This window comes from Silene latifolia, chromosome Y (assembly GCF_048544455.1).
Source record: "Silene latifolia isolate original U9 population chromosome Y, ASM4854445v1, whole genome shotgun sequence".
Lineage (NCBI taxonomy): Eukaryota > Viridiplantae > Streptophyta > Magnoliopsida > Caryophyllales > Caryophyllaceae > Silene > Silene latifolia.
In genome coordinates, this window is record NC_133538.1 from 71,759,227 (window position 1) to 71,831,315 (window position 72,089).

The window sequence follows — 72,089 nt, forward strand, 5'->3', positions numbered from 1 at the left end:
AATAAAGGCTGAGAGTGAAGGTGGTGGCCAGTCTAGCCACAAGAAAGGCAACCACAATCAGGCTAGAGCGTTTTCTTCTGGGTCAGGGTTCAATACTGGGGCTTCCTTTGGGCGTGGCCGTATGAGTGGTAGTGGTATTTGGGGGATGGCCTCCTATGGCTGTGGCGGTGTAGGCCACAAGAGGCATGAGTGCACGAGTGTACCTGGAGCTTTTCAGAGATCAGCTCAGGGGAGCTATTCTCAGGGGCCGGCACAGAGTTATGCGAGCAATAGACCGTCTGGGTCATGGTCTAACCGGGGAGGTCAGAGCTACCAGGGTGGAGGTAACCGCAATGCCGTTAATTCCTATCAGAAACCAGCTACGAACAACAACAACAATCAGGGGTCGGGTGCCAAGCCGACCACATCAGCCAGTACTGTCCAGGGAGGTGGACAGAAGACCAGTGGAAAGCTGTTCATGATGGACAAGAAAGCAGCTGAGGACGATGCACATGTTATCACTGTTACTTTTCCTTTTAACAGTATTCCTACCTTTGTTTTGTTTGATTCGGGGGCGTCTTAGTCGTTTGTATCTTCGAGTCATGTTAAACGGTTGGGTTTGAGGGTATATGAGTCTGTAAGTGAGAAAGTTTTTATACCTTCGGGTGAGTCTGTATCATGTGGGAGGTTGTATAGGGATGTATCTATCATATTTGGGCAAGTTGATCTACCTGTAGACTTGCTAGAGTTTCCTTTCGATGGTTTTGAGATGATAGTCGGGATGGATTGGTTGGGAAAGTATAAAGCTAAGATAGACTGTCATCAAAAGAAAGTGTCTTTGAGAGGTCCTAAGGGTGTTAGTGTGTCTTATCGTGGGTTTGTGGTCAAACCCAAAGTTAAGTTGATTGCAGCTGTGACCTTGAAGTCCTATCTGAGGAAGGGATGCCCTTTGATCTTGTGCCATGTGAGGGATGACCGGATAGAGAGTCCGACGGTTGATCAGATACCAGTGGTGGGTGAGTTTGAAGATGTCTTTCCAGAGAAGATTTCGGGGTTGCCACCGAAGAGGGAGATAGATTTCACGGTTGAGTTGAAACCGAGGACGGGGCCAATCTCTAAGGTACCGTACCGGATGGGTCCTAAAGAGATGGAGGAGCTCAGGAAACAGTTAGATGATCTGATAGAGAAGGGATACATTAGACCTAGTGTATCACCGTGGGGAGCACCAGTTCTTTTTGTGAAGAAGAAAGATGGGAGTTTGAGGTTGTGCATAGACTACATGGAGCTGAACCGAGTGACGGTGAAGAACAAGTATCCTTTGCCAAGGATAGATGACCTGTTTGATCAGTTGAGTGGTGCATCAGTCTTTTCCAAGATTGAATTGAGGTCGGGGTACCATCAAGTGAAGATTAGAGAGGTGGACATACGAAAGACAGCTTTCACGTCAAGGTATGGCCACTATGAGTATGTGGTGATGCCGTTTGGGTTATCTAATGCACCGGCTGTGTTTATGGATTTGATGAACATAATCTTCAGACAGTTTTTGAACAAGTTTGTGCTGGTGTTTATCGATGACATCTTAGTCTATTCCAAGACTAAGGAGGAGTATGAGGAGCATCTGAGGATTGTGTTGCAGACCTTGAGGGAGCATGAGTTATATGCTAAGCTGTCCAAGTGTGAGTTCTGGTTAGAGAAAGTTGCTTTTCTGGGGCATGTGATCTCTAAGGATGGGGTAGCTGTGGATCCGGCAAAGATTGAGGCAGTGACAAAGTGGGAAGCACCAAAGAATGTTGCTGAGATCAGGAGTTTCTTGGGTTTAGCTGGATACTACAAACAGTTCGTGAAAGATTTCTCCAAGAATGCTAGACCTATGACAGCTTTGATGAAGAAAGAGAACAGGTTTCATTGGGATGAGAGTTGTAAGACGGCGTTCCAAACATTAAAGGAGCGTTTGACCACAGCTCCTATCTTAGCATTACCTGAAGGGATCGAGAACTTTGAGGATTATACAGATGCCTCAAAGAATGGGTTGGGATGTGTGTTGATGCAGAACGGTAAAGTGATTGTCTATGCTTCTAGGCAATTGAAGCCTTATGAGGAGAACTATCCTACACATGATCTAGAGTTGGGTGCTGTGGTGTTTGCTCTCAAGATATGGAGACATTACCTTTATGGGGCGACCTTTAAGGTATTTTCTGATTACAAGAGTCTCAAGTACATTTTCACTCAAAAGGAGTTGAACATGAGACAGAGGAGGTGGATGGAGCTGATTGGCGATTATGACATGGATATTATCTACCATGAAGGGAAAGTCAATGTTGTTGCAGATGCTTTGAGTAGGAAGAGTGTACATTCTTTGTGTACAGCTTTATCTTTGATGAGGTTGAGAGATGAGGTGAGGAAATTTAGGATACATATGATGCAGAGAGGGGATGCCATGGGAGATTTGACAGTGCAGCCTGATCTTTATGACGATATTCGAGGTAAACAGGCGTTGGATCCTAAGATAGTTGAGTGGAGAGCTAGAGCAGAGAAAGGGATAGTGACTCTATTCTCTATTCACACAGATGGTAGTTTCTGGTTTGATGATAGGTGGTGTGTCCCTAATGATGAGGAGTTGAAAAAGATAATCATGACAGAGGCACATTGTACACCGTATTCAGTACATCCAGGTGGTGACAAGATGTACAAGGATTTAAAGAACACGTTCTGGTGGCCTGGGATGAAGAAAGAAACAGCTGAGTTTGTGGCCCGTTGTTTGACATGCCAGAGAGTTAAAGGGGAACAGCGACGACCACAAGGTAAGATTCAGTCTTTAGAGGTACCCGAGTGGAAGTGGGAATCCATTTCTATGGATTTTATCGTGGGTTTGCCAAAGAGTCAACAAGGTAACAATATGATATGGGTAATAGTAGATCGACTGACCAAGTCAGCTCACTTTGTGCCAATGAAAGATACATGGACTAAGGCACAATTAGATATGGCTTATCAGAATAATGTGCTAAAGCTACATGGAGTCCCTAAGGACATAGTATCTGACAGAGATGCGAGATTTATCTCAAGGTTTTGGAAAGAGTTGCAGGAATCTTTGGGAACAACTTTGAAGATGAGTACGGCATTTCATCCTGCGACAGACGGTCAGACTGAGAGAACGATCAAGACCTTTGAGGATATGTTGCGAGCTTTTATGATGGACTTTGGTGATAGCTGGGAACAGAGGTTAGATTTGATAGAGTTTTCTTACAACAACAACTATCACACTAGTATTGGTATGACACCGTTCGAGGCTTTATATGGGAGGAGATATTGTAGGAGTCCGATTTGTTGGGACGACAGTGCTGAGGCAGTGGTTCTAGGATCAGAGATGGTACATGAGATGGTTGAGCAGATTAAGATGATCAGGGAGAGGATAAGAGTGGCTCAGGATAGGCAAAAGAATTATGCAGATCAACATCGCCGAGATATAGAGTTTCAGGTTGGGGATAAGGTCCTTCTAAAAGTGTCTCCTATGCGTGGGGTTATGAGATTTGGGAAGAAAGGCAAGATGAGTCAGAAGTTCATAGGGCCTTATGAGATCTTAGAACGGGTTGGAGAGGTTGCATATCGTTTGGCTTTGCCACGCGTTAGTTAGAGGGGTGCATAATGTGTTTCATGTATCTCAGCTGCGGAAGTATGTGAGTGATCCGTCACATGTGTTAGAGGCAGAGAGCTTAGAGTTAGATGAGTCTTTGTCATACCTTGAGGTGCCTAAGCAGATTCTTGACCGGAAGGTTAGGAAGACTAGGAGTGGTGAGACGGTTTTACTTAAGATCCTTTGGTCTAATCACGAGACTGAGGAAGTTACATGGGAGGCAGAGGAGGCTATGAGAGAGCGTTACCCTTTCCTTTTTGATCAGGTATGTATGGTTACGGGGACGTAACCTTGTGTCTTTTAGAGGGGTAGGAGATGATCGCGAAGAGTTTTTTAGAGCTTTTTATACCTTTTTATGTTGTGTCGGTATGTTTGTTGTGGTTGAGTCGAGTTGAGTTTGGGTTAGTAACATGTTTCATGTTGAGTTTTGTTTTGGTTGTTGAGTCGGGAGTGTAGTAGTGTGTGTCTTTGTTTTGTTGTGGTTTGAACTTCGGAGACGAAGTTCTTTTTAAGGAGGGAAGACTGTAATACTACGGTTTTATGAGTCTCTGAGTACTCTATCGAGTGGGCCTTACTCTGTCGAGTAAGGGTGTTTTACGATTTAAAACAGTTTCTGACCTGTTGGGTACTCGATCGAGTAACCTCGATACTCGATCGAGTAGGCGGCACTCGATCGAGTATGTCAGCTACTCGATCGAGTAGCCGGTTTTCGGGGGGATGATTTGTCGGGTTTTGTTAATAATGCGATTTAATATATAATCACTTCCGTCACTTTCTTAATACACTTTTACAAACCTAATTACTTTCAAAAGAGAAAACAATCTACGTTCTTCGCATCAATCGCATTATTGGCAAATCCCGGAGCTTGGAAGGTCGGAATTCGTCTTTCTTTATACCTTTGTAATCCTTGCGTCGAGGGTAAGATCTACGTACTGTTTTTATGGTATTTCGTTAAAGTTAGTTAAACCCTAATTTGGGGATTTGGGGGTTTTATTGTGTTTCTTGATTGGTAGTAATTGTATAATTGTATGTTAGGAGGAGGATTCATAGAAGAGGCCTTTTGATAACAGCTGTTGAGATCGTCTGAGTGTGTTGCTTTCCAGGTAGGGTTTTCCTACTCAGTATTAGTCCCATAATGTGTTGGTGGTGATTTGTGTTTGTTAATTGTTATCATACAAGTATTGTGACGGTTGTTGGTGTTGATTGTTGTTTAGTAGTTGTGATTGTTGTATTTGTCTGTGTTCTTCGGGGCGCGTCCCTGGCTGAGTGGAGTCACTTGCGGGAGTGGCTTCACGCCGATTATTCACCTTCTGTGGAACCCGCCACAGAAGGGATGTGCACATTAAGGAATTTGGGTTTATCGCTCAACAGAGATGAGCGGGGATTAGGTGGGAACGGCTGCGGTCCCCCACTGGCGGCGTGGAGTGACCTGTTGCGATGGGCACTGCAGGGGCTACACACTTTAGTGTGTAGTCAGTATTGTGGAGTTGGGAATGGAGTTTGGAGTATATCTGTGACGATTGAGCTGTGTTGTTTGTTGTGTTGTTGGATTATATAAATTGTGTGATTAATACTGACCCCGTTTATTGTTTTAAAAACTGTGGTGATCCATTCGAGGATGGTGAGCAGTTGTTGAGCAGGTATGAGTCGAGTTACATGGGATAGCTGAGATGTGCCACTTTCAGATGATAGAGTCTTCTGCTGTAGCCTGAGTAGTTTATTAAACATTTCATTTAGTAGAGCAGACAGTTGGTTCTGAGAACATGTAACCGTATTTTGGTATTTGGTTTTAGATTGTAATCTTTTACTTAACTTTATACTATTTAAATACTGTTTCGTTATTGTCTTATGATTATCATTGTCTCGGGCAATCGAGATGATAGCATCTTTATACCTGAGTGCTCGTGGTAAGGCACTTGGAGTATGGGGGTGTTACAGTTTCACTCCAGTGCACGGATTGCATTATGATGAAATTTTTGCACCCGTAGTTATGCTGCGTTCCATTCGGATAATCTTAGCGATTGTCGCTTTTCTTGACTATGAAATTTGGCAAATGGATGTGAAAACCGCCTTCTTAAACGATTATTTGGAGGAGGAGTTGTACATGGTACAACCCGAAGGTTTCATAGATCCTGAAAATGCTAAGAAAGTGTTCAAGTTTAAACGTTCCATTTATGGACTTAAGCAAGCTTCTCGGAGTTGGAATCATCGTTTCGACCAGGTGATAAAAGAGTATGGTTTCACTCGATTGGTCGAGGAACCATGCTTATATGTCAAGTCGAGTGGGAGCAAGATTGTTTTCTTGATATTGTATGTCGATGACATACTCTTGATTGGGAATGACATTCCTCTCTTATCTTCGGTAAAAGGATGGTTGAAAAACCATTTCCAGATGAAAGATCTGGGTGAGGCACAACGCGTATTGGGAATCCATATCTATCGAGATAGATCACGACGGATGTTATCATTGAGTCAGGAGTCTTATTTAGATAAGATTCTTGAAAGGTTCAGCATGACCAACTCCAAGAAGGGGAACCTTCCAATGACGTCTGGGATGCATTTGAGCAAGTCTCAGTCACCCCAGACACCTGAAGGGGTCGAGCGCATGAGTCGTGTTCCTTATGCATCAGCCATAGGATCAATCATGTATGCCATGATATGCACACGTCCAGACGTGGCATATGCATTGAGTATGACGAGTCGGTACCAAGGCAATCCAGGTGAAACACACTGGATAGCTGTTAAAAACATCCTTAAGTACCTACGAAGGACTAAGAATTGGGTATTGACTTATGGAGGAGATACTAAGCTATGTGTAATCGGTTACGCAGATGCTAGCTTCCAAATGGATCGAGATGATTCGAAATCTCAGTCTGGATTCGTTTTTACTCTTAATGGTGCTGCGGTCAGCTGGAAAACTTCCAAACAGGAAGTTGTAGCAAATTCTACTACTGAATCCGAGTACTATGCCGCTTGTAGCGACAAAGGAAGCTATATGGATGCGTCAATTCTTACAAGGACTAACCATAGTTCCTAGTTCGAATGACCCGATCACCATCTATTGTGACAATAGAGGTGCCATCTTCCAGGCCAAGAGCCTAAGTCTAGCAACAAGTCTAGACATGTACATCTAAAGGCTCACCTGATCCGTGATTACGTGGAGCAAGAGGAGATAGTGATTGACAAGATTGCTTTGGATGACAACATCGCGGATCCTCTCACTAAACCATTGAAATATGATAAGCATGAAGGGCACGTTATTTCCATGGGAATTAAACGTGTTCCTGAGTTGTAATAGTTGCTTATGAATTCGATACATTTTCTTTTCATATGCTATTTATAACTTCATCGTATTATTTCATATTTTGTTTTTCATGTGGATTGTACGACAACATTGAATGCCACAAAGTGAACTGAATTACATTATATTTGTTTTGGTCCGTAATCGCCTACATGAGCTGATAACTCTCGCTATTATATTGTGAAGTTGATTGATGGTGGGTTCAACGAGCCATAAGTCAAACGGTTGGCTGATCGATCACAGATGCGAGTTATAACGATACCTCGTAGGACATTGTGACAACGTAATGGAGTCCTAAATGTTTAAAAACATTCGGTGCCAAGTCGTGGATTGGACTTTCATTGTGTTCCTAGAGTCGATTCTTTTGACTATCGACTGTCTCTTGAGATTAAGGCAGTTTTTCGGTGACTTTGGTTTCTTTCTCATGGTCGATCGTAACAGGAGGCTAAGCAGATTTTCACTGGGTCATTTCATACTGTGCTTATATCTGCAGGATTCGAGTTGAAGAAAATATTCAACCTTTATCAGGTTTAGTTATTTCTCAGGGCCACTCGAGGAGTTGTAACTGAAATACATGGCCATGCTCGAATGATGATTCGTTTATCAGTTAAGTTACTCTCTAGTCGGGAAAACCACTCTTGATATTGAGCACTTGTAAAATACGACCTTTGTGAATACGGATTTTGCAAATTGTTTTACATTGAGTGGGAGAAATTTTAGGATATGAGAATCGGTTATCGCACACACACTTGTGAGGACAAGTGGGAGATTGTTGGAGCTAGTGTCCTCCACAGTTAGTGTGATAACGTATATAAATCTCTTATAGGTTCACAGGGTATACTTAGTATTTTATCAGTTGATTAACGTTTATTAATAACGGTTGGCTTGCTAGAAGTTTGACGTTATTATCATACAGATGGCGGTGATCAACTGGTCCCTAAAAGTCACACCTAAAGGATGTGTTTGAGAGATGTGATTATATGAAAATATAATCACATTGATGCCTTATATGACTAAAAGGTTAGTCCATGTATTTGACTAAAAAGTTAGCCAATGTGATGATGAGACAATTATTTAATACAATTAAATAATATTAGCTGAGACGAATTAATTGTTAATTTGTAAATTGAATATAAACTGTTATATTTAATTAAAGTATATAATGTTAGTTTAAACGAATTAAGATGTTAATTCGTAATTAAACATAAACGGTTATATTTAATAAGCAAATTATAAATATGCGATATTTATAGTTAATGTATATATTATACGATATTGTCATAATAAATGTTGACTGACCGGTATTAATAAATCGACTGCAAACTGTTATGTGTGGACTTATTAATACATGACGACTTAAATGACAATTGATAATAATACACATTTTATACAATAAGATAACAACCTAAAATAAGAAGATTTTCTTCTTATTTTGGTTGAGGGCTACACGGTTTGAGGAAGAAAAAAAATAGAAAAATATCTTCCCTATTTCTCTCCTTATTTCGGTTATATTAGGAGATAGGGAGGATCATTTTGATTATTGATTTTCTTAACAACTCACATCACAAAAAAAACCCTAAAATCATTAGAAATTAGGGATCTCATTCTAGCAAAAGGAGAGACATTTCTTGAAGCATTTTGGGTGTAACGATTAGGAAAATATCGATCTCGATATTTGTTCTTAGGCCAAATTGCTAGGACCAAAGGTTGATTCTAATCTCTACTCTTTTTGTTTATGCAATTTCGTTTATGACTCGTAATTTCATAATTATAATTTCGTTATAATCCAAATTTCTTGAAGAAGTATACCGATATTTTCCACAAAATTATGATAATATTACAAGTCAAAGTTTTGTTATGAAACTCAATTATCTCAAAGACTTAATTTCAAAAGATGACTTCATTAAAATTATCTTTATTTGGTGGAATGTATGGTTTTTAGAAATGACATTATCTTTAACAATGTTCATTTCAATATCAGTAAAATTATTATTTTATGTAATAATATCATTAAGATGTGGAATGAGACTAGACATAAGGATCTCAACAACCCTGAAAAAGACAAGTCAACTAGAATCGATTCGAGTAAGGAAGAAATCTGGTGGGAGAAACCTAGAAACGATTTTCTAAAGCTAAATTTTGATGGTTTGAGAATAGAAGACAATAAAGCTTCTTTAGGATATTGTATAAGAGATAATAATGGGAAAGTCGTTGTGTTAGGAGCAAAAAATGTTGATCTAATAGTATTCTTGTTGCGGAAGCTCTCGCTTTAAAAGAAGGTGTCTTAGCCGCTAAAGACTTATGAATCTCCAAGTTAATTGTGGAGGCTGATAATTTATGTGTTATTAACTCACTCCGTAATATTTGGCAAATTCCTTGGAAAATCTCTAGTATTATCAAGGATGTGAAATTAGACCTTCATTTGTTCGATGAAGTGATAATTAAACATTGTTTTCGTGAAGCCAACAAAGTTGCCGACTTCATGGCTTCTATTGGACATGAATGTCCAACTCTTTCGAGGTGGTTTGAAAGCCGGTGACTTCAACTTACCTTACTCATTCGAAAGGATGAGATAGGTTGATCCTACCTAGGATCAATCTAGTTTTCGTATCTTATCAAAAAAAAAAAAAAAAAAAAAACTCCCTCGTTTGCAAAACACGATGACGACCATTTCAATGGTTTCTTCTTCTCCAATATCCACTTTTCTCAAGCTCCCACATCGCAACCCCAACTGGTAAATTAATTTCTCCACCTTAACTGCATTCTTCATTTCATTATATTTGAAATGTTATAAATTTCTTCAATTATGACTTTATTCAGTAATTTTAACTATACCCTTTCTAACAATGTTTTACTGTTGTAAAATTAAGGTGGTTATCAGTAAATATGAAAAGGGTATCAGCAAGTGTTAAAGGAGAGTTGACTAGCACTGAAGGAGTCAAGTTGACTGAAGGAATTGGCAATCTTCCTAAACTTGTAATCACTTCTCCTTATGGTAGGTCTGTATTCTGTCCTATCATTTTGCTGTAAATGTTGCGGGGTAATCACTCCGTCCCAATCATTTGTTTACCTTTTATTTTCTTTATAAAGGTATTTTAATCAAAGATAAATAAATGACTGGTACTTATTAATTTTATTTAGACTGATATTCTTTTCTTAGTACAATTTAGGAGTAGATTGATTGCATTTGGTTTGAATCACACTTTCCTTAAATCCGGATTACCCCAAACAGGGTGGAAGTATTTTGTGGTAGATATTAGCTTCTGATTTCTGATGTAATTCGCAATGCCAAATTTCAAATCCTGGGTTACGCTCCTACAGGCTATAGCTTTAGTTTCGACATTAATTGCATAAAGATTTGAGCTTGAAGTAGAAGTCATTGGAACTGATTCATATATGAGCTGGATTAGCCAGTTTGATTGCATTGACTAATTCGGGGATGTTGATATGCCCGGCTAGAGCGATTAGAATGAAGTTGAAATTTTGTAGTAGTAAAGTTAAGTAGCCTTTTTGTAACCTCTCAGCCTCTGCTGCCCTTATGGTCCTATACGACTCGAATCCAGATTAAACAGGATGATTCAAACAAAAAACAGGTAGCCTTTTTGCGAGTCTTGCTGCAAATTTGGCCTATATTTTGAAGTTAAGGGAGTATTGAAAGAAAGCTTTTCTCTTGTTGTTGTTCGAAGGGTTATATTATGTTAGGTTGATGAATGACTTGACATTGCAGTGAGGCTGAGATATACTTGTTTGGGGCATGTCTGACATCCTGGAAAACTGCCACTGGCAAGGACCTCCTCTTCGTTAGGCTTGATGCGGTATTTAATGGCAAAAAAACAATTAGGTTTTCCTTTCTCTCCGCTTAAAACTCAAACAAGGGAGTTACATGTATTTTCATGTCCACTTATACAGTCTCTTTTGATGATAGTGGGGGAATACCACATTGCTTTCCTCAGTTTGGACCCGGGAAAATACAGCAGGTATAATCATGAACTGTATACGGCAGCTAAGATTTAATGTTCATTTTGCACTGTTTCGTAGATGTTGGGAGTAACTCTCAAATTCTATAGATGAAGTCATGTCAATAGTAGCATATAAGAAGTTGAGGTGTTAATGGGATATAAGATATTAGAATTGTAATCCAATCTGATATAGTTGTGGGTAATTTGGGCTCTCAGTAACATTAGTCAATTGTCTTATTGGCGTTGTTAACCATCCTCGCTTGTCTGGAACTAGCTCTATGAAATGTAGAATTGGTAATTGAAAAGCAATAAACTTATAGAGTTAGGAGGTAGTTTGAAGTTGGCTGATGAAAGTAGAGTTCAACACTTCAACATGTATCTTTTTGCACTATCAGCAATTGGTAGGTGTATTTACCAATGCTACGAATGTTGTGTATTGACTGTATTCATACTGATTTTGATACTGTGGGTCTTTGATTCCGCAGCATGGTTTTGCAAGTAATGTAAATTGGTCGATTGTTGAATCTGAAAGTGTGGAAGGGAAACCTGTCGTGATGTTTGAATTGAAGGATTCCCCATACAGTGGGGCAATGTGGGATTTTAGCTTTCAAGCTTTGTACAAGGTTAGTTTGCAAAAATACAACAGAATGAGATCATACCAACATTTTCTTGTTAAGCATCTATGTGCTACCCCCCCCCCCCCCACCCCCCCCAAAAAAAAAAGACCAAACGAAACAGTTGATAGAAAGAACTTGATTTTTTTAGTCGTCTATTTCACACTTGTATTCAAGTGATTCTTATCGCAGTTCTAATTTCCATGTAAAACTTGTATCTTCGGCTAGGTAGCACGGACACTCCTCTTAATCAGTCGTCCCGTGTCCGACACCGTGTCGGGCACACACCTAACGTGTCGGACGCGTATGAAGCAGTGTCTAACTTTCTTCATTTATTTAGGCACGTGTCCGACGCATGTCCATGGTATTTGGGCACGTGTCCGAAGCGTGTCCTTGGTATTTGGACATCATTTGGGGTGAATGATGTTTTTTAGACGAGAAATGAGCTGTCAAAAGAGATCGATTAGAAGATTGTTTTGGGTGGGAAATGAAAATGAGTTCTAGTCAAGCCAAGTTTTACCATCATTTATTTATATTTAATATCAAATACTTTTACAAAAAAAAAAATCGAACGTTTATAACTATAAAATATATATTTTATTAAATTTAAATAACGTGTCCTGTGTCCTAAATTTCATGTGATGCCGTGTCACGTGTCCATGTCGTGTCCGTATTCGTGTCCGTTTTGGTGCTACCTAGTTCTTCAGTGATGTGGCTATAAATATACTCTTTCCTATTCTTCAAATCTATTTTGTGCGTAGAATACAAAAGAGTGAAGTTAGAAAGCCGCTAAGGAAGATGGGGTCAAAGAAAGCAGAGGGACCGGATGGTATACCCATAGAAGTTTGGAGGTGTTTGGGGGAGAGAGGAATCGAATGAGTGACCATGCTCTTCACCAAGATTTGGAGGAGCAACAAGATGCCATCAGCTTGGAGGAGAAGCACTCTTGTCCCTTTTTATAAGAATAAAGGTGATGTTCAAGAGTGCTCCAATTATCGGGGAATTAAACTTATGAGTCATACGATGAAGTTATGGGAGCGGATAGGGTACCGAGAGAAGTACTTTGGTGGGCTTTGGCGAGAAAGGGTGTGTCTCGAAAATATATTGACCTCATAAAGGACATGAGTGAGGGGGCTAGTTCAAGTGTTTGCACTAATATTGGAGAACGGAAGAATTTCCCATTACCATTGGGGTGCATCAAGGTTCCACACTTAGTCCTTTTCTCTTTCCTATAGTTATGGATGAGTTGACAATGGGATATTCAGGACGACATCCCTTGGTGTAACAGCCCAAGGTAACCTGCTAGCGTGATATTGTCCGCTCTGGGAGACACAACCCCCTCACGGCTTTAAAACGCGTCATACTAGGAAGAGGTAGCCACATGATTATAAACCATGCTTCGTTCCCCTCTTCTACCGATGTGGGAAGGTGACCTTCCCACATCGGTAGAAGAGGGGAACGAAGCATGGTTTATAATCATGTGGCTACCTCTTCCTAACGTGACGCGTTTTAAAGCCGTGAGGGGGTTGTGTCTCCCAGAGCGGACAATATCACGCTAGCAGGTTACCTTGGGCTGTTACAATTTCAATTTTGCAGTGTCGGCTTTTACCGTTTCCAGGTATCTCACCATCCCGTCGTCTCGAGCCTCATACTCTCCTCTAATTTGATTGGTCACTAGGAGTGAATCTGTCTTCAACACAATATGCTCCGCCCCGGCAGCTCTAGCTAACTCGACTCCAGTTATCACCGCCTCATATTCGGATTCATTGTTTGAGGCCGAGAAGGTAAACTTCAAGGCGTACTCAAACTCGTCCCCGTTAGGGCTGGTGATAAGGATGCCGGCTCCTAAACTGTTTGCCGTGGAGGACCCGTCGGTGTATACTTCCCCCACACCGGAATGTGATTCTTCTTGGTATGTACACTCGGCCAGGAAGTCTGCAAGTGCTTGCCCCTTTATCGAAGGCCTCGGCTTGTACTGAATGCCGAAGCCGGATAGCTCTACTGCCCATTTGATAAGTCGGCCGGATTTTTCGAATTTTTCTAAGGCTTTCTCCAATGGCTGGTCAGTTAAGACCGTCACGGGATGCGCGTCGAAGTAGAGTTTTAACTTCCTTGCGGCAACGACGACGGCGAAGGCCGCTTTTTCAATCAGCGGGTAATTTCTTTCGGCGGGCAGCAGTGTATGGCTGATAAAGTAGATTGGGTGTTGTTGCTTATTTTCTTCTCTGACAATTACGGCACTGACCGTGGCCGAGGTAACTGCTAAGTATAGATATAGCGTCTCCCCCAGCGTCAGCCTGGACAGGGTCGGGAGAGTTAGTAGGTGGGCTTTCAGTTGTTTGAAAGCCGCACTGCTCCCTCCCCAAAGAAAAGTCTTTATTCCCCTTCAACACTTTGAAGAATGGGGTGCTCTTGTCGGCCGACCGAGAGATGAAGCGGGCGAGAGCCGCCATTCTCCCGGTCAGCATCATAACCTCTTTTCGATTCCTCGGCTCCGACAGGTCTAATATTGCTTTGATCTTCTCTGGATTGGCATCAATTCCCCTGGCGCTAACAAGTACGCCGAGGAACTTGCCGGCCCGGACACCGAAGTTGCATTTCATTGGGTTAAGCTTCATCTTATATTTCCTTAGTGAACAGAATGTTTCGCTCAAGTCGGCCAAGTGCTCGCTGTTAGACTTGCTTTTTACAATAGCATCGTCGACGTAAGCCTCGATATTTCGCCCTTTTTTATCTTGAAACACTTTGTCCACCAGCCTAGTGTAAGTTGCGCCAGCGTTTTTCAAACCGAACGACATCATTTTATACATGTATGTGCCGTGTATAGTGATGAATGTGCACTTAGGCATGTCTTCCTCGGCCATGAATACCTGATGGTATCCTGAGAAGGCGTCTAGCAGGCTCAGCATAGTGTAGCCTGCCGTTGCGTCAATTAAACTATCTATTCGAGGCAAGGGATATCAATCTTTAGGGCATGCTTTATTAAGATTTGTAAAATCAACACACATCCTCCACCCCCTGATGACTTCTTCACCATTACAACATTTGCTAGCCACTCCGGGTAAGTACAAGGCATGATAAAGCCCGCCTCTAATAGTTTGTCTACCTCGGCCTTGATGGCCTCATCCTTCTCGGCCGAGGAGTTTCTCATCTTCTGCTTGACAGGGCGAGCGGTGGAGAGTACGTTCAGCTTGTGAACGATCACCTCCCGGCTCATGCCTGGCATCTCGGCGGCTGAGTACGCGAAGACGTCTTTGTTCTTCCTCAGCAGGTCTAGGAGATCGACTCTGAATTTTGGCTCCAGGCCGACACCGACAGTTACGGTGCGCCCTGGGTCAATTTCCACTTCCTCGGTCTCGGCTCCTTCGACCATGCCGACGTTAGTGTTCATCGGATCACCCTCCTGCTGCAAGGATGGGCTCTTCCCTTTCTCTTATTTCTTTGCCACTTTGAGGGATTGCATGTTGCACCCCCTGGCAGATACTTGGACATTGACTATTTCGTCTCTTTCGTCCTTTGAGACGAGCTTTTGCGCTTCCCCCCGGTCCGAGACATACATCAATGTCAGGGCCCGGATGGACATCACTGCATCGGCCTCGCTCAAAGTGACTCGGCCTATGAGAACATTGTAGGCAGACGAACCATCAATGACCACGAACTCGGATAAAACATTCTTGGCCGCATCGGCTTGGCCAAACATCACCGCATGACGATCGATTGACCCCGGGGGTACCAGGCCGGCCCGGAGAAGCTGTATAGCGGGTTGGTGCAGGGGCTCAGGTCTTCAATCTTCAGACCGAGATTGAGAAAGCACTCCCTGAACATGATGTTTGTGTAGGCGCCTGTGTCAATCAGGCACCTTTTGACCAAGTGGTTGGCTATGTCTAAGTGGACTACGAGCGGGTCGCTGTGCGGAGCGATGACTCCCTCGTAGTCCTTCTTCCCAATGGTTATATCGGGGACGGTGGAAGCGGGGATCGCTGTTTTGGGCACAAAGTTGATGGCTTGGTATAGCTTATTCAGGTGCCGTTTGTGCCCATTAGCTGACCCACCGTTCTCGTTTCCTCCGGTTACAACCTGGATCACTCCCATCCTCTGGAATACTGATTTTCTGTTCGCCCTGTCGGAGTTTGTTTCCGGGCCCCCAGCTACATACTTGCTGAGGGCCCCTTTTCGGATTAGCTCCTCGATGCCGTTCCTCAAATGCCGACAGTTGTCGGTCTTATGGCCGGTTTGGCCGTGGTAGTCACAAAATTGGTTAGTGTCGCCGTCCCCCCTCGCCTTGGGGGGCCTGGCCCACTTCTGCCCTTCATTCTTACTTAGGGCGAAGACCTCGGCCGGTGATTTGACCAGGGGGGTGAGACCGCTGTACCGCTTCTGGGTGTATGGTCCCGAACTCCCCCCGGTGCCCGCCGAGTTCTGTTTCTTTTTAAATCTTTCACGCCGTGACCTATTCATGTCACGGCGTCCTTCCTCTACGTTGTCCCGGCGGCTCCTCCTCTCTGGGTGCCCAGCTTCGCTGTGGCCTACCCAGGTCTTGTGATAGTCCTCCACCTTTACGGCTCGATCGGCCATCTTTCTGGCGGTGTTGAGGTTGAGGTCCTCGCACTTGATGAGCTCATTTTTGAACTCGCCTTTTGGCAGGCCTTTCATCAGTACGAAGGCCGCCAGTTCGGTGTTCAGCTCACGAATCTGCTGAAACTTAGCATCGAACCTCTTCACATAGCTTCGGAGGGACTCGTCCTCCCCCTGTCGGATAGTTAGGAGATTCGAGGTTTCCACGGCCCTTCTCTTGTTGCAGGCGTACTGGGCTATGAAGTTATCTCTCAGGTCGGCATAGCAGTATACCGAGCCATTATGTAGCCCCTTGTACCAACTCTGAGCCATGCCGTGGAGGCTCGTTGGGAAGACTCGGCACCACACCTCGTCGGGTTGCTCCCACACCGACATGTACGACTCGAAAGCCTCAGCATGGTCGGTTGGGTCGCTATCCCCTTTGTATGATAGGGGCGGCAGCTTTAACTTGGTCGGCACCAGGACTTCGAGGACATAGGCACTGAGGGGCTGTCTGACCACGTGTCGAATGACACGCGGCGATCGGCTCCTCGCAACCTTAGTCCAGCTTCTCTCCCCGTGGCGGGAAGGGCTTCTTGTTGTCCGACTTTGGAGAGTCGGACTTCTTTCTTCATTTCTTCGGGGGTGGCCTCGTTGTTGCCGCGGCGACGCTGTCCTCCCGCGAGTGGGGGATGGACTTTGGTCTGCCACTGGCACCACGGGCTCCGCTGGCGTCCTTGCGTGCCCAGCTCCTTGTATTACTCCGGTCAAGTTGTTCGGAGTTACTTTGTGGGCCCTGGTCACCTGTGGAGGCGCCGCGCCATCGCCGTGACAGAGTAACCGGCGCGTACCACCCATCAAGTCCAGGAATAGCTTCAATTTGGCCGCATCGACCACATGTCCCATGACAGTGACTTGGCCGGTCGGCATCGGTGTTTCTGGCTCTCTTGGCATCCCGTACTTCACCGGCTCAATGACTCGTCCGGTGGGGGACTGCCCGATCTCAGAGTTAGGGAACGTGTCATCCTGGTAGTATGCGGTTTCGTCACTCACAATTACTTCTTGTTGTTTTGACATCTTCTTAGCTTTTTGAATGGTTTTTGGTTGTTTCTCTTTTTTTTTTTTGCTTTTTTCTTTTTGTAAGGTAGGTGTCCAGCTTTTAGTATGGTTCCCCACAGACGGCGCTAATTGTTCCGGGTGTGATTCCGGAGAAGGATTTGTGACCACGTAGCTTGTAGAATGATGTCTTTGCTTGTCTCTTCCTTTCGCCCTTTCCTGTTTAAGATGAACAAACTGAGGGCTCGGCTTGGCACCGAGCGTACTCACTCCGACGCTCAAGTCAGTAAACTTAAAGAGATTAAGTTGTGTGTTACTTGGCAAAGTATATTGTAGAGAGATAAGGGAGCTTATACCAGATTAATAGTGAGTTTTTAGGATGAATTGTGGATCGTTTTCACAATGAGGATTGAGGAGTATTTATAGACTTTCACCTTTTGTCACGTAGTGGCCAAGTGGCCAAGTGGCTAGTAGGTGGAAAGACTGTTCTACTCTCGGCCGAGGGACCCATGGCAGGCCGGCTGGCCTGGTTGACTCCATGCCGAGGGGACTTGGATGTGAGTACGCGAATATGCCTCCCGGCTGGCTAGTTGCCTAGCCGAGACCCAAGTGACAGGCCGGTAGGCTGCGTCGGTTAGGCTGTCTAAGACGTTGACTTGTTGTTTTTTGGCTTTGACCTTGCTCAATATGTTGACTCGGTCAACGGGTGCAGAATATGCCCCATCACTATTTAATCTTAAACAACGCGCATTGGTAACCTTTGCACCTCCTTGTTTTTCACTAGGACTCTTAATCTCGTTAAGATCCCCTGATAATAAGAAAGGCAAATCAAGATTAAGGACAAAGTTTTGGATCTCATTCAAAAAATCTGACTTTTCAGCCGGTTGAGCTGGAGCATAAACAAAAATGAGGTAAAAATTAACATTCTTTGTTAAGTCACACACTTCACAAGCAATGAATCTATTCGACTTAAATGTGACATTTAATGAAAAAGACATGAAGATAGACTCTTTTCAAAATAACCAAATACCACCTGATAAGCCAGTACTAGGAATAAAATCACAATTATTAAATCCAAAACTCGCCATAAGAAAAGGATCGGGCTTAGAAGACGTTTTAGTGTCACATATAGCTAAGATTTTAATTCCATTTGACACGCTAAAAAAATTAAGTTCTTCCGCAAAATTCTTTCTTTTGGTACCCCTAACATTCCAAAAGGCAACATTCATAGAAAAATTACGAAGACAAAATGATGCATATGTGACTTTTTAATGTCACCGGATACAAAACTCACAATAGTTACAAGCAAGCATAACCAAAAGCCATCCTGTGCAATGTTACATGTACTGTTGATTGAAGTAGCAAAAATACAAGTTTGGAAACCAAAAATGGTTGTAGCTGAGACAACACAGTCCCAATTAAACTTGAAAAACCGAAGGGACAATACCCTGCTCAATTTACGAGGGCAATAACTAAACCAACAATCAGGCCACATATTATGGTCACAGGACTCATCATGAAAATGAAAACTGGTAAAGATTGCTAGAAAAGGACAACAATAATAAAGATAATCAAAGCGAAAAATATCACTTGGAAATCTGTTACCATACTACAAGAAAGAACAACAACAAATGAAGCTCCTAATAATTGCTATAACAAAAGCTAGAAAAAGATCCAAAAGCTGAATTAAGAAATTTTGATTTGGAACAACAAGACAAACCACTGAAAAATCATCAAAAAAGAAATGATTATCTACACTGATCAAAATCTCAAGAAACCGTCTTGAAGCAAAAGCTAATTGAGAAATATAGAAATCATCAAAGATGACACTAAACTCTACAACAGGCACAAAGAGGCACATTTGAGTGTCAAACATGTATATGTTTTCACCCTCGGAACTAAATTGATGGTCACCGAAAAAATTCTTCTTATCAGAGAACTCGGAAATTACCCTGCTCATTGTAAGACGGCAAAATCTAAACCAGCAAGCAAATATAACTTGATGGGCACAGAACTCAACAGAAATCGTAAAGCTTTATACAAAAGGCCAGCAGTACTCAAGCTTATTAAAGAGACCAATATCATCCTCAACAAAAAACAACCTCTTCTCCTTGAAAAGTTAGGTATAGCTACAAATTACAAATTTGCCAAACACGGGAGGCAGCATAAGTTCCATAGAAGCGTTAAAAAATGACATCTTGGTGTCGAGGCTAAAATAAACATTCTTATTTGAACACATACTGACAAGAGAACTTTTGGCTTGGGGAGGAGGGAGGGGGGACCTAAAGCCAAAGTTTCTTTAATGTAGACAAAAAACAGATAACAAATCTCCGGTTCTAGATTGGAGAGCAAATCAATGTCCACTAAAAAAGAAACCGAAGAATTAGGCCAAAAGACAGATTCCAAAGAAATAAAACCCTCAAAATCGGACAGTTCAATAGGATAATGATAACTTACTTCAGACAGTGGTGCCCTATTTGAAGATCTAGAGTCCAAACACAAAGATAAGTTTGTCTTCCTGAAGCGGTTTCTCGCCTCTTGTTCAACCATGAACAAAGATTCTGCAACAAAAACTACATAGGCATCGGAAATCGCCAAGCCGTTATCGCCGTCTCTCTGAGGCAATCCCCAAACAGCCATATGAGTATAGATCTGGAAAGTTATTAAGAAATAAAGGGGTATAGAAAAGGAGGAGTCTCTTTTTTTTTTTTTTTCTTTTATTGATTTTTCATCTGCTTTCAATCGTAGATGATTTAATTTTTCTTTGTATCTTTTTTTTTTTTGGGATTTCTCATCTCTCTAGGTTTTTAGAGAGAGGTTCTTTTACTACGCAACTTATTTTTTGGGTGTTTCCTTATCAAGAGTTTGTTTTGGAATAAAAAAGGAAACCTTATTAGGAATTTGTGTTGTCATATATTAAAAACAAAAACTTTATGTATATATAAAACGAATGTGTCTGTGTCATTAATGCACATAATCAATTCCCTTTGTTGTCTACTGTTTTTATATTTTTGCAAGTTGGTTTTAATGGGTGATTTTTATTTGGAAAATGAAAGGGCGCCACCCGGTGACATCCAATTTGGGCGCCACCCTCTCACATGGGGTGAGTGGGGACCCCTTCAATTAAAAAGGGTTGTGAGAGGGTGGCACCCAATTTGGGCGTCACCGGGTGGCGCCCTATCACTATCCTATTTATTTAGGTCATTATTTTTTTTCCACTATATATGTGATTGATAGATTCATGATTGATGATTAATTGCAAATTAATTTTTTTTGTTTCATTTCATTCTTCTAATTTGTTGTAACTAATATTTTTTTTCCATGATGCAAGGTGTTAAACCAATCCACCAAACTTAAGCGGAAGTTAAGACGTGTGTGACAGAAAGTGGTGTAGTCGATAGGGAGAATTTTAAATGATTAAGAACATCATAGTTATTAACACTCTTCCCTTAATTTTACATGCAGGTGCACATAATCAATAACATATAGATCGACCATGCTTTATTGTATGTTACCATCATTGTTTATTATTATTATTATTATTATTATTATTATTATTATTATTATTTTTATTATTATCCTGATCTCTTATATTATTATTAAAGTTTGTTTCACTATTTTCCTTAAAATAACAGTTGATTATGCCAACCATCAAGCAATTCACTTCACATGTTCCTAAAACCGTATTTTTAATAAGGGTTTTGATATATACAACTCATTGGGTTGTATTTAAGCATTTAATATCTTTCTTATTTGGTATTAAGTTAGGAATTCAAGACTAAATTATACACAACCCAATGTAATTAATGCATAAATTTAGAGCTTCTTTCCATATTTAGTTCCTTAAATACAACCCAATGGGTTGTATATATCAAAACCCTTTTTATAATTAGTTTTTATGATTCATAATACTAAAAACTATTTTTCAAAGTTATCTAATATTTATGTGGCTAAGGCAATTACCAAGGTCGAATTGAAAGTGGCTATTTAATTGAAAGGTCATTTTAGTTTACTGATTTTATCACTAATCGCTTTTTTCAGTAAAGAATTAGTGACTGCTGCTCATAAATTGTTGTAGTTGTAGAGAACTATGAGTAAACTAATGACTCGCACTATTTAGGTTTTACAAGTCAAAAACACACAAATTACAGAATAAGACGGTTTCATGTCGTGAGACGAACCATATTTATAAAAAAAAGGTTATTCATTTGATGCTCTTTCTGTCCTATTCAATAGTTTACACTTACTTTATTTTGTGAGGGGAAAATAAAGTAAGTGTTAATTATTGAGACGTGGGAGTATAAATAAGGCTATTTAATTGAAAGGTCATTTTAGTTTACTGATTTTATCACTAATTGCTTTTTTCAACAAAGAATTAATTACTGCTCCTCATGAATTGTTGTGGTTATGGAGAACTATGAGTAAAACAATGACTCGCACTATTTAGGTCTTACAAGTCAAAAACACATAAATTATTGAATAAGACAGTTTCATATCGGGAGACGATCCGTATTTATAAAAAAGGTTATTCATTTGATGTTAATAAATAAGTTGTCTTTTTATAAAATGGTCACAGTATAAAACCGTCAACCGTCTCATACAATACTGGCCAAAACAATAGATGCAATGAGAAGTTGGTGATAAATGAACATGGATTAATCATGTCTATCTTATGGTTCAAAAGAGTGGAAGCTAACATTAATGATTTTATTTTATCGGGTCTGAAAAAAAAGGTTACGGTATCTAGAAGACTACAAACATATGGATTTTGTAGAGCATCTCAATGTAATGAAAAATTCGTGTGTTCTTAAGGAGGACGATCATCCTCCTCACAAGAATTTTTCTTATGAATATTGGCGTGCTATCTGCATCTAATAGAGATCTTATGCAAATATTAGAACTTAATTAAGTAGTACGGAGTACTATTCTCATAAAATGAATTTTATTCACGTAGAACTTAAGTAGTTCTACTAAACTTATACAAAAAGATCATTGTGCAGATTATTTGTGGCAGTCACACAAGTTCTACATATTTCTAATAAACGAAAATTTGTACACTATAATAATTTAATTTTTTTTTCTTGACAATCTACACTAAAATAAATTAAAGACCTAAAAGCATGTAACAAGTTAGTCAAGGGTTAATTTCATTCATTATATCGAGCTCATACACAAAATGAATCGCTATCTATGCTAGGGTTACCATACAATTAACAACTTATAATACATTTGTATATAATTTTACATCGGAAAATTCACGTTGTATCCCTGAGTTTGACATTGTGAATGGAATACTCACTCATTTAGTTAACTCAGCTTATTCGGTTCTATTTATCTCAACAAATTAGTTTCAATTCAATTCAGCTCAATTCATCCCAAAAGAACAATGTTTTAGTCATTGTTAAAAATGTTCAGGACATCAGTCCCATCAAAGGTAGAACACCGCACGACATATAGTTTAGATCATACTACAAAACATAATCTGTATTCACTTTTGACATTTTACACCGATAGAACATTACAAGTAGGCATGTGCATTGCACGGGCATTAAATCTATCTATTATATAACTAAAAGAGGCTTTTTTTTCGAGACACATTTATTTTCCTATTAGAAATAGAAAATAATTAATTATTTAAAATTTTCTATTAGAAATAGGAATACAAGTTTTCTATTAGAAATCGGAAATAATTAAATGTTTATAATTTTCCAATTAGAAATGGGAAATAATTTACAATTTATTAATATAGAAAAATATTCATTAATATTTTTACACTTATTATTAAATTAGAAGAAAAAACATTCGATATATTATTAATATTCAATTTTATAGAAATGTGTTAAATATGATAATTCCCAAAATAAAATGTTTGTAAGAGATTAACAACATAAAATTAAAGAGTCAATTTAAGCAACAATTAACTTTTTTTTTTTTTTTTTTTTAAAAAAAGTCATGAAAAACACATAAAAAGCTAAGAGTAGTTTTTCCATAACTTAGTGAAAGACCGTCTTCTCACAAAAATTTGTTGTGCCAAATTTACATGCATATAAAAGGTTACTATTCAATTATATCGATCAAACTAATTACTATAGATGCTCTATTTTTTTTTATTTTGTTTGTATAAATTGAGCACATCATCAATATAATTTAGGGAGATACGAATTGGGAAAGGGTTCCGATAATGAGTTAGATGGTTGTTTGAGTTATTAGGAATAAGGATGACTACGACGGACTTGGTGGTTAATTACTTAATTTCATCGTAGTTCTAATTAGTGGGTGTGGAAGCAATGGATGAAAACTTTGGTATTATTAATTAGAGAAATGAATATAAATGAGGTAATTTTATTAAAAAAATATCACATGTGTAGAACGAACCAATACTAAATGTAAAAAACACTTATTAAGTAGGGAAACTACTAGATAAATTGAGATAAATTGGAAAATAAACATATATCAAGAAATAAACTAACTTTGTAGTATCATATGGATAGACTTACTTTTGATTCATAGCGTCAAAATTTTAATGAATATCGTACAATAATTAGTGATCTAGGGGCAATAAAAATGAGGCAATAATTATGAGATAAAACTTGAAGGAAAATTTACAATAAAAGCGGAATATGGAGGGAGTAAGATTTATTTATGCTAAATGAAATAAGTAGCAAAGTTCGTGTATATATATAATATTCAAACTTTTTCAGTTTACCAACATAATATCCGAACACTTTGTTGGAATATTAGAAATGGAGGCAGGGGAAGGGACGAGAAAAGAGGGAAGCGAAAAGAGTTGGAAGGGAAAGGGAGAGAGAGAGATAGGAGGGAAGATTGCTTCTTAATCTGTTATTTGTTAGAGGAGAAATAAATTGTCTTTAATAAGAAGATGAGGATCCATTTGGAGTAAGGATTGGTATTTCATAGAGGATAATGTGATTTAGGATGTTTTGTGGGAAATAATCTGTATACTTCCCTTTATATAGAAGGATTATAACGAATTTAACAGTGATGATTAATAGTCATAAACAAAATACATAAACAAGGTATAAAGGATTCAGAATTAACCTTCGGTCCTAGCAAAATTGGCCCTAAGAACAATATCAAAACTGATATTCGCCTATCAGTTGCACCCAAGACGATATGAGATATGCCCTATTGATTGTGCTAGAATCGATCTAAAATTTTCTGTAAAATTTAGTTGTTTTGTGTTTTTGACGAGAGAGAGAGGCTAGGTCAAGAAAAGAATTAGGGTAGAATAATTCTCTCCCTTTCTTTCTTATACTGACCGAAATTTGGAGTCAATTAGGAAAGAATAATCCTTTCCTAATTTCGGCCATCTAACCGAAATAAGGAGTATATTCTCCTTATTTTTGGTCTTTCCAAAAATATAAAATGTGTTGAATTGTCATCTAGTGAGGATCAAACCCATGACCTCTTGGTATGTGTACCCTCACTATTACCACTATGACACATTCATCTTATTGATATTAAATATAACTGATTATATTTAATTACGAATTAACAGATTAATTCGTCCAAGCTAACATTACATATATTTAATTAAATATAACTTATTATATTTAATTTACGAATTGACAGGTAATTCGTCTCAACTAATATTATTTAATTTTCATTAAATAATTATCTCATCAACACATTGACTAACTATTTAGTCATATTGGGCATCAATGTGATTATATTTCTATAACCACATTTCTCAAACACATCCTATAGGTGTGACCTTTAAGGACCAGTTGATCACCGCCATCTGTATGATAATAACGTCAAACTTTCTAGCAAACCAACCGTTATTAGGTAAACGTTAATCAACTGATTAAATATACGAAGTATACCCTTGTGAACCTGTAAGAGATTTACAAATGTTATCACACTAATTTGTGGAGGACACAAGCTCCAACAAACTCCCACTTGTCCTCACAAGTGTATGTGCGATAACCGATTCTCATATGCTATAAAATTTCTCCCACTCAATGTAAAACAATTTGCAAATCCGAATTCACAAAGGTCGTATTTTACAAGCGATCAATATCAAGAGTGGTTTCCCCGACTAGAGAGTAACTTAACTGATAAACGAATCAACATTCGAGCATGGCCATGCATTTCAGTTACAACTCCTCGAGTGGCCCTGAGAAATAACTATACCTGATAAGGGTTGGATATTTTCCTCAACTCGAATCCTACAGATGTAGGCACAATATGAAATGACCCAGAAAAAAATCTACTTAGCCTCCAGTTACGGCAGACCGTGAGAAAGAAACCAAAGTCACCCAAAAACTGCCTTAATCTCAAGAGACAGTCGATAGTCAAAAGAATCTACTCTAGGAACACAATGGATGTCCTATCCACGACCTGGCACCGAATGTTTTTAAACATTTAGGACTCCATTACGATGTCACAAAAAGTTGTCCTACGAGGTATCGTCATAATCTCGCATCTGTGATCAATCAGTCAACCGTTTGACTTATGGCTCGTTGAACCCACCATCAATCGACTGCACAATATAATAGCCGGAGTTATCAGTTCACATTGGCGATTACGGACCAAAACAAATATAATGTAATTCAGTTCACTTTGTGGCGTTCAAAGTTGTCAGTACAATCCACAGGAAAACAAAATATTATATATAAGACGATGAAGTTATAAATAGTATATGAAAAAGATAATGTATCAAATCCATAATCAAGTACTACAACTCAGGAACATGTTTAATTCCCATGGAATTAACATGCCCTACATGCTTATCATAATTCAATGGTTTGTGAGAGGATCCGCGATGTTATCATCCGTCGCAATCTTGTCAATCACTATCTCTTCTTGCTCCACGTAATCACGGATCAGGTGAGTTTTCCGAAGTACATGTCTAGATTTGTTGCTAGACTTTGGCTCCTTAGCCTGGAAGATGGCACCTCTATTGTCACAATAGATGGTGATCGGGTCATTCGAACTAGGAACTACCGAAAGCCCTTGTAAGAATTGACGCATCCATATCGCTTCCTTTGCTGCCTCCGAAGCGGCATAGTACTCGGATTCAGTAGTAGAATCTGCTACAACACTCTGTTTGGAACTCTTCTAGCTGACCGCAGCACCATTAAGAGTGAAGACGAACCCGGACTGAGATTTTGAATCATCTCGATCCGTTTGGAAGCTAGCATCTGCGTAACCGGTTGCGCATAGCTTAGTATCGCCTCCATAAGTCAATACCCAATCCTTAGTCCTCCGTAGGTACTTGAGGATATTTTTGACTGCTATCCAGTGTGTTTCACCTGGAGTCTTTTGGTACCGACTCGTCATACTCAATGCATATGCCACGTCTGGACATGTGCATATCATGGCATACATGATCGATCCTATTGCAGATGCATAAGGAACACGACTCATGCGCTCTATCCCTTCAGGCGTCGTGGGTGACTGAGACTTGCTCAACTGCATCCCAGTCGTTATAGGAAGGTTCCCCTTCTTGGAGTTGGTCATGCTGAACCTCTCAAGAACCTTATCCAAATAAGACTCCTGACTAAGTGATAACGTCCGTCGTGATTTATCTCGGTAGATACGGATTCCTAAAATGCGCTGTGCCTCTGGAAATGGTTCTTCAACCATTCTTCAACCGAAGATAGGAGAGGAATGTCATTCCCAATCAAGAGTATGTCATCGACATACAATATCAAGAATACAATCTTGCTCCCACTCGACTTGATATATAAGCATGGTTCCTCGACCGATCGAGTGAAGCCATACTCTTTTATCACTTGGTCGAAACGATGATTCCAACTCCGAGAAGCTTGCTTAAGTCCATAAATGGAACGCTTAAGCTTGCATACTTTCTTAGGATGCTCAGGATCTATGAAACCTTCGGGTTGCACCATGTACAACTCTTCCTCCAAATAACCGTTTAAGAAGACGGTTTTCACATCCATTTGCCAAATTTCATAATCATGAAATGCGACAATCGCTAAGATTATCCGAATGGAACGTAACATGACTACAGGTGCAAAAATCTCATCATAATGCAATCTGTGCACTGGAGTGAAACTTTTTGCCACAAGTCGTGCCTTATGGATATCTGGTTGCACGTCTACAGAACGCTTTATTTTGTAAAGCCATTTGCACTGTAGAGGTTTTACCTTATTAGGTAAATCAACTAGATCCCATACGTTATTCTCATACATGGAGTCCATCTCAGATTGCATGGCTTCAAGCCATAGCTTTGAGTCGGAACAGGCCATAGCACCTTTCTAGGTTGCGGGTTCATTACTTTCCAGAAGTAAAACGTCATTCTCCTCGACCATACCAATGTATCTGTCCGGAGGATGAGAGTCTCTACCCGACCTCCTAGGTTCCTCAGGAATATTAACCGTATCATCAGTTGAAGGTATACAGCTTCCTCCATCTGTTCCTCGGTTGTTGGTTCTGGAATCTCCGACAGCTCGAAGGTTCTATTACTCGTCTTGTTCTCGAGAAATTCTTTCTCTAAGAACGTCGCACTAGCCGCAACAAAAACTCGATGTTCGGTAGGCGAATAAAAGTAATGACCAAATGTTCCTTTTGGATAACCTATATAGTATGTCTTGACCGATCGCGGGCCGAGCTTATCCTCGTGTCTCCACTTGACATAAGCCTCGCAGCCCCAAACCCGAATAAAGGACAAGTTAGGGACCGTTCCCTTCCACATTTCATATGGAGTCTTGTCGACAGCTTTAGACGGACTTCGGTTAAGTATAAGAGCGGTGACAAAGAGCATAACCCCATAATGAATGAGGCACTACCGTGTGACTCATCATGGATCGAACCATATCAAGTAAGGTTCGATTTCTCCGTTCGGACACACCATTCAATTGAGGTGTTCCAGGTGGAGTTAAGCGCAAAACAATTCCACATCTTTCGGTGTTGATCAAACTCATTTGAAAGATATTCGCCACCCCGATCTGAACGGAGTGCTTTAATCTTTCTACCCAGTTGGTTCTGTACCCTATTCTGGTATTACTTGAATTTCTCAAAGGACTCACTTTTATGCTTCATTAAGTAGACATATCCGTATCTACTCAAATTGCCCGTGAAAGTGATAAAATATCTATAGCCATCTCTAGCGGTAATTGACATAGGTCCACATACGTCCGTATGTATGAGTCCTAATAGGTCACTAGCGCGCATTCCAACACCTTTGAAGGAAATTCGAGTCATCTTGCCAATGAAACATGATTCACACGTGCCATATGTAGAAAAATCGAATGCGGGACTAGTCCCATTATCGACGAGTTTCTTCACGCGTTTCTCATTTATGTGTCCCATTCGACAATGCCATAGATAGGTTTGATCTTTGTCACCAACCTTTAATTTCTTATTATTCATGTGTAATACTTCCGTGGTTTGATCTAAGATGTAAATTCCATTCATGGAAACTGCTTTGCCATAAATCATTTCATTAAAAGAGAAAATACAACTATTATCCTTTATTGAAAATGTAAAACCGTCTTTAGCAAGTACGGAAACAGAAATAATGTTCTTAGATAAACTGGGTACATAGTAACAGTTATTTAAAAATAACTCAAAACCACTAGGGAGTTGGATTACATATGTTCCCTTCGAGGCAGCAGCAACTCGTGCTCCATTCCCGACTCACAGGTCCACATCACCTTTTTCGAGAGGTATGATGTTCTTTAGGCACTGCAAATGATTACACAGATGAGAACCACAACCAGTATCAAGTACCCAAGTTACGAAACTTGCATGGTTAATCTCAATGATATGAATATAAGATGACATACCAACAGGAACGACGCGGCCTGCCTTGATGTCCTCACGGTAGACGGGACAGTTCCTCCTCCAATGTCCAGTGTTGTGACAACGGTGGCACTCTATGTCACCGCCCTTGCTCTTTGCCTTGCCCTGTGAGCCACTAGTCTCACCAGGCGCACTCTTACCGTTTCCTGGCTTCTTAAACTTTATCTTACCTACAGCTAGGTCGCCATGAGCCTTGCCCTTACCTTTACCTTTGTTGTAAATCGTGAGAACATCCTGCTTCATGCTCCCACTCAATTTCATATCCTTCTCGGTCTGTACGAGAAGGGAGTGTAGCTCATGAGGACTCTTTTTCAAGTCATTCATGTATTAGATCGCCCTGAAAAGGGCAAAACCATCGTGAAGAGAATGAAGCATTCGGTCAATGACAATGCTCTCATTGATTTTACAATTCAGTGCCTCCAGCTTCTCGACATTCTCAATCATGTGAAGAATGTGTGGGCTAACCGGTTGTCCCTTCTGGAGTTTCGCATCAAAGAAGCGACAGGTATGCTCATATGTAATGATTCTCGGTGCTTTGAGAACTCATTAGTGAGCGTGGTGAAAATCTTGTTTGCACCTTGGGCAATGAAGCGTCTCTGCAAATTGGTTTCCATTGCAAAGATGAGTACGTTGTTTATCGCACCCGCTTCCATAACGAAATCACTATAAGCGAGTGACTCGTTGGCTCCTGCATTTGGGCCTGGGTTGACCGGTATTGGCTCAGTTAAATACCTGAGCTTACCGTCAGCAATGGCAGCATTCCGTAGTGCCGCCTCCCAGTCCGCAAAGTTGGACCCATCATTCTTCAATCGCGTGGATTGATTCATTTGGTCCATGAATACTTTTAGCCAGGATGAAAGATCTAGTGTGGCACTAGGCATTGGGATTGCGTTATTTCCAGCCATTTGTTGTAACAGTATTATCGAAAATAATCGTGTTCTACACTGCGAAAGAAGAATGAAAATAATAAGCATGTGCATCGTTTTGATTTTAAGTCTAATGAACTAATGTCATAACGCGAAGACTCAAAACATTTATACAATTGACCTCCCTCAAGAATTATATAAATGATACCAAGACTCAATTCTCTGTAAATTGATAAGCTAACCTTTTAGCTAATTCTACCGTTAGAATTCTTGGTCGATAAATTTCTGTAAATACTATCTTTAGTCCATCATAATCACGAGAAACTCTTCGGACTATGATCTTGAGGTAAACTAAGTCAACACAACTACTTACCCAACGTAGAAGGGGTCATATTAGGCCTAACGACGAAGAAGGGATTCATAGATGTTTGCCCTTATAAAGACTAATCTCAATTTCCGTTTTAGAGGAAGATCCCATCAACTTTATTTTAATTCATTTTAAGTGAACTATAATCTAGCATGCGAGAATGATTAAACTAAGGTGATGGCTTAAAGACCGTGACATCTGCATGTCCATGAAAACTAACATACAACCTATATGAGTCAACTTTCATGCATTTTAGTAGTAGGTGGTTTGGTTTTAGGCGGGATATGATGCATTAACTAACATGTGAATGAAAAGCAATAATAATGAAAAACGTAAAAACAGTAAAAGTCCTAGTGTGGCCTATCCTATCAAAATGAACAATAAATACAATTTGGAATCCATCCTTGGACCCGAGAAGCTTGTCTTGATGTTCCATCTTTATCCATGTAGCGGGAGTGAGCTTCAATCTCCATCTTTAGTCTTCTTTGAAATTACAATAAATAAAATTACATAATTGACCTATTTATTACATTCTAATTTCAAAACCCAAAACTAAAATAAAGGAGATTCGAGATCTCATAATTACATAAAAATCATGTTTCCTTCATTACGAAAACATAATTTGACTAAGGCCACACTAAGTATTACAATTTACAACCGATTGCAAAATTAAATACGTAAATAAAATTCATTCATTCGATTCATTCAACAAAATTAAAAAGCATCAACTAAAATAAATTAAATATACATGACACAATTCCTTAATTATGTTGATTAATTTATCCAAACCACCTATTTAAATTAAATTAAGTGATAATTCCGCAATTAATCACATTAATTTCATTCTTAATCCATATTAAACTTGTAATATGAATTCTATCCGTCAAAATTTTAAACTGCTTTAAAAATATGATATCTTTAAGTTGCGAACCGTTTCACAATATTTAATCGGCCAAAATAAAAACAAAATCCAATTTTTATTTGGCCTCGGCTGAAAAATAAACAATTTTTTTTATAGTTCCAGCTGCTCACGGCTGAAAATAAAAACAACCTCCCCCCTTTTTATTCGGTAATTAGGAAAACAAAAGGAAAAAAACTTTCCAATTTTTTTTCTTTGCGGCAATCAAGAAAACAAACGAAAAAAAAACTTTCCAATTTTTTTTTCTTCTCGGCTTACCAGGAAAAACAAAAAAACAGAAAGTATTATTATTTTTTTCACGGCAAACCCTAAAAATAAGCCGTCCTCCCTTTTTTTTCCTTGCGGCAATTAGCCCTAGAACAATACCGATGAAGAAAATGTTTACAGTTGCTATTTAGATCATGATTTAGCAAATGAATTAATGAACATGATTAATCTTATATGCTAAAACTATATAGCAAAAACAAGTTCTTGTATCATCGTCATGACAATTTATATATGAATTTTAACTTAAATCTGCATTAAATCAAAATATACCAATTCTTCATATGATAATTTTAACTGATTAAAACAATGATACGAAAACCGAAATTGGAAATAAATCATCAAACAAAGAAGAGGGAAAAACGAGAGAAAAAAAACAAACGATAAAAAAAAATACCTCACGGCCAAACATTTTTACAGCCGAATTTTTTTTTTCTTTTCGAAATTCCTTATGTTGTTTACATACAAATTTTATGAAAATCATCAAAATCAAAATTCGTGGCCTAGTTCTCTGATACCACTTGTGGGAAATAATCTGTATACTTCCCTTTATATAGAAGGATTATAACGAATTTAATAGTGATGATTAATAGTCATAAACAAAATACATAAACAAAGTATAAAGGATTCAGAATTAACCTTCGGTCCTAGCAAAATTGGCCTAAGAACAATATCAAAACTGATATTCACCTATCAGTTGCACCCAAGACGATATGAGATATGCCCTATTGATTGTGCTAGAATCGATCTAAAATTTTCTGTAAAATTTAGTTGTTTTGTGTTTTTGATGAGAGAGAGAGAGGCTAGGTCAAGAAAAGAATTAGGGTAGAATAATTCTCTCCCTTTCTTTCTTATACTGACCGAAATTTGGAGTCAATTAGGAAAGAATAATCCTTTCCTAATTTCGGCCATCTAACCGAAATAAGGAGTATATTCTCCTTATTTTTGGTCTTTCCAAAAATATAAAATGTGTTGAATTGTCATCTAGTGAGGATCGAACCCATGACCTCTAGGTATGTGTACCCTCACTATTACCACTATGACACATTCATCTTGTTGATATTAAATATAACTGATTATATTTAATTACGAATTAACAGATTAATTCGTCCAAGCTAACATTACATATATTTAATTAAATATAACTTATTATATTTAATTTACGAATTGACAGTTAATTCGTCTCAACTAATATTATTTAATTTTCATTAAATAATTATCTCATCAACACATTGACTAACTATTTAGTCATATTGGGCATCAATGTGATTATATTTCTATAACCACATTTCTCAAACACATCCTATAGGTGTGACCTTTAGGGACCAGTTGATCACCGCCATCTGTATGATAATAACGTCAAACTTTCTAGCAAGCCAACCGTTATTAGGTAAACGTTAATCAACTGATTAAATATACGAAGTATACCCTTGTGAACCTGTAAGAGATTTACAAATGTTATCACACTAATTTGTGGAGGACACAAGCTCCAACATGTTTTAGGTGTAAAACGTGGCAGCAAGGTAGTGGTAGTGGATTGGAGGTTGTTTCAGTAAGAACTCATCATAGTGGCCTGAGATGTTTTATTTTGCGGATAAATTTAGTCAGGTGAGAGGAGGGTGTATTTGTGGAAGGTGATATATATTTACATTTTATTATAAAAAAAAAGGTAATGATCAGAAATAGGGTTATTTTATCAATAAAATATCATTTGCAGAAAAAACAAATAGGTACCCTAAACAATAACAAGAAACCTCTAAAGATCATGTGGATAAACTTAATTTTGACTCCATCGATCTAAAGTAAAATCTTAATCCTAACAATATACGAGGGTAAGGGTTAGTTTCCATTGGGTGGTGGATTTTTCTAGAGGCAGGAGTTTAGTTTTTCACTTGATTGGATAAATTTGAGATGAGATTTGGAGACAAGTATGAATCTTGCAAGGGATTGGGTTGTTTTAAATAATTTGTGCGAATAGGGAAAAAAAATAGGGCGCATACGAGCAGGATTTTGTTTCAAATAAGGAGATGGGGGCAAGATTGCGGTGGGTTGAGTTGATATTGTATGCGAAAGTTGAGTGGGGATGAAACTATAGTGAATATGCAGAAGGTAAATGATACGGTCGTTTCTGTACCAAAAATAAATACCTAAATATAACTAACAGAAACTAGCGATAAGTAGGGTCGATCTCCACAGGGAGGCGGTCACTATTCACTTGTCTACTTCGGTCTGTCTAATGTCACAATTGGGAGTTTTGATTGTTTTGACTAAACTAAATAGATTAAGGCAAGAGAAAATAATGAAGAAAAACGGGGGTAAATCAGATAAAGGAGAGAAATATGCTAGGAATCGGTCCACCGTGGCAACTACACTATCGGGTCAACTGAGTCGATTAAATTATTGATAAGAAGAGCGAGGTCGTCGCCTTTCGGTCCTTAAACCTACGATTATACCCTTTCGGTCTCTAATCGCCCTAGGGTCTCCCTAACTTAGCTTTCGCCCTAATTAGGTATCACCTATTGTAATTAAGCAAGCCTTCCCTTCCTATCTTTCGATCCAGGTCGGGGGTAACTAATTAATCGGTCTCCTGCATGCATTCATTCAACCTAATCACAATTATATTGCTTAATACAATTCTTGTCGCAAAACTAGTCTAATCATGTCGAACCTAACATATTGCTACCACGGTTTCCCTAGTCCTAACATATTAAAGGAATTAGCTAGACATAATTAAATAAGCAAGAACAAGAAATAGAGAAGAAGTAATAAACATAAACATAAATTAAGGAGGAAAAGAAAGGGAAAGAAGTAATTACTGAAATAAATCCGGAAAGAAAGTAACAGTAGAAAAGTAACAGTGTATTGTGTGTGGGAGAGTTACAAATGACGTCTCCCCTTCCTATTTATAAGAAAAATAGGATTTTATTCAACCTAATGACGGATTTAAGCTAAAAGCCCAAGCCCGTAAGAGAAACCACTCGATCGAGTAAACTAAAGCTTAAACCACTCAATCGAGTAGAAAATCTACTCGATCGAGTAAATTAATAAATGCAACTACTCGATCGAGTAGAAAAAGGACTCGATCGAACAAAATTCTACTCGATCGAGTACTTTCCAGCAACAGTTTCCTGCTTTGCGCACTGAATTTCAAACGGCTCCCATTTCTTTGTTACTTGGGCAAATAGGGTGATTCCGGTGGCTTTGGAAAGCTAAGAGGATAAGCTTTCATCTCCAATTAGAATCACCTGAATATCAGTTGTAGAACTTGAGATATGGCTCTTCAAAGTAGGCACTAGCAATTTGAAGTTCTTCCTTTGCTCGCCTAGCTATCTTTCTTCTTTGCGTATCTCAAAATAGCTACATTCCCGCAGCAAATTCACTCTTCCTCCAAATGCATGCTAAACAGACGGTAAAAGGCTTGATTTCACTACTTTCTGGTTCATTCCTGCAAATAAGACAAAACAAACCAAAGTAGCATATTCGGGGCATTTCGTAGCATAAACTACGATAAAAGCATGGAAATACGTGCATGAAAAGGCCTAAAAAGACTATATAAAATGCATGTATCAAATCTCCCCAAACCAAACCTTTACTCGTCCTCGAGTAAACTAAATGCAAACTAATGGAACGGAAAAGATAACTCAGAGCTAGCTACAAATGCCCACTTAAACCAATTTAATGCAAGCAACTAACACTTATCGAAAACAGTCAAATGCAAACGAGTTGTAAGATGTTTATAATAAAGCTGAACCGTCGACCTTGCAAGACCTTTAATAATGGACTCTCACGGGTCACTCTTCTCTCATGAAGCAAAGGGTGAACATATATATGTAAGAGAGAAAGAAAAATAGTCGCTCACCTAGACTACGACCCACATAAACATACATGCAACTAATATGATAGACAATTCTAGCTACCGTACACACATTCCAACCAAACAAGGTCCTGTCACAACCGAGGGCTTACAAAAGTATGGTAAAGTGAGGGAATGGGTAAGAAAAGGCAAAACATTTATGGGAATGTGGAGGTATAGGTGATCAAGCTAGTACCTAAACAAAACCATATAACAACATCCATTCTCACTCAATTATGAATTAAGCGCATATGCCCTTCAATTGGCACAAAACTCACCAAACCGAACTGAAAATACTCCTCAATAAATGTAAATAAAGCATAGGAGTGAAACCGTCTCATCAAACAACATCTTTTTTTTCTTTTTTTTCTTTTTTTTTCGGTTTCTTTCTTTTTTTCGGTTTCTTTTCCTGTTTTTTTTTTCGAATTCCTTTTTTTCTTTTTTTTTTTTCTTTTTCACGTATTTTTTATCATCCTCCCTTTCTTCATAGATTACCAGCTCCGAATCAACAGATACAAGCCAAACTTGGCACAATGAAATATATACCGCAAAACATACACTAAACTAGCTTGACAAGGCAGGCTGAATTTGGAATGTAACTAAGGGTCAACAGGCAAATTTGGCTAATGTGGAGTTTATGGTTAAAAATGAAAGAAAAGGAAATGTAAGCACCTCCCTGCATGTGACACGAACCACTAACCCGAATGTATGCAGGCAAAAAGCAATTGAATTTCATATACGTGCAAATTAATGAACATGATATGCAAGGAGTAACTACTCACAATCCTACATGAAACTGGTCATAAATGACACCAGTTTATAAGGCTCTAAATATTAGAAATTATAAGTAGGTTGCCAAAATTTCAGGTCAAGTCTATATGTTCAGCTAAATTTAACATTAACTCGTAGATATCCAAAAAATAAAGCTAAAAAGAATAATAGTTTATTGCAAGGCTTAAGCAGAAAGACAAATTATAGAGCAATTTCATCACTGGAATCCATCGTTCCGACTCAACCTATATGCTAAAATAAACGTGAATTTTTTGAAATTTTGAAATTTTATTCAATTTTTTGAGATTTAAAATTTTATATGAAAAATAAACAACAATGCATACGGAAATAAACGTGATAACAGAAATGCAAATAAAAACAAGATGCAGACACAGATATGGATGCATAACCTCCCCAAACCAAACCGTACAATGCCCCCATTGTACCAAAACATGAAAAGGGAATGCAAACTAAATGAGAAAGAGAGTAAATGCGGAAAACTTACAAGATTGCGCGAATAAGGGACCTCCCCAAACCAGCCAGCAACGTGGGAGGTCACTAATAGCTCCGAAACATCGTCACAAGAAGCTAATCCAAGCAATAGGCGTCCAAAACAGCTCGATCGAGAGGAAAAGCGGTCGATCGAGTACTTTTTTTTTTTCAGCTACTCGATCGAGTAGAATAAGTACTCGATCGAGTGATTTCAGCAGCAAAAGCTCTCGATCGAGTACAAAAAGTACTCGATCGAGTGATCCTTAGTAATTCCTGCAAAGACGCAATGAAAAACAGCCCGCAGAACTAACAAAACAAGCGTGACTGAAATAGTCTATGGTACGAAGACCATTTATGACAACTAAAACTGAAATAAAATGAAGAACAATTAAAAATAAATCTCCGGGTTGCCTCCCGGGTAGCGCTAGCTTCAGACAGGTCCCAGCTAGACCTTCTTTTCTTCGAGGCTCTCTAATTAGTCATAATCAAAATAGCTCAAAGCGCGCAGCATTAAATCATAAATCTGCGCATGTGATACACAAAAATGTAAGTACCACCACAGTGAAATAAAGAAATAGGAAATAAAATTGTACAACCGTTTAAGCCTAACAAATTTCCTATGTGAGCTCCTAAATTTATCCACAAAATAAAGGAGCGCATGAGCAATTGACAATAAGTTAGGGCTCCGTTTTAGATTAACAAAATTGAAATGACAAGGACGGTGAAAATTCGTTAAATTAAACGTCCACATGGGAGGGGGTATAGCATTAAAAGCACGAGTCAAACGAGGTAGCGTACTTTGAATATTAACAATAATAAAATTATCGCTAATTACCTCAGGTAGGTTGCTCTCAACGATGGATTTATTACCTCTTCCGCGCTATGAGCAATTACCGACTCAGCTGTCCTTTCGTCGCCCTCAGTGGAATTCGTCCCGTAAATCGCGGCCTCAAGTGGATCCAACTCGGCTTTGAATAGGGGAGACTCACCATAACCATTGTCATCATCAAAATCATCGTCTAAAACGAACCCAAGCAACAAATCATTGCTCTCGCTGGCCAACTCACTCGATCGAGTACTTTCCTCCCGATTTTCACTCGATCGAGTGATTTCAACTACTCGATCGACTGGTTCTTCTGGAAATTCACTCGATCGACTATTGTAAGTCACTCGATCGAGTGATTCTTCTGTCTGTTGAAATCCTCGTGTAAACTTTTGAAGTATGATAGAAATTCGTCACCGAGTCATAAAAATCATCCTCAGCATTGGGCAACACGGTTTCTTCATGGGAAGGACCGCGCTCAGTGAAGTACACCTCTTCTGGTTGCCAACTATCCGACTCAGTAGCTAGCTGAGTTATTTGTGACTCCAGCTCAATGAATTGAGCTTCCATGCGTCTATCACTCTCTTGCCTTTTGGATGCAAGTATTTCCAACAAATATTTCAGCTCCGCAATCTCTTCTTTCTGTATATCAGGAGGATCTTGTTGCGGTGGCCATTGATAGGGTGGATGTGGCGGCACAACTACAGGGGAATGGCTAACACGTCCCCAACGCTTGAACTCGTGGACTTCGTCAATTTCTGCCATACAAAGAACTGCATTGTGCTCAGCAGAACCACATCTCCCATAGTAAATCACCTGTTGCGCCATATAATGGGACATAGGTGATGGGTCAAAGGTACTCAAGCCTTCCCTTTGACGATCTTTCACCTAGAACTGTCTAGGTAGTACCTGTAAGTCCTATCAAAACAGCACTCAAGGAAAAAGATAAGAACTGCCTCAAGGGAAAAATCCCCTGAGTCTAAAAACAGACAGAATTAAATAAATAAATAAATAGTTGCCTCCCCGGCAACGGCGCCAAAATTTGATACGGTCGTTTCTGTACCAAAAATAAATACCTAGATATAACTAACAGAAGCTAGCGATAAGTAGGGTCGATCTCCACAGGGAGGCGGTCACTATTCACTTGTCTACTTCGGTCTGTCTAATGTCACAATTGGGGGTTTTGATTGTTTTGACTAAACTAAATAGATTAAGGGAAGAGAAAATAATGAAGAAAAACGGGGGTAAATCAGATAAAGGAGAGAAATATGCTAGGAATTGGTCCACCGTGGCAACTACACTATCGGGTCAACTGAGTCGATTAAATTATTAATAAGAAGAGCGAGGTCGTTACCTTTCGGTCCTTAAACCTACGATTATACCCTTTCGGTCTCTAATCGCCCTAGGGTCTCCCTAACTTAGCTTTCGCCCTAATTAGGTATCACCTATTGTAATTAAGCAAGCCTTCCCTTCCTATCTTTCGATCCAGGTCGGGGGTAACTAATTAATCGGTCTCCTGCATGCATTCATTCAACCTAATCACAATTATATTGCTTAATACAATTCTTGTCGCAAAACTAGTCTAATCATGTCGAACCTAACATATTGCTACCACGGTTTCCCTAGTCCTAACATATTAAAGGAATTAGCTAGACATAATTAAATAAGCAAGAACAAGAAATAGAGAAGAAGTAATAAACATAAACATAAATTAAGGAGGAAAAGAAAGGGAAAGAAGTAATTACTGAAATAAATCCGGAAAGAAAGTAACAGTAGCAAAGTAACAGTGTATTGTGTGTGGGAGAGTTACAAATGACGTCTCCCCTTCCTATTTATAAGAAAAATAGGATTTTATTCAACCTAATGACGGATTTAAGCTAAAAGCCCAAGCCCGTAAGAGAAACCACTCGATCGAGTAAACTAAAGCTTAAACCACTCAATCGAGTAGAAAATCTACTCGATCGAGTAAATTAATAAATGCAACTACTCGATCGAGTAGAAAAAGGAGTCGATCGAACAAAATTCTACTCGATCGAGTACTTTCCAGCAACAGTTTTCTGCTTTGCGCACTGAATTTCAAACGGCTCCCATTTCTTTGTTACTTGGGCAAACAGGGTGATTCCAGTGGCTTTGGAAAGCTAAGAGGATAAGCTTTCATCTCCAATTGGAATCACCTGAATATATGTTGTAGAACTTGAGATATGGCTCTTCAAAGTAGGCACTAGCAATTTGAAGTTCTTCCTTTGCTCGCCTAGCTATCTTTCTTCTTTGCGCATCTCAAAATAGCTACATTCCCGCAGGAAATTCACTCTTCCTCCAAATGCATGCTAAACGGACGGTAAAAGGCTTGATTTCACTACTTTCTGGTTCATTCCTGCAAATAAGACAAAACAAACCAAAGTAGCATATTCGGGGCATTTCGTAGCATAAACTACGATAAAAGCATGGAAATACGTGCATGAAAAGGCCTAAAAAGACTATATAAAATGCACGTATCAGTAAATCTCACTACATACTGCATCGACATCAGTAAACAAGGGTTGAATAGACAATTTTATCGAATGATTTCCATTATAATGAAAGATTCTGGTGGTGGTCTAAAATGATTGTTTGGAGACGGGGTGTATGCTCATAAGGAGCTGCAGCCATGTAGTATTGCGTTGGAGCTTGATTCACATTCAAAAGTATGTACATAGTTTGACCAGGCCGGGAGATGTAACTATGTAACTACTTGTGAATGTTTTTGCGTAATTACCTTTTTTGATCCAACAATGATTAAATTATAGTTTGTTATTCCAAATAAGGGGATTTGTTGCATTATTGACTTGATTATGCGTAGTAGATATTATTTTCTTGACGAGTTGAAAAACAAACAGGTATCATGAACAAAATCTAAAAACTCTGGGATTTGGAGTATCATATGTGTATAAACTTCATCTTACACTCATTTATTCTCATTTCAATATTATGTTAACGGGAATTATTTGTTGGTCATGCGGCGTACATAATTGCTTAAACATGAATTATGTACCATATTCCATTATATTGTGAAATTTATCACACATTATTTTAATATCCGTGCAATGCACGGGCATGAAAACTAGTAATATCTAATTTTGTAGTATTTATTTTGACTTTTCAGGAAACGAAGACATGTAATTAGTTGAAGAAGATCATGGGTTTAATCATTATAACATCAACAATAAGATGCGTATGCTTTTACTATCTTGCCAATCATATAATTAATGGTAATCAAAAATTCATGGCAGTTTACTTTATTTAGTTTTTTTTTTATTATTATGATACAATTTTGAATAATGCTACATAATAATTTTATAATTAAGGTTATAATATCTTTTGTTTCATGACAGGATTGTATTGTGTGAATTACGTTTACTGAAGATGATGAATTGATTATCATGATTGTAATACTCCGTATTTATATGTCTTGGGGGTACTCTATCGAGTAGCCCTTACTCTGTCGAGTATGGGCAAGTTGCGGAATAAAATAGTTTCTGACCTGTTGGGTACTCGATCGAGTAGTTGGGGCACTCGATCGAGTAAGGGGTACTCGATCGAGTACCTTGGGTACTCGATCGAGTGTCCGGTTTTACGGGAGTTTTCTCGGGTTTTGTTAATTACGCGATTAAGGTATTTAAACATATTCGTAATTGTTTTAAATCACTTTTTACAAAACCTAAAACCTGTTTAAGAGAGAAAGCAACTAGTTCTTCTTCCTAATCGCGTTCTTGACAATTCCGGAGTTCGGACGGTCGGTTCGTATCGTAGTTCGTGTCGTTGGATTCCTTGCGTCGAGGGTAAGCTTTTAATATAATTTCTATAATGTTTTGTTAAGATTGATGAAACCCTAATTTAGGAATTGGGGGTTTTTATGAGTAGTATTTGAATGGTAGCATCTATGTGTTGTATGATAGGAGGAGAATTCGTAGAGGAGCCGTTTTGATACAAATTTGTAGATACCGTCTGCGTGTTGTGCTTTCCGGTAGGATTTCCTACTCGGTTTAGTCCCATAATGGGATATTGGTGATGTCTTTGTAGTTAGTTGTTTGATATGATGATTGTGATTGTGATTGTGATTGTGGTTGTGTTTGTTGATGGTTCTCGAGATGCGTTCTCGGCCGAGTGGGGTCACTTGCGGGAGTGATCTCACGCCCTAGTTTCGCCCTTCGTGGAACCCGCCACGAAAGGGGATGTGCACATTAATGGACAGGGTTGTCGCTCGTACGATGAGCGGGGCTTAGGTGGGAACGGTCCCCATCGCGGGACTGGTCTAGTGGACGGTCAGTATTGAGATGATGGGAGTTGGTGGTGTGTGTATGTGTGTGTGATTGTTGTATGTTTGTCTTATTATTGTTATTTATATTGATTGTGTGATTAGTACGACCCTGGTGTTGTTTTGTAAACCTGCGGTGATCCATTCGGGGATGGTGAGCGGATATTGAACAGTATAGAGATGAGTACTGGGATAGCTGGGATGGCCACGATATGACGATAGAGTCTTCCGGTAGTTTAGCATTTATTTACATTTCAGATTGAGAAAGATAGTTTGGAATAATGTATTGTACTTTGGTTTGGTTTTGAGGATTGTATTGATCATTAAACTATTTATAATAAATGTTGTTTCCGTTTTGTCTATTTGATTATCATACCTCGGGCGACCGAGATGGTGATGTCTTCATAGCTGAGTGGTCCTGGTAAGGCACTCGGAGTATGGGGGTGTTACAAATGGTATCAGAGAGACGATCCTGAAACCTGTAACCAATGAACTTAATGAACATAGGGAGTCAATTAAAATGAACCCGGGGTAAAAGTTGTAGGAGCTAGTGCAAAGGCTTGGGAGACGTCCTAAAGTCGCGGGGGTCGCCCTACAACTTTGAACCGGTCACATGGGGAAAGTGTTTGTCGAGTCATCTGTATGTTTGATTAACGTGTGCAACAAAGTGATGAAGTGTGTTGATTGTTTGGTGTTGAAATAGGAAGTTGAGCAAGTGAAAGGAAATAATATGTGGAACATGTTAATGAGATGATAACATGTTGAATGATTTACAATGTGGCTTTAATAGCATGATGAATTGATCTTGTTGATAGTAGAATAGATGCGTAGCATATTTATTCTGATAGCATGTGATTTTATAAGGTTAGCATGTAGCATATGACGTAACATGCGGGTAGCTTTTACGTATTGGTGATACTCGATCGAGTGGGGACCGACTCGATCGGGTGGGTTTTTTACGATTTTGAGTCCGAATCGCGTTTTAGGGGCACTCGATCGAGTAACTAGGGGTACTCGATCGAGTAGGGGTCACTCGATCGAGTAGCCTAGATACTCGATCGAGTGGGTTATAGATCGAAGGTCCGTTTGGATCTGGAGTTTGGGTACTTGATCGAGTACATGGGGGCACTCGATCGAGTAGCCCGTTACTCGATCGAGTGGGTTTGGATACTCGATCGAGTAGGTTCTAGGCAGCGTGTTTTCGTGTTTTGAAGTTTAGTACGTATGTTCATATCTACCCTTTCTTATATATGTATAGTTTCAAGATGCCGCCAAAGAGAAATGCTTTGTACGCGAGGGCAGAGCTTATGACCATGGATGACATCGTAAAGATGTTAGAACACCAAGATGCTCTCACCGAGACCCTAAAGAAAGTGAATGAGGACAAGAATAAGGATAAGGAGAAGGAGGTTGACCATGCTAAAGTCAGCCTCTATATTGCGAGGTTTAACCCGAAGGAGTACAAGGGAGTTGAGGAGCCTAACCTTCTTGATAGTTGGGTGAGGGAGATGGAGAACATACTAGATTTAGTTCACCGTCCCGATGAGATGAGAGTGGATCAGCCGCATTCTATCCGAGGGAGGCACCGTGGCAAGTGGTAGGATTCAAAGAAAGTGAGTGCCAAGGAGATATATACCAACCAAGGGTTACCTGCTATACCTTGGGAGGAGTTTCGTAGGGTCATGTGAGGAAGGAGTTCGTACTGCAACATGTGAGGAGTAAGTTGAGAGAGGAGTTCGACAAGTTTAAGATGACTCACCGAGATGTCCGTGGCCGAGTACTACGAGCGCTTCAATGAGAAATCTAGATATCTTTGAGGATATGGGTTTGAGTGAGGAGAATCTGGCTTTGAGGTTTGAGAGAGGGCTAACCACGAAAATTATGGATAAGTTACCCGTGGGAGTCCTTACCGATGTAAAGGAAGCGTATGAGAGGGTCGGGAGAGCCGAGAGACTAGTGGAGATGGCTCGGAGAGGTCGGTGGAGAAGAGGAAGTCTGAGAGCGAGGTGGTGGCCAATCTAATTTCAAGAAAGGCAACCACAATCGCCCAAAGGATTTTCTTCCGGGTCCGGGTTTAGTCTTTGGACTTCCTTTGGGCAAGGCCGAGGGAGTGTGAGTAATAGTTGGGGAGTGACCTGCTTTGGTTGTGGTGGAGTAGGCCACAAGAGACATGAGTGCACGAGTGCACCGGATCTGCTCGAGACCCGCACGAGCTTTGCGAGCAACATGACCGGACCGGATCATGGCCAAACCGGGGAGGTCAGAGCTACCAGAGTGGAGGCAACCGCGACGGCGGTAATTCTTATCAGAGGACACCGATGAACAACAACAACAACAATCAAGGGTCGGGTGCTAAGCCGACCGCATCGCCCGATCGTCCCAGGGAGGTGGGCGGAAGACCAAAGGCAAGTTGTTCATGATGGACAAGAAGGCAGCTGAGGAGGATGCGCACGTTATCACCGGTACATTCCTTGTTAATGGTATTACTACGTTTGTTTTGTTTGATTTGGGGGCTTCTCAGTCGTTTGTGTCTTCGAGTCATGTAAAACAGTTGGGTTTGAGAGTATATGAGTCTGTTAGGGAGCAAGTTTACATACCTTCGGGTGAGTCTGTATCGTGTGGGAGGTTGTTTAGAGATGTATCTTTGATAGTTGGGCAAGTCGACTTCCCTGTAGACTTGCTAGAGTTTCCTTTTAATGGTTTTGAGATGATAGTTGGGATGGATTGGTTAGGAAAGTATAAAGCCAAGATAGACTGTCATCAAAAGAAAGTGTCCTTAAGGGGTCCAAAGGGTGTAAGTGTGTCTTATCGTGGGTTTCTAGTCAAACCCAAAGTTAAGTTGATTGCAGCTGTTACCTTGAAGTCTTATCTGAGGAAGGGATGTCCTCTGATCTTGTGCCATGTGAGAGATGACCGGATAGAGAGTCCGACAGTTGATGAGATACCAGTGGTGGGAGAATTTGCAGATGTTTTTCCAGAGGAGATTCCGGGTTGCCACCGAGGAGGGAGATAGATTTCACCGTAGAGTTGAAGCCAGGGACGGGGCCAATCTCTAAGGCACCGTACCGTATGGGTCCTAAGGAGATGGAGGAACTTAGGAAGCAGTTGGATGATCTGATAGAGAAGGGATACATTAGACCAAGTGTATCGCCTTGGGGAGCACCAGTTCTGTTTGTGAAGAAGAAAGATGGGAGCTTGAGGCTGTGCATAGATTACAGGGAGCTGAACCGAGTGACGATAAAGAACAAGTATCCTTTGCCAAGGATAGATGACTTGTTTGATCAGTTGAGTGGTGCAACAGTCTTTTCTAAGATTGATTTGAGGTCGGGGTACCATCAGGTGAAGATTAGAGATGTGGACATACCGAAGACAGCTTTCACGTCAAGGTATGGCCATTATGAGTATGTGGTGATGCCATTTGGGTTGTCTAATGCGCCGGTGTTTTTGGATTTGATGAATAGGATCTTGACGTTCTTGGACCAGTTCGTGGTGGTGTTTATCGATGATATCTTAGTCTACTCTAAGACTAAGGAGGAGCATGAGGAGCATTTGAGGATCGTGTTGCAGACTTTGAGAGATCATGAGTTGTATGCTAAGCTGTCCAAGTGTGAGTTCTGGTTAGAGAAAGTTGCTTTTACAGGGCATGTAATCTCTAAAGATGGGGTAGCCAGGATCCGGCGAAGATTGAGGTCGTGACAAAGTGGGAAGCACCAAAGAATGTTCTTGAGGTGAGGAGTTTCTTGGGTTTAGCTGGATACTACCGACGGTTCGTGAAAGATTTCTCCAAGATAGCTAGACCGATGACAGCGTTGATGAGGAAAGAGAACAGGTTTCGTTGGGATGAGAGTTGTCGACGGCGTTCCAAACATTAAAGGAGTGTTTGACCACACTCTGTCTTAGCATTGCAAGGGAGCGAGAATTTTGAGGTTTATACGATGCTTCAAGAATGGGCTAGGATGTGTGTTGATGGAGAATGGTAAAGTGATTGCCTATGCTTCTAGGCAGTTGAAGCCTTATGAGGAGAACTACCCTACTCATGATCCGGAGTTGGGTGCGGTGGTGTTTGCTCTCAAGATTTGGAGACATTACCTTTATGGAGCAATCTTTAAGGTATTTTCTGATCACAAGAGTCTCAAGTACATCTTCATGCAGAAGGAGTTGAACATGAGACAGAGGAGGTGGATGGAGTTGATTGGCGATTATGACATGGAAATCATCTACCATGAAAGGAAAGCCAATGTTGTAGCTGATGCTTTGAGTAGGAAGAGTGTACATTCTTTGTGTACAGCTCTATCTTTGATGAGGCGAGAGATGAGGTAGCGAGGTTCGGGATACATATGATGCGAAAGGAGATGCCATGGGTGATATGACAAAGATGACTTGAGTTTTATGATGATATTCGGGATAAGCGGGCTTTGGATCCTAAGATAGTGGAGTGGAGAGTGGGGTAGAGAAAGGGACAAAGGTGTCCCTGTTTTCTATTCATACGGATGGTAGTTTGAGGTTTGATGGTAGGTGGTGTGTTCCTAATGATGAGGAGTTGAAAAAGACTATCATGACAGAGGCACATTGCACACCATATTCGGTGCATCCGGGTGGAGACAAGCTTTACAAAGATTTGAAGAAAACGTGTTGGTGGCCTGGGATGAAGAAAGAGACAACCTGAGTTTGTGTCCGTTGTTTGACATGCCAGAGAGTTAAAGGGGAACAGAGAAGACCACAAGGTAAGGTTCGGTCTTTGGAGGTGCCTGAGTGGAAGTGGGAATCCATTTCCATGGATTTCATTGTGGGTTTGCCTAAGAGTCAACAAGGTAACAATATGATTTGGGTGATAGTGTATCGTCTGACCAAGTCAGCTCACTTTGTTCCAATGAAAGATACATGGACTAAGGCACAATTGGCTATGGCCTATCGAAAGAACGTCTTTGAAGTTACATGGAGTCCCTAAGGACATAGTGTCTGACAGAGATGCGAGATTTATATCGAGGTTTTGGAAGGAGTTGCGGGAATCGTTAGGGACAAATCAAGATGAGTACACTTTTCATCCCGCGACGACGGGCAGACTGAGAGAACAATCAAGACTCTTGAGGATATGTTGCGAGCTTGTGTGATGGATTTTGGTGGTAGCTGGGAGCAGAGGTTGGACTTGATAGAATTTTCTTACAATAACAGCTATCACACTAGTATTGGTATGGCACCGTTTGAGGCTTTGTATGGGAGGAGATGCAGAGTCCAATCTGTTGGGACGATAGTCTTTGAGGCAAAGTGGTCTTAGGACCAGAGATGGTGCATGAGATGGTGGAACAGATTAAGATGATCGGGGAAAGGATGAGAGCACTCGGATCGACAAAAGAGTTATGCAGATCTACATCGTCGGGACATAGAGTTTCAGGTTGGGGACAAGGTTCTTCTGAAAGTGTCTCCTATGCGCGGGGTTATGAGATTTGGGAAGAAAGGCAAGCTAAGCCAGAAGTTTATAGGGCCTTATGAGATCTTAGAGCGAGTTGGGGAAGTTGCTTATCGTCTGGCTTTACCAAATGCGTTAGAGAGAGTACATAATGTGTTTCATGTATCGCAGTTGCGGAAGTATGTGAGCGACCCTTCACATGTGTTAGAGGCCGAGAACTTAGAGCTTGATGAGTCTTTATCATATCTTGAGGTACCTAAGCAGATCCTAGACCGAAAGGTTAGAAAGACTAGGGGTGGTGAGACAGTTTTGCTCAAGATCCTTTGGTCTAACCACGAGACCGAGGAAGCCACATGGGAGGCAGAGGATATCATGAAAGAGCGTTACCCCTTCCTTTTTGATCAGGTATGTATGGTTACGGGGACGTAACCTTGTTTCTTTTAGGGGGGTAGGAGATGATCGCGAGCAGTTTCTAAGAGTTTTATACACCTTTTTATATGTTGCGTCGGTAGGTTGTCGGGATGAGTTGGGTAAGTAGCGTGTTTTATATTGAGTTTTGTTTTGGTTGTTGAGTCGGGAATGTTTTGGAGAACCTTTGTTTTTGTAGTGGTTTGAACTTCGGGACGAAGTTCCTTTTAAGGAGGGAAGACTGTAATACTCCGTATTTATATGTCTTGGGGGTACTCTATCGAGTAGCCCTTACTCCGTCGAGTATGGGCAAGTTGCGGAATAAAATAGTTTCGACTGTTGGGTACTGATCGAGTAGCTGGGGCACTCGATCGAGTAGGGGGGGTACTCGATCGAGTGCCTTGGGTACTCGATCGAGTGTCCGGTTTTACGGGGGAGTTTTCTTAAAACGCGATTAAGGTATTTAAACATATTCGTAATTGTTTTAAATCACTTTTTACAAAACCTAAAACCTGTTTAAGAGAGAAAGCAACTAGTTCTTCTTCCTAATCGCGTTCTTGACAATTCCCGGAGTTCAGACGGTCAGTTCGTATCGTAGTTCGTGTCGTTGGATTCCTTGCGTCGAGGGTAAGCTTTTAATATAATTTCTATAATGTTTTGTTAAGATTGATGAAACCCTAATTTAGGAATTGAGGGTTTTTATGAGTAGTATTTGAATGGTAGCATCTATGTGTTGTATGATAGGAGGAGAATTCGTAGAGGAGCCGTTTTGATACAAATTTGTAGATACCGTCTGCTTGTTGTGCTTTCCAGGTAGGATTTCCTACTCAAGATTAGTCCCATAATGGGATATTGGTGATGTCTTTGTAGTTAGTTGTTTGATATGATGATTGTGATTGTGATTGTGATTGTGGTTGTGTTTGTTGATGGTTCTCGAGATGCGTTCTCGGTGAGTGGGGGGGTCACTTGGGGAGTGATCTCACGCCCTAGTTTCGCCCTTCGTGGAACCCGCCACGAAAGGGGATGTGCACATTAATGGACAGGGTTATCGCTCGTACGATGAGCGGGGCTTAGGTGGGAACGGCTGCGGTCCCCCACCGGGCGGGTCTAGTGGACGATCGGTATTGAGATGATGGGAGTTGGTGGTGTGTGTATGTGTGTGTGACAGTTCAGCTGTATGTTTGTCTTATTATTGTTATTTATATTGATTGTGTGATTAGTAATCGGACCCGGTGTTGTTTTGTAAAACCTGCGGTGATCCATTCGGGGATGGTGAGCAGATATTGAACAGGTATAGAGATGAGTACTGGGATAGCTGGGATGGCCACGACATGACGATAGAGTCTTCCGCTGTAGTTTAGCATTTATTTACATTTCAGTTGAGAACAGATAGTTTGGAATAATGTATTGTACTTTGGTTTGGTTTTGAGGATTGTATTGATCATTAAACTATTTATAATAAATGTTGTTTCCGTTTTGTCTATTTGATTATCATACCTCGGGCGACCGAGATGGTGATGTCTTCATACCTGAGTGGTCCTGGTAAGGCACTCGGAGTATGGGGGTGTTACAATGATAATGAGTAATATGACAGCCACCGGTTGAGGTTTAAGTTTACATTATAAAACTCCTTAATTATTCGAGGTACATATATAAAATACAATTGGAATTTATCGGTTATCTTCTTCCAATAAATTTACAACCATTAATTTATGTATCATCTTATTAACCTGATATTTTGAGAAATTTTATCATGAAGAATTTATTTGTAACAATTTTTGTAAAACTTATTATAAAACAAAGAAATAAAGTATTTGAGTTCAACTTTTCTTTTACTTTTGTCATTAGATGTAGTCATGTAGCATTAGAACTCGGGTTTAGTTACATTAGAGAAACTACAATACTACACTATGCCTAAAATAGTGTACTACACGACACTCATTATCGTTGTTATTTTACGTTTATTACCATGCATAATATTATGTTGGTTATCTAAATTACTGTTTTTTTATACGTTTATATTATTGTTTGTTATCACCCAAGCTACGAAAATAATGGTATAATTTCCCTCCCTACAGGTTTCTTGAACTTCATTGTGGGAAATAAAGTAACGTAAGTCTCAAGTATTTCAATATAAACGTTGCTTATGCAAAAATATTTTTGCTTTCACAAAGGAATCCCGTTATTTGTTTGAGAGTGAATGTGTACCGATTATACAACTACGAATACTAACGAGCTAAATTTTCAATGGAGACCATAAAATAAGGTTATAAATCTTGAAGATCAGTGTATTTGTACTTTGATTTATTTCTTTTACCTTTCTTCATTCTAATTCTAATGCATGGTGAAACAAGGGTTTCAGTTTGAATGAAGCATATAAATATGAAATTTCAATTGTATCCTAGACTATTAGCTATATTTATCATCTCTCTAGCATATGCAAGGAAAACAATACCAATTTTACATAGAAAGCAAGCATTTTTCAAGGAAAATAATACATAAAAATTATTTAGAATACATGCGTAACACCATAGTTCGTCAATATGTTTTCCTTAGCTAATAAAACACATGGTTACTAATTTATATATGTATATCATTGATGTAGTCTTGATGGTAGTTCTTCTAAGTGATTTGTTGGGTTTGTGAGAAATGTTGAATTGTCGACATACAAAGATCAATATTGAATAGTGAAGAAATAGGGGAATTGTGTTGAGTCTCCACTCTTGAAGATTGTAAGCCAACACGAGAGTTTTACTCTTGCCAGCTTCAAAGTTGAATCGTCTAATTGTATCAATTTCGAAAAGTGATAATTTTACTTGGTGAGTTCGAATTAAAGTAGAAAAACAGGATTGTATTTCATACTTCAAACATATATATTAACCAATTTTTCTTGCGTAAGGTTGACTTTTGTTTGATATACGTTTCCTACAAAAAAAGACTAATAAGATGGATCTAATGGAGTGAGAAATTTCTCCATTAATTTTCTAGGGTTTCTGGTTTTGTTTAGCAATGGCACAAACTAAGAAATTCAACAATAACCCTTCATCAAATTCTGGATAAAAATCACAAAAAATGATAGTAATAATAAAGGGAAAGGAAAATCGATTTTACGACATATCAAGTTCTCATCTCTTGATTTTGAATCGGACTTAGACTCCATTATCGAAGATGAAGAACTTGAGCTGGAAGTTCCGGAAGAAGAGCCGCAGAAGGTGACATCAGTGCAATCGGTTCTTCGTATCCTTAAGGAGGACGTTGCTGATGAGATCTATTTTTGGTCAACTTCTGTTTACTGTTACATCGTAGGTGCAAATCCTCCTAGTAATGTGATTAGTGGGTTTGTAAAGAGGGTGTGGCCTTCAAATGGGGTTGATAAGGTTTCTTTTCTCCCGAATGGTATTTTTTTGTTAAGATTTAAGACGAAGGAACAACAAGCTGTGTTGAGTAATGGACACCTTATTTTTGATAACAAACCAGTAATAATCAAAGAATGGAAGCCTGGGGAAGAATTGTTGAAACATGATGTTTCGAGGATTCCACTTTGGGTGAAACTGTATGGTTTGGATATAAAATTCTGGGGTGTTAACTGCTTGAAGAAAATTAGTGGTCATGTAAGTCAGTACATTAAATGTGATGATGCTCTAAAAATAGGGATTTCATGGGGTATGCTCGGATTATGGTAGAGGTTCAGATAGGACAATAATTTTTCACTGAAATCAATTTCATTGATGAGAATGGTAAGCCACATAGGGTCAGGGTGGTCTATGATTGGTTGCCTACGACCTGTACTACTTGCAAGGGGATGGGGCATACTTCTGAGGTTTGTAGGAAGGGAGGAGCTGTAGGTACCAGAAAAGTATGGAAACCAAAACCTGCTGCTGGGAAGCCTCTTCAACCTCAGCCAACCCAACCAAGGAAGGTGCAACAGACTAAGCAAAGAGCACAACCTCCCATAGTGCAGCAAAAGACAACACAAAAACAACCTACTGTTGTGGTGGGGTCTTCAAAGGTGGTTCCTATCACCCCTGTGGTGCAGAGGAATGACATCCCTCCTACAGGTTCTAGGGAGCCTGAATTAGAGCACTCTATGCCAAGGAGATTTTTAACTCGAATGATGAGGGGAGGCACAGGGGATAGAAGATTGTTTACTCTAGGAGGAATGTCTTTTATGGAATCCTTGTCCTTTTCACTTCAGAAGACCAAGGCAGGGCTAGTTGAGAGGGTGCTGTATGAAAAAGGAGAATCTAGCTCTCTTCCATCTGATAATGGGTAGCTGTGGTTTCTGGAACATTAGGGGGTTGAATAATAGTAGTAAGTAGAATAAAATAAAGTGGTTTCTCAAGCATATTAAAGTAGGTTTGTTTGGGTTGCTGGAAACTTAAATAAGAAGTAGGAATTGGAATAAAGTTAGAGGTAACTTGTGTGATGACTGGGCTATTTGCACCAACAGAACCAATCATGGAGGAGATAGAATTTGGCTGATTTGGGACCCTTCTAGATTTGCAGTGAATGTGTTAGATGTAACTGCCCAATGTATACATGCTGAAGTGTATGATAATATTAGAAAGAAGAACTTCTGGTATACCATGGTGTATGGATTTAATCACCTGTCTGAGAGGGACAGTTTATGGCAAAAACTGAGGTCATACCACAACTCCATGAGGGGGCCTTGGCTGGTGGGAGGCGACTTTAATTCTATTATGTCAGTTGATGAGAGGATTGGAGGAGCTCCTGTCACTTGGGCTGAGATGAGGGATATGAGCTTGGCTATTCAGGAATGTGAGCTCCATGATCTGAAGGGATTTGGGTCTTTTTTCACCGGGAATAATAAGCATGAGTTTGAAGGAAAAGTTTACATTAGGATTAATAGAGCCTTTATAAATGAGGAGTGGCTTCTTGAGTTCCCTGGTAGTAGTGCTCACTTATTACCTGAGGGTCTCTTTGATCACTGTCCTTGTTTGGTGAGTTTTGAGGAGAATACAATTAGGAAGAGGTCACCATTCAAATATTTTAATATGTGGTCTCAAGCCCCAGAGTCCAATGAGTTCATTCTCAGGGAGTGGGGTCAGGAAATCCATGGCACGACTATATTTAGGTTGGCGACTAAGTTAAAAAACCTGAAAAGAGATTTAAGGCAGCTCAACTGTGATCAGTTCAGTGACATTGAGAATCTTGCTAAAGTTACTGAACTGTCTCTGGAGCACCTTCAAGTTCAGCTTAGGAATGATCCTTTGAATGAGGGGTTATGTATAGCTCTGAGGGCATGTGAAAAAGAGGTAGAGTTTTTGACAACTGCCAAAATGGCCTATCTTAGACAAAAATCTAAGATTAACTGGATAAAGGAGGGGGATGAAAACTCTGCTTTCTTCCATACTAGCATTAAGAGAAGGAGGGCAAAGAATAGGGTCTATCAAGTGAAGGATATGAGAGGGGTTATGTGCACTAAAGATGAGGACATTAAAAATGCTTTTGAGGAGTACTACATTTTCTTATTGGGAACCTAAAAAACTGTAACCCCTGTTAAGGTGAATGTTGTATAGCAGGGTAATTGTATTCAGAGCTCTCATACTGATATCCTGTTGGCGCCAGTTACCTTTGTTGAAGTTCAAGAAGCCATGTTTGCTATCCCAGGCACCAAGGCACCTGGGCCTGATAGTTATAGCAGTCAGTTTTTTAAAGACACCTGGGCAATTGTGGGGACTGAGGTCACAGAGGCTGTTCAGAAAGTGTTCCAGACAGGTCAATTACTGAAACAATGCAACAATATAATCATCACTCTTATCCCCAAGATTGATGTTTCTGAAACTGTCTTGCAATATGATCCATTGCCTGCTGTAACACTCTCTATAAATGTTTGTCCAAAGTTATTTGTAACAGACTGAGTAGGGTTCTTCCAGATGTTATCAGCAATTCTCAAGGGGCTTTTATAAAAGGAAGGGACATAGTGGGTAACATTTTAATTTGCCAGGATCTGATAAGATTGTATAAAAGGAAATCCTGCTCCTCTAGGATGCTTATGAAGCTTGATCTACAAAAGGCCTATGATTCTATCGAATGGTATTTTATAGAGGAGATGTTAAAGGCTACGGGCTTCCCTGAGAGAATGGTGACCATACTCATGCAATGTGTTACCACTCCCTCTTATTCTATAGCTTTAAATGGTGCAATGTTTGGTTTCTTTAAGGGTAAAAGGGGATTAAGGCAAGGTGACCCCCTCTCCCCCTTATTATTCACCTTTTGTCTTGATTATCTTAGTAGAATTTTGGAGGTGACTCAGAAGCATAGAAATTTCAGTTATCATCCTCTTGTCAAAGAATAGGGATCTCCCACCTTTGTTTTGCTGATGACTTAATACTCTTTTGTAAAGGAGAGAAAGCCTCGATTGAACTCATCATGAATTCTTCAAAGTCCAATTTTTATTGTAATGGTATGGATGAGGGGATGGTTAGAGAAATGGAAGAGGCAACAAGAATGAAGAAGGGGCAGATTCTATTTAAGTATTTAGGAGTGAGTGTATCTTCTAAGAGACTTTCAGTCCTAGATTGCAATTGCTTGGTGGATAATGTGACTGACAGGATTAGAGCTATGGGTTCAAAGCACCTATCATATGTAGGAATGAAAGTCTTGATTAAATCCGTCTTCAGTACTCTTCACAATTATTGGGCAAGAATTTTTATTCTACCTAAAACTGTTATAAGGAAAATTGAGGCTATTTGTAGAGAGTTTCTCTGGCATGGCAAAGAAACTAGGGATAGTCCTTCTTTGGTGGCTTGGGAGAAACTGTGCAGGCCTAAAAAGCATGGAGGGTTAGGTTTTAAAAACTTGTTATTATGGAATGTGGCTGCAATAACAAAGTATGTATGGTGGATTGAGAATAAAGAGGACCATTTACGGGTTAAGTGGGTACATGATATGTATATAAAGGATTAACGCTGGACTGAGTATGAGCCTACATCAAATTCTAGTTGGGCATGGAGGAAGATTTGCCAAACTAAGAACTTGATGAAGTCCTTTTTTGCTGATTCACTGAGCAATCAGAATGTCAAGTATACAGTCAGGATGGGGTATTCTTGGCTCCTCCCTGAGTCTGAGACTGTGACATGGCTTCCCTGGACTCAGAACAATTGGGTAATTCCAAAACATCGTTTTCTAGGCTGGTTAATGGTTCAACAGAGACTGCTTACACAAGATAGGCTGATCCGTATGAACATTCTGCAGAGTAATCATTGTTTCCTTTGTGGGGTGGCTCCTGAAGATCACACTCATCTATTTTTTCAGTGTGACTACAGCAGGAAATGCTGTGATATAGTGTCTGATTGGTGCAAATTCCGAATTCCTCATCAGCATTGTGTGAATTGGTGGGTTAAAAAGAGATTCAGATCCCTTTGTCAGAAGAAAATCATTGGGGTAATATTGGCAGCTTTCATTTACCATCTTTGGATGAGTAGGAATCGATGTAGAGTGGACTTCATTATGTGTAGACCTGAGGTGATTCTCTATCAAGTTAAAAAAGATGTAACTCTGAGATTACAATCTTGTAATTTTAGGATTAAAAGAGCTAATGTCCAACATTGGGTGAGCGATATTTGTAGTAACTAAGGAATGTTAGTTCTATAACTATGCCTTAATATTGTAATGTTTGGTGACTTTGAGCATTAATGAAAAGCTTACATCCCCCAAAAAAAGATGGATCTAATGTTAAGCGGCTTTTATGTTGTCAATTTAGTTCTATCAATTGAGTTAATTGTGTATATTCAACTCATTAGTAAAAGTACATAATCCTATTAAAGCTAATGAAAACGAAATATGTTAATATTAAGACTACACATTGTATTTTAAAGCTTAAGAAAAGTGTTAAGCTATCGAATCATTTTTAGTACAATTAAAAATATATTACTAAAGAGCTCCACCAAACGGCCCGTGCGATCTAGTATATATATTTAAAAGAGGAACTTTTCGAGCTATATTATTAGCTACTGGTTTTGTTCAATAAATTATGTGTATTAAAAAAAATATAAATAGAAAAGATAAAAATTGTGTCAACTACTAATTCTAAAAACATGTATTTTTTTATTGATAAGATAATACGAGTAAACTTGATGGGTTATAGTGAGTGACTGCCCCACAATTCCTATAACGTATAGAATTCTATGAATTGTGGGACTGATCAGATACAAATAAGAATTATTATAATAAATCCAATACTCGTACTGATAAAACTATAAATCTCCATTAATGGAGTCTTGGAGCTTTAGCTCAAAACACAAAGACGAAATTAAGTGTTGTATTATTGATGAATGAATAATTATAGGAGTTTGTTACAAGTCCTTATATATAAGAGTTTGCTAGAGCCTAACTAATTCTGTTAGAGCTAACTAATTCTGGTAGAGTCTAGAAGTTTCATATCTCCAACACCCCCCCTCAAGTGGGACTTGCTGAGGAATCAAGAAGGCCCAACTTGGAAACAAAATGAAAATACTGTTGTTCACCCAAGGCTTTTGTGAAGACATCAACAATCTGAGATTGACTGGAAATATGAGCTGTCTTGATTAGACCATCCTGTATTCGTTCCTGGATATAGTGAAAATCAAGCTTGAGGTGTTTGGTGCGTTCATGTAAGACTGGGTTTGCCGCAATATGCGGAGCAGCCTTGTTGTCACAATGGAGAGTGATAGGCAAGGGAATAGAGACATGTAACTCTTTAAGAAGCTCAGTGATCCAGACCAATTCACTCGAAGTTTGGCTCATGCTGCGATATTCTGATTCAGCTGAAGATTTACTCACAGTGGCTTCCTTTTTGGTTTTCCAGGAAATAAGAGAGGTGCCCAGGAAAACACAATAGCCAGTTAAAGAACGCTCTGTGTAAGCACAGGTCCCCCAGTCAGCATCACAGTAACTTATGATGGTAAGATCAGCAGAGGAAGGATAGAAGAGCCTTAAATTGATGGTGCCGTTCAAGTAACGTATTAAATGGAGAGCACCCTGTAAATGAGGTACTCGTGGTTGAGCCAAGAATTGACTCAATTGTTGTACACTGAAGGACACGTCTGGTCTGGTAAGATTCAGATACAACAAGCGGCCAACAATTCTTCTATAGACATCACCTTGTTGCAGCACTTCACCCTCATCTATGGTAAACCTTAAACCCCTTGGCAGAGGAAATTTGGCGGGATTACAGTCCTCCATATGACTGTGTCTGAGGATATCCATGATATATTTGCGTTGATTGATAAGGATTCCTGTAGAAGACCTGGCAACTTCAATACCCAAGAAGTAGCGTAAGGTGCCTAGATCTTTGATGGTGTAGGCCTTGTAAAGAAGCTGTTTGATGGAGGAGATGTTTGACTCACTATTCCCAGTTACCAAAAGATCATCCACATAAACCACAACAATAGTCAAATGCCCTTCCTGATCAGCTTTTGTGAACAAAGAGTAATCAGACTTTGCTTGAGTGAAACCTTGTTTGATCAAAAATTTGGATAAATCAACATTCCATTGACGTGAAGCTTGCTTGAGGCCATATAATGACCTTTTTAAGAGACAAACATCATCCTTTTGGCCGGCAGTGTAACCTTCAGGTTTAATCATATACACCTACTCTTCTAAGAAGCCATGAAGGAACGCGTTGTTAATGTCCAGTTGATGCAAGTGCCAACCTCGTGCTGCTGCCAAAGCAATGATGATCCTAACAGTGGTCAACTTAGCCACTAGACTAAAAGTGTGCTTGTAGTCCTTTCCTTTAACCTGATTGTAGCCCTTGGCTATTAGCCTTGCTTTATAGCGTTCCACAGTACCATTGGGATTAAATTTAATTTTGAAAACCCACTTAGCACCAATTGCTTTTTGCCCTTCAGGTAAAGGAGTTAACACCCATGTCTCATTCTGTTCAAGTGCCATGAGCTCTTTATGCATTGCTTTTTGCCAACGAGGATCTAACTTTGCTTGAGCATAAGTGGAAGGTTCAAACAACGGCAAAGTATTCTTGAAGGACTTTTGAAAATCATCTGAATAGCTACTAAGATCAAAAGCTGCTGCTACCAGATGAACATCAGTGGTTGTTGCAGGAGTACCAGAAATAGCATTTTGCAGAATGGAAGGAGGCAGGCCTTTGCAGATGTAACCTTGTAATTTGCTGGAGATTTGCCTTAATCTTTGTGATTTTTTGGTAAAATTTGAGTAGTAGTATTTATTGGACTACTGTTGGGAATACTATTTTCAGAGGGAATACAATTAGTTATTGGTAGTGTAGTATCTGATGTAGTATTGAGTGGAATTGTATTATTTGAAGTAGTATTACTATTAACTGTATTATTTGTTATAGATGGGTTATCATTATTTGGTAATATGCTAGTATTAGGTGAGTCTGCAACATCAGATACTATTGCTTCTTCAGGTGTTGCAGTCCCAACATCTGTAAGATTCTGCAGCTGACATGGTCTGTCACGAAACTCAGGTGTCACTGAGGGTTGGTAACCAGGCTGATAAGGAAATATACTCTCCTTGATTATCACATCCCTGCTGAGGATGATTTTGTGATTATCCAAGTCATATAATCTGTATCCCTTTTGATCGAACGGATAACCCAACATAATGCACTTGAGTGCCCTGTGATCAAACTTGTCAGGACCTTTATAAAATGCATAGCATAAGCACCCTATGATCTTCAGATGTGTATAATCTGGTATTTTGCCAAACAAAGACTCATATGGTGTCTTCCATTGTAGAGTAGCCGTGGGCATGAGATTAATTAAATGGGTTGAAGCCAGTATGAACTCTCCTCAATAGTTTTTTGGTATATGACCTTGTATCCTTAATGCCCTTGCTGTTTCTAGCAAGAAACGATGCTTTCTTTCAACCTTCCCATTATGTTGTGGGTTACCAGGGATGGATTTTTGGTGCACTATACCATTAACAGATAACAGTTGATGGCAATCATGCTGAAATATTTCACTGCCATTATCACTCCTAATGGTTTTGATGGTAGTGTCAAATTGATTCTTAACATAGGCTATGAAATGAATGAGAGTATCTGTGAGTGTGTTTTTATTTTTCAACAGAATGGTCAAGGTAATCCTGATGTAGTCATCAACAATGGTGAAAAAATAAGAGTGACCTCCTAAAGACTTTTCTCTATATGGCCACCATAAATCCACATGTAGCAACTCAAAAGGAAATTTAGTAACTTATAGAAAAGGGAGATTTATGATGCTTAGCAAGCACACATGTATCACAATGAAAATCCTTCTTATTAGGAATAGAGCTAGGCAATACATGCTGAATAACATTCAAAGAAGAATGTCCTAGCCTACTATGTAACAAAAGTACACTGTCACAACTAACAGCAGACAAAATTACATTATTACATTTATTTGAGACTACATGTATAGGTCTTGATCTTGTGTGTAACTGGTATATGCCAGCATTTCTCCAACCAGTACAGAGCACCTCCTTAAAGGTTCCTGAATTATGCAACCAGTGGAAGTGAAATTAGCATGGAGATTGTTAGAAGATAACAGTCTCCCTAATGACATCAAATTATGTCTAAAATCAGGAAGATGAAACACATCAGAAATCTTGAGTTTTTCAGTTAATTGAATGTCTCCTATGTATTTAACCAACTTTACTTGTCCATCTGGTAAGGTAATAGCAATAGACTTGTCCAACTGTCTATGATTCATAAAGTGACCAAAATCATAGGTCATATGATGAGAAGCACCAGAATTTATAATCCAGGTGTGACCAGAATATATGAGTACTATGCAAAACAGTAGAGTCTTGAAGATTCATATTTCCAACACGTACTTTCTAATTTCTCTCTCTCTCTCTCTCTCTCTCTATATATATATATATATATATATATATATATATATATATATATATATATATATATATATATATATATAAAAAGCAATACACCATGATAAATTGATATGTTTGTACGTGATTTTGTATGAAGGTTCCACATTATTTCCATGTTTATTATCTCTATCATTGATTATTAATTAATTTTATTTTGTAGTTTGTACACATGAATTTTTTGTAGGAGGGTTCCACATTATTTCCATGTTTATTGTCTCTATCATTGATTATTATTCAGTTTTATTTTGTAGTTTGTACACATGAATTTTGATTGACCGATATATGTTGTCCATGATTCATAGTTTATGTGTGCATTGTGTTTTCGTTGTTATTGATCGTTAAGTTATTTATTTTTATGTTATATCTTGCATATTGTTTATAGTTATATGTAACTTAAGAATTTCATTTAGTTTCTACGATCAGGTCATGTTAATGTATTCACCCAGCTGAATTAACTCGCTCCACAAGAAGACAAAGGTAAGTCATTCAATCTTTCGTGTGGTCACTGCATATATAGTCCCACACTCTCCCACACTCTCACAGTTTAAACAGACATTCATATTTGATTATAATACCCTTATAATTAATAATACAAATAAAATAAGCGCAATTAAATGAAAAATAAAGAAGTAATATAAATTATGGAGGCGTGTATGTGCACAAATACTATCTTATAACTAGTTGTATAGTAGCATTGTACAACCGCCTCAAAGTAGTTGAGCTCTTCCATAAAGTTGTTGAGTTATTTTACAAGTTATTGAGCTATTTTACGAAGTTATTGAGCTTAATAATTATTCTGTTAATCTCAATAACTTTGTATCATAGCTTGATAATTTTGTTAATAAAGTAAGCTCGATAGCTTTATAACAAAGCTCAACTATATTGAATAAGTTGTATATACAACCAATTGTATAATACATTAACTGTACGTGCGCAACCTGCTCATCCAGGGCTGGCTAGAGGGGTGTACAACCCGTGCGACCGTACAGGGGCCCCGATTTTAAGAGGCCGAATATCTAGAAATACTGCTTGTAAGAAATATATATATTTTTAGCAACTCTCCTATAGGACCGTCCTATAGCATAGGACGGGCCTAATAGAAGAGTTAGCCCAAAATAAGAGGATTTTAATTAAAATAAAAAAGATATGGATCAAATATATAACTCATCTTCTCCATTTTACTGCCTCAACCACCTCCCACGTTACATCACAGATTGCGCCCTCTCTTCTACCGCCTTCGAAGACCACATCCTCACCATGACTACCTATTTTACCGCCACAACGATCTATGAGCTCACCACCTTCACAATTGTCGTTCCACCACCACTAATCAATTGAAAAGAAAAGATGAAGATTGCTAATGTCGACAACTCCTCGATGCCATCCACCACCATCTAGGTTTGGAAAATGATCGAAGTTTCAGATTTCAAAAGTAAAGTTCAATACTTCGAAACTTTAATTAATAGTTATAATTTGAATTCTTATGATTTTATATTGAAAACTTTGCGTTTATGTTCAAAATTTTGAACTTAAAACATTAGGTTTTCAAGTTATAACCAAGTTTTAGATTTAAAGTGTTGAATTTTGTTTATATTTTAAATGAGTCATTCCAAAGTTTTCAAACTAAAATCGTGAGTTCTCACTTTAAAACCTAAAATATCCGAACTTAAAGTGCCGAACTTTCCATTTCCAATTAGAAATAAATTCATGGATAAATAACTTGAGAAATGGCATAAATAAAAATGTTAAAAAAATAAGTTTGTAATTATATTTGTGAAAATTTTCATGTCCAACACCGTTCGTGGCGAGCAAGATTATATGATCATGATCGGCGAAGGCGGAGAATGGCTCTAAGTATTGGCAATCCAGTGGCTTAGGGGTAGACTTGTGGCATGCTATGGGGAACGTTGAAGGGGATTGGAAAGTAAGAAGAGAGTGGACTGATGGTGAGATACAAGGAAATCATTTAGAGGTTTTGTTTTAATTTGGGCCGGTTATAGTATATGATTAGTGTTTTAGTTAATGGACTGGTCTCATAACTCTATTAAACAATTTGTGATATATTTTAACTATCCTATGTAGCGTTAACTAATCTTTGGCAAGTTCGTAAGCAACACCTACTTCTACACTCTAGTTTTTGGGTGCGATTCCAAGCAGCTTTGTTTTCAAGGTCTTATCAAATAATGAGTTTGGTAGTATTCGAACCTGGGTCGGGTCATACACAAGAAATATGTGTACCATACCGACTAACTTCATGTTATTAATGAAAAAGAGTTACCTTTTTAAAATAAGATGTGTACCCTTTGTTTATTGTTTTCTTCTTTTTGAACTTTTTCGGTTGACATTTTTAATTCACAAATAAATTCTAATTTGTGACGGGCGTATCCGTCATAAGTTTACGACGGGTCAAGTATTATCCATGTGGGGTAGATAAGACAAAAGCAGAGTGCATATGGAGTAGCAATCTGTTTCGTCTTATCTATCCACATGGAAAGTATTTGACCCGTCGCAAACTTGTGATGAATATGCCCGCCACAAGGGAGACTTGCTGTTATTAATTTACTTTCAAACGGTTCTATTTAATTCACCCATACTATATTCATCATGCCCACATTATTAAGATAGAAATATCATAAGAAAAGGGATATATGTCGATCTTCTACGATTTATCTAAATATGATGTACATCAAACAAAAGTGTTTAAAACTACAAAAACAAAAAAAATATTACAAAGTGTTTAAAATTACAAAAACAAAAAAAATATTACAAAGTTTACACCAAAATTTCTTAAATTTAAAATTTATTCATGAATAATAGGGAGTATAAAATTAATAGGGGCCTACTTTTGAAATTTTGCACAGGACCTCTTCGGAGACGGCCCTGTGCTCATCAAAAAAGATACAACGTGAATTCGAGGGTAATACATGTAAAGAATAAGGTTATAATAATAATTATTGATGATTTATCAAGGGAGATACAGTGTGCTTATATAGGGTTTACAAGAAGGAACAACTACCTAGAATACAAGATATGTTCCCATAAAATATGGAGGGAATCAAGCAGTACATACGTATCTAAGTTAGCTAACAAACTAGGTTGTTCCTAGACTTATGTAGAGGTATTATTGACTGTTGACCGAGAATATAGTGTATCATTAACATTCCCCCGCAAGATGGACGGTCGAAGACGAAGGCCAATCTTGGAGGATAGTTCGATGAAGCGAGACGTGTGGAGCGGTTTGGTAAGAGTGTCAGCTAGCTGGTCATGACCGTTGATGTGCTGTATGCGAATGGTGCCAAGACGGACTTGCTCTTTGACGAAGTGAAAGGCAAGGGCGAGGTGCTTCATACGGGAGTGAAAGACCGGGTTAGAGGAGTAGTGTGTGGCACTTAAGTTGTCGCAGTAGATGCCGGGGGTGGGTATATGAGAAACAACGAGTTCATTGAGCAGAGATTGAAGTCATAGGATTTCAAAGGTGGTGTCGGCTATAGCACGAAACTCAGCTTCAGTTGAAGAGCGGGATATTGCTCGTTGTTTCTTCGAGGACCACGAGATAGGATTGTTATCCAAGTAAACAAGATAACCAGTGGTGGAGATGTAGTCATTAGGGTCGCCTCCGAGGTCCGCATCACAAAAGGCATGTAGTCGAAGAGGGGACGAGGAGTTAAGTTGGATACCAAGGGGAAGAGTACCCTTTAAGTATCGAAGGAGACGTTTTAGGGCAGTCCAGTGAGTGGAGGTTGGGTGCGTGAGGAATTGGGCTAACTTGTTGACAGGAAAGGCGATGTCGGGTCGTGTTAAGGAGAGATATTGGAGGCTGCCAATTATTGCTCGATATGTGGTTTTATCATCAATGGGGTTCGTAGGTTTGGCTATAAGTGGAGGATGAGAGAGCATGGGTGTAGAGGCGGGTTTGCATTCGTGAAAGTTATGTTTGTGAAGAAGGTCAGACAAGTACTTTGATTGGTTTAAGTGCAAGCCGTCTTTGGTGGGTGTGGCTTCAATGCCAAGGAAGTAAGATAATGGACCAAGGTCTTTTAGAGAAAATTTTTGAGAGAGCTGAGAGATGAAGGTAGCGATGTGGGTTTTGTTTGGACTGGTGACGATGATGTCGTCAACGTAGACAAGGACATATAGACGAAGTTTTGGGGTTAAGAGAATAAAAAGTGAGGGATCCGAAATAAAATTTCGAAAACCAGTTCTAAGGAGGTAATTTTTGAGTTCGGTATACCAGGCTCTCGGGGCTTGTTTGAGGCCGTAAATGGCTTTGTGTAATTGACACACGTGGTCGGGTTTTTCCGGGTCTGTGAAGCCGGGTGGTTGGGTCATAAAAACGGATTCGGTGAGCCGACCTTGAAGGAAGGCATTGTTAATATCAAGTTGGTGAAGGTGCAATTTTTGAGTGACAACAATAGTTAATATGAGGCGAATGGTGGTTGGTTTAATGACGGGACTGAATGTTTCCGAATAGTCGATACCTGGCCTTTGATGGAATCCTTTGGCAACGAGCTATGCTTTGTGTTGTTTAATACTACCATCGAGATTGTATTTCACATGATACACCCATTTGCTTCCAACAACATTTGGGGCAAGGTTTCGTGGTACAAGGGTCCATGTTTGGTTGCGTAAGAGAGCTTGGTGTTCATCGGTCATGGCAGCTCGCCATCGTGGGTCAATAAGGGCTTGCTTGGTGGTCGATGGGGTGGTGTGATTTGAGGACATGGTGGCGGCTTTTGCATACTTTGGGTTTGGTTTTATAATGTTGTTACTGAGGCGAGTGGTAGCACGGTTAATTGGTGGAGGAGGAGGCGGTGGAGGAGGTGAAGGTGTGCTGTGAGGTGGAGAGGATGCGGTGAGGGGAGTGTTGGGAGTAGGGTCTGGAGTGGGATGGGCTGTGGAGGATCTAGAGGAGGGCTCGGGTTGAGTAGTGGTAGGGGTGGGATTCGGGTCAGGTGGGAGAGTAGAGGGGGTGATGACAGGAGGAGGTTGAGATTGAAGAAGTGGAATGGTTAAGTTGCACCATTGGTCAGGAGAGTGTTGGGTCGATTGGGAGGTACGGGAAAGTGATAGATAAGGAAATCCAGTTTCTATAAGGCGAACATGACGGGAAGTGTAAAGTTTCTGCGTGATGGGTTCGAAACAAAGATATGCACTTTGAGTGGTTGAGTAACCAACGAAGACGCAAGGTTGGGATTTGGGTTCGAGTTTGTGAGTGGTGTAGGGGCGGAGCCAAGGATAGCAAAGACACCCAAATGGTCGAAGTTTGTGGTAATTGGGTTGCGCATGGAATAGAAGTTCGTAAGGAGATTGATTTTTGATGGTGCCAGAGGGAAGACGATTTATAAGATACGCGGCAGTGGAGAAAGCATAGGGCCAAAACGTGTTGGCCATTTTGGCGTGTGTGAGTAGAGCGAGGCCGGTTTCAATAATATGTCGGTGTCGTCTTTCGGTAAAGCCATTGTGTTCGGGTGTATGGGGTGGCGAAGTAAGGTGGGTAATTCCGTCGTTTAGGAGGGTAGGTGTTAATTTCTTATACTCTCCTCCATTGTCGGAGTAAAACCGTCGAATGGGTTTGCGGAAATTTTTTTCGAATATGGCTTTAAAGCGAGTGAATGTGATTTCGGTTTCTGATTTTCGTTTGAGCGGGTAAAGCCAAAAATAATGCGAGAAATGATCGACAAAAATGACGTAGTACTTGTATGAGTGGTGGGATTGGACGGGGGCAGTCCAAACATCTGAGAAAATAAGGTCCAAAGGGGCTTGGGATGATAAGGTGGAGCTCGAAAAACGGAGCTTGTGACTTTTATTAACTAGGCAAGCATTACAAAATTGGAAATCAGAAATGCGGAAATTGAAAGCAGCGTTTAATAATTTGAGGGTGCAAGGGACGGATGCCCAAGTCGGGTGTGCCACAAGATGCTGGAGATTTTGGCCGTGTGTGCCGAGGGCTGCAAGGATGGTGGTTGCCATTCGTACGAGCCATTATTGAACTGGCCGAGAAGAAGGTTGTCCCCCGTCGAAGTTTCCTTAAAACAAAAAGAATTGGGTGAGAAGAGAGCAAGAGCATGGCTGTCTTTACAAAATTGTGAGACGGAAAGTAAATTACGAGAAATGAGAGGAACAACAAGAACATTATTAAAAACGAGTGTATGAGTAGGAGTAGAGATAGAATATGAACCAATGTGGGTAATGGGTAGAGAAGTACCGTCACCAATAACGAGGTCATCAGGTCCATCGTTGGGAGCATGCAGTGAGAGTGTGCTAAGGTCATTTGTAATATGGTGAGATGCTCCACTATCTATGAGGTAAGATGTGTTGGAGTTGGTGGCGGCAGTGGCGGTGTGGGCATAGGGTCGAGGTTGTTTCGTTGGTGGTGGAGGAAAGACAACATTAGGATAGTCGCGATTGAAATCGGGACAATCGCTAATAACGTGGCCTGAAGAACGACAATATTGGCAGCGGCCTTTGAAGGGTTTGGGTTGAGAGGTGTTGGAGTAGGAGCCACGGTTCTGGGTATTGGTGTAGTAGTTGGGTCGTGGCTGGTTGGAGTGAGTGGAGTGGTTGGTGGAGTAGCGGTTTTGGTTAGAGGTGTGGTAGGGTCGGGTGGTATCAGCGTGAGCCGAGGGGGCAAAAGTAGTGGTGGGATTGTGGTTTTTAACAATTAATTCATGTTGAATTAATTTTTCGTGAAAGGCTTCGAAAGATATGGGACTATCACGTGCACGAACAGCATCGATGACGGATTTATAAAGTTCTTGATCGAGGCCATTGAGTATGTGAGTGGTGATGTCCTCGACAGCGACATGTTTGCCAAGTTGAGCTAATTGAGTGGTACATGCCTTGATGGCAAGCATGTACTCGGAAATGGTTTTATCGCCTAGGGTTATGTGAGGAAGGCGGTCCTTAATTTGGAGAATATGACCACGCGACGGGTTGGCGTAAGTTGTAGCTAGGGTTTGCCATGCCTCGTGGGAGGTGGTGGCATCGAGTATGATAGAGGAAACAGACTCGTCAAGAGTTCCGGCAAGGGCACCAAGAATTAGTTGGTCTTGGCGGAACCACGTGAAATATGCGGGGTTGGGAACGGGGTCAGGGTCTGGTTTTGCAGTGGTGGCAGCGAGTGTAATGGTTTTGGCAGGTGGTGGGTGTGTAACATCGAGGTACGAGAAAAGACCGTACCCTTGGAGTAATCGGGTAATTTGAAATTGCCAAGAGCGGTAGGTGGTGGCGGTCAGTTTGGTGCACGTGGGAAAGGAGAATGAGAGGAGAGGTTTGGAGGGTTCGTCGGTGTTTTGGATAAGAGCATTGTTGTTGGATGCCATGGAGAGGTTAATCGTGGTGAATACAAGGACGATGATAAGGGTTGAGGGTTGGATCGATGTGGATCGTGATACCATATAAAGAATAAGGTTATAATAATAATTATTGATGATTTATCAAGGGAGATACAGTGTGCTTATATAGGGTTTACAAGAAGTAACAACTACCTAGAATACAAGATATATTCCCATAAAATATGGAGGGAATCAAGCAGTACATATGTATCTAAGTTAGCTAACAAACTAGGTTGTTCCTAGACTTATGGAGAGGTATTAGTGACTGTTGACCGAGAATATAGTGTATCATTAACAATACAACCCTATTATCAAGATCTTTTAATTGATTATTATTCAATTTACCATATTAGAAAAACTCCATTTTTATGTCAAAGGTCATTATTATTAAATTATATATGTATTGAGCGAAAAATATCGCCAAATTACTTGTGCACAAGACCTACATAACGATAGGAAGTATTTATTTACATTACTTAAACCAAGAACATCAATTATAATAACTTAATGAAGGTAGTGTAGAGAATATATTCTTATATGAGAAGAATTATAGTTAGTATAATATCTTTGTATATATTTTAAGATTGTCTTTTAGATATTAGCTTTTCTAATCATTGTGATCATATGTATATTGTAATCCACGGCTATGTAGTCATATACTAAGGATTTAGAGTTATATGTAACTTTGTATAAACCAGTTGGTTCTCCGCGCGCAACGAGTTACAAGGACCATCTCCGTCTTTTCTGAAAACATTTAGCTTAAATCTTAACATACAAATAAACTGATAAGCCCATAGTTACGATAGTTTAGAGAATAAAGAGCTTTATTAATAAGCTAGTTGTCAACAAATTTGCAAAAGCAAAATTCCAACCAATATTCATCACCATACATAAGAATGCATGCACACATACATGACTGAAGTCTGTGAAAAGCCATGTTCCTAGCACAATTGTACAATGGTACATCAAAGAAAACACATGATCCGAACTCAAAGATCACTTATGGACTCAAACACATGTACAACACAATCATATATGCACCCCTAATCTTGTCGATGCAACAACTACCATAGGTTGCATCTGCCTAATGAACAAACTGACATTATTCCGTCCATCACCACATTCATCGCATTTTGAAGCTTATTTTGAAGAGCCCTCACAAATAGTTGAATCTTCTCAGCAGCGCATCCAAGGAACTAAGGAACTAACAATGCCCATTATTCATTCAAACATAACTTGCATCATTATGAATCTAAATAATTAAGCTTAATAAAAAAAATATACTAACATAGGCCCTACCAACAAATCCCTACTCCCTCAAAGTTTGCTCAAAACCCACCTAGTTCAATTAACATAATAAAGCTGGCATCTAACATTGACACAGCTGTCGCAACCCTATCAAAAATAAAACCAACTGGTCCCTATAAAATGTAGTAGAGGCAGTCGGGTATCGAATCCACAGGGAGATGGAAAAATGTATGCTAAACTAAGTCTGTCTAGGTAACCGTTTCTTGGGGTTTTGATTGTTTGTTCTAAACTATGGAGATTAAAAGAGAAAGAGAGCAAGAGAAATTTACAGATAGAGAGAAATAGCTAGGACAGTCGGTTCACCATAGTTTTCTAGGAATCTAGTCTAGGGTCACAGGTCAGCATAAATTCGGTCTGCAGAGTAATGAAAAGGTCCGCTCGGTCTGCTATTCGCCCTAAAACAATACTAGCTTAGCTTTCACCCTCACTAGCGTGCTCTAATGTTCATTGCAGGTCTTACCCCTTCCAATCTCTCGATCTAGGTCAAGGTGTACCAATTCAATTAGCTAAATGCGTCGACTCAAGCAACTAATCGCTATTATATGCAATGATTAACAAGACAAACCTAATTTGCACCAAACCCTAATCACCTATTCATAAACCCCTAATTACCATGGCTCTCCTATGTCCTAGCCTAGAAGATTAGCTATGCATAATAGATATTGAGGAAGTAATAAATAACACAACAAATAAATTGAACATACTAATTAAGAAAGAGACAAGGGAAGGAGAAATCAATGGAAGAGATGAAAACAAGAATGAAATTGCAATAATAATTAATCGAAATAAGGATTAGAAATACCGAATACAAGAGAGTAGCAATGAAGTAATTAGGTTTTTTAAGAGTAGAGTTCTAAGAGAAGGAATGAGAGAGAAGAGAAGAAGAGATACCGTCGTTCCCTCCTCTCTTCTTATTTATTCTAAGTTACAAATTAAAATATCCGAAAAGATTGTGTAAAAGACAAAGGCTCTCGATCGAGTAGAAATAAACTACTCGATCGAGAACAAAACTCAGCAAACCTCTCGATTGAGTAACACTCATACTCGATCCAGGGACTCCATAATCACTCATCTTGATCGAGTAAGCTAAGCACTCGATCGAGATCTTTCTTCATCCAAAGGGGCTTGATCGACTGGTTTTGACAACCAATCTGGTCGTTCGAGAGCAGCAGCACCATATCAGCGTAGCTGCACTCAAAGCATCTTCCGTAACCACTTCACGCATCCTTAGGTATCAATATCCGGGCTCCAATTCTTCTTTTTTCGAAATGCATGCAAACGGGGCATGTTTAGGCTCGATTGTGCTCCCTCCGGCTCATTCCTGCAATTAACACAAGATAGACTAAAGTAGACTATTTGGGGGATATTTGTAGCTAGATGCCACATAAATAACACAGAAATGCGTGTAAATATAGGGTAAAAATCTTATATAAAATACACGCATCAAACATGACCTCGTACAACAACAAATTCAGCTCAATAAAAACTAATAGACTTGAATAAACTCTTTAAATATGACTCGATTTGTGTAAAACCTATACCCACAATACAAAAAAATTTAATTAGTCGACAAATATTGTGAATGAACATAAAAAAGGTGCCATCTTATATAATATCAACCTCATGACATAACTAATCTAAAACGCGACACGTGGTAAGCGTGAAACAAATCTTACGCAACTTATATATCCGGCTAGCAACGATCATTAGTTATTGCTATGGATATGTATTTAGGTCCGTTCCACACTCCAGACAATCCTAGAGGAGACTTCATTTAACTCAAGACAAGCCAAGTTAATAAACCCCATAAACCCACAAACTTAACTTGATGTGTGAAAGAACTACACCAAAGAATAAATAAATCCTAACAAAACAATTAATATCAAGACCTGTGAACTAACTTAAATAACCACTATTCTGTAACGGGAGTTCATAAACAGCACACAAAAATATCATCTATGTAGTACGTAGTAACCATAACAAGTGGTTCATAATTTGCTCATTAAAGTCATCATCTCGCCCCCTCTCCACCTTATTCAACACTTAGACTAAGTAACTAACCTATTCAGCCTCTTTCCAAAGCCATCAGGTCACCAGTTTACAAAATAAACTAAATAATTCACAAAGAATTTGGCATGGTTGTTGTACCCAACAATCTACCGACCTTCTCCTTTTACACTAGAGTATAACTAAACCAATAACACAGAAAGTGGCAACCCAGAAGTGCACTACCCTCCATGTTCTCTTTATAAAACATCTTATACTCATATGAACCATAATTTGCAAGTATAGGCAATAAGATATTTTCATATGTCACAATAATGACTACTTTAATTGTGTCGATAATAGATGCACGATTTAAGGATTTTATAACACCCCCATTTAATCAGGAGCCTTTAACTAGACATTCCCAACTAAATAGGGCTGTAACCATCTCGGTTTCCCGAGGCAGTGAGTACAAATTAAAACAGAACAAAAGTACTTTATTAAAACTTATTAGTCAACACTTTTATTACAATTTATTAAAACAACTTAACTAATTAAATTACAAACTTGCAGCGGAAACAAATACAACTGAGTAATAAGATAACTAAGTGATCTAGACCTCTAGGTAGTCTTGCCAAATCCTCACGCAACCCCATAAGCTCCCAAGTCAGCTACGCCCCTGTCAATTAATCCGCTCCCCATAAAACGGTTCATCACAGGTGTTCACGAATACACGGTCAACAACGAGATTGAGTAGGAATAACTAACAACAGTAGATGACAATCTCAATATGAATATGACTTAATAGAACCATTCAGCCGAATTCATCACTCGCAAGACCATTCATCCGGCCAATCCCTGGCCGGGACAGCCTCAACCCGAAGGTGAGAAAACACACTAAATTACTATAAAGTAATTTCTACCTCAACACACAGTTGATAAATATCTACCAGACGGTCTGCAGAACCAGCCTGGGGCCTGCCTCGAGAATTCACGATTATAATCGTCTGCCAAATAAATCTGATAACCACTATACATTACTATAAGTAATGTCTGCCAGAACAAATCTGCTAACTAATGCAAATGCCATCCTTATATGAATGCAACGATAAATAATAATAATAAGCCGGATATAATCCACAATAATCAACCACAACAATATAACAAGTATACTTCCAGCCACAATACTCATGTGAGATACAACAATAATAGCCAGTTGAGTAGTTATCCTACCTGATAAGCAAATATTCTGAATACAACGCTCCAAGCAAAGCAAAGCAATCCAACAGGTAGAAACCCAATTAAATCGTATCAACAACCCCGTCACCTAATAAAATATCATTATTCCAATATTAATTCATTTATACTTTTATTCATTATTTATTAATCCACAAATTACATTATTTATTATCATATTTTATTCATAACTTATTATTATTAATTAATATTACAGTATACGAAAACCCGAGTCAAACCCAACTTAAAAACCCGACTCAAATAAATAAAACCCAAACCCATAACCAACCCATGCACAAATACCCAAAAACCTATGATATATTCCCACCATTACCCGTATAAGACCCATCACCAACACCCCCTCCTAAACCCATCTTTCACGACTCCACTAGCCACCATCAACACCACCCAAGCCTGCGGCCTCCTAACCCACACCACGACACACCTCAATGATCACTAATCACCAACCTAGCCATCCCCTACAACCCGAACACTCACGCCCTAGCAACCCAACCACAACCTCATCAATACCGAAAACCCGACATTACTTACGACCACCACCACTACAGTCCCCCCCACCATACACAGCACCACCACACATGACAGCATGACCACGCCCTAGCCATATGACACCTGCAACACCCATACCAAACCGTGAAACCAACTCAACCCCAACACCCATGCCAACCCGCGAAACCAACTCAAACATGCACTCACCACCCTTACCACCACGAAGACAGCCAGTGGCCACCACCGTGGTCTCCCTTGACCCACGGTGGTTCCACCACCTACCACGACCACCCAGCTAAGTCCACGGCCAAGCCATAGTCATCCCACCGCTAATTCAACACAACACCATACAACAACCACCAATTCGAAAACCACCGCACCAACCACCACCTGCAACCACCCCGTTACCACCCCTAGGATTGCCCACTGCCAACATAACCAACCACCCAGGTCCGAGATCAAGTCGTCATGTATACATGGGTTAAAACCCGTCTTAACTACCCAC

General features: G+C 39.5%; 1 protein-coding gene across 1 annotated transcript; it reads left to right on the top strand.

Moving 5' to 3' along the window:
• Nucleotides 1-9,542: 9,542 nt before the first annotated feature.
• On the top strand, nucleotides 9,543-51,034 carry LOC141628314 (uncharacterized). Its single transcript, XM_074441473.1, has 6 exons — nucleotides 9,543-9,645; nucleotides 9,782-9,910; nucleotides 10,639-10,752; nucleotides 10,837-10,888; nucleotides 11,356-11,554; nucleotides 50,505-51,034. The coding sequence occupies exons 1-6, from the start codon at nucleotides 9,572-9,574 to the stop codon at nucleotides 51,032-51,034; spliced, it is 1,098 nt and encodes a 365-aa protein (XP_074297574.1). The 5' UTR covers nucleotides 9,543-9,571.
• Nucleotides 51,035-72,089: the final 21,055 nt, after the last annotated feature.

Bases quoted from the DNA above. Each gene is read 5' to 3' on its own strand.
- LOC141628314 (XM_074441473.1), top strand. From the start codon at position 9,572: ATGACGACCATTTCAATGGTTTCTTCTTCTCCAATATCCACTTTTCTC. The intron at 10,889-11,355 runs GTATAATCATGA...TTGATTCCGCAG, and splicing joins GACCCGGGAAAATACAGCAG to CATGGTTTTGCAAGTAATGT. The intron at 11,555-50,504 runs GTGCTACCCCCC...AATCGGACTTAG, and splicing joins TTTTCTTGTTAAGCATCTAT to ACTCCATTATCGAAGATGAA.